Source organism: Thamnophis elegans, chromosome 1 (genome assembly GCF_009769535.1).
Source record: "Thamnophis elegans isolate rThaEle1 chromosome 1, rThaEle1.pri, whole genome shotgun sequence".
In the NCBI taxonomy this organism is placed as follows: domain Eukaryota; kingdom Metazoa; phylum Chordata; class Lepidosauria; order Squamata; family Colubridae; genus Thamnophis; species Thamnophis elegans.
In genome coordinates, this window is record NC_045541.1 from 141,927,872 (window position 1) to 141,993,439 (window position 65,568).

The 65,568-nt window shown below is 39.9% G+C and overlaps 1 protein-coding gene across 5 annotated transcripts; it reads right to left on the bottom strand.

Moving 5' to 3' along the window:
• Positions 1-8,333: 8,333 nt before the first annotated feature.
• On the bottom strand, positions 8,334-48,860 carry DDX24 (DEAD-box helicase 24). 5 transcript variants are annotated; one of them, XM_032233541.1, is made up of 10 exons: positions 48,663-48,860; positions 25,336-25,442; positions 24,161-24,870; positions 22,353-22,724; positions 19,937-20,090; positions 17,345-17,860; positions 14,693-14,768; positions 13,336-13,524; positions 10,746-10,875; positions 8,334-8,701 (listed from the first exon to the last, which is right to left on the bottom strand). In XM_032233541.1, the coding sequence occupies exons 3-10, from the start codon at positions 24,861-24,863 to the stop codon at positions 8,469-8,471; spliced, it is 2,373 nt and encodes a 790-aa protein (XP_032089432.1). In that variant the 5' UTR covers positions 24,864-24,870; positions 25,336-25,442; positions 48,663-48,860; the 3' UTR covers positions 8,334-8,468. The 5 variants fall into 5 exon arrangements, with proteins under 5 accessions (XP_032089432.1, XP_032089424.1, XP_032089441.1 ...); XM_032233533.1 differs by lacking the exon at positions 48,663-48,860 and adding an exon at positions 31,685-31,878 and having other exon boundaries at positions 25,336-25,468; XM_032233550.1 differs by lacking the exons at positions 25,336-25,442; positions 48,663-48,860 and adding an exon at positions 31,741-31,878.
• Positions 48,861-65,568: the final 16,708 nt, after the last annotated feature.

Here is a 65,568-nt window from a genome sequence, read left to right on the forward strand (position 1 = left end):
CTCCTCCGTCCAGTAACAAATGTCGAGACAAGCTTAACTGGAATTTCACAGCACTTTATTAGCAGGAAACATAAACCTCGGTGGCTGAACCAAGCATAACAAGCAGATAAGAACCTTGGCAGCACCCAGACTTCGACATAGACAGATAAAAGCTTCTCCAGCGTTACGAATGAAGTTGAATCCTGCAAAACCAGACTCCTCCCAGTCTCTCCTTAAATACAATCTTGAGAGGAGCCTAATTACAATCACCTGGGTCCAATTATCTTTTGTAACTGCGTAGCTGCTCTCTACGTCGATCTGCATCCAGGCCCACCTCCCTTGTCTCCTCATCACTACTCCAAGGTATGATGTCAGGAGCACACTCCCTTCAGCTCTCACCATTGTTCCATGCCTCAGGCGCCTCCTGGTGGCCAACCAGCCTCTCTGCGCCCTGCTCGAAGTCGGAACCCTGTCGAGCTTCCTGGGAGGAGCCTGCTGCTGGTGGCAGCAAAAAAATCAGCTGCCTCCGAATTCCTGGCTACGTACCTGTTTAGAGGATCTTCCATCTGACGTCTTATCAGGTTTTCTTATCCTTCAGGCAAGAAGGAAAGAAGAAACTGTTTTGCTGGCAAATGCTCTTCGATTTTTGCAGCTTTTGTGCTTGCAGGGAAAGGGGGGCTAGCCCAAGGCAGAACGGCTGTCCGTGCTGGGAACTTCAAACTGCCTTGTGCAGGACAAAGTAGGTCTCCCCCACTCAGTTCAAAGTTTTGTTTGATTTAATCTTATCACGAGCTGAATCCATTTCCGTGCACAATAATTGTTTATCAACATTTTAGCTTCTTTTCTTTTTCTCCTCCGAAAAATTATTTACTTAGAGGCTTTTAAAATGGCGCCGAGCAGGCTGGTTTCTCCGGTAATAATGAACACTTTTTGTTAATCCTCACAAGAATTCACAAGAATTCAAAACAAAAGAGATTGCTTATCATATGTTTTGGTTTCACAATAGGCCAGCAGAAGCTTTTTAATTAGCTTTATTTCTACAAGAATGTTACTCCTTCATTAACTTTGCTTATCTGGAAGTTAAATGGTGATGAATCTGCTGAACGGTCTTGTTACAATGTTTACTCACTGAAAGTTTTGCCAAACCTTAACTTCAAAATAAAAGGGGAACACAGCCTCTTTAGTTAAAGCTGCATATTCAGGCAATAGAGTTTTATTAACTGCAGGCAGATAAATTTTGAAACGGCTTCAAAACCAAATATTAACTTGAAGTTGTAAATTTTTTTTCTTATTACTATTCAAAATACCAGCTTCAATTTTGTAAAAGGCTTTCTTATCCAGCTGCGTTACAAGATGGCGATTTTATAGCTTCTGCGTTTGATATATGACACACTCAATCAGTTCTATTCTCCTGAAGACTTCTCCTTATTAACTGTTAAAAGTCTATAAATAGTATCCCATTTAAAACCGAGGGGAGCAGAGACTTTGTTTGTTTGTGCGTTTTTTATAATGGCTCCCAAATCGAAGCAGTCTAAGCGTTTCCTTAATAATACATCTCAAGAAATTGTTACAAAATTGCTGCCCTTGCCTCCCACGCCCTCTACTGGAGATCTCTTAACGCAAGAATTTCTTTTTGAAACCCTTAAAGAGTTCAGACAGGAAATTAAACAACTTTTATCGGACTTATATGATAAACTGGACGCCAAGATTGCTCAAACAAGGGAAGATACGATCAGAGTTATGACTGTTATGACAGGCTATGTTTCTGAAATGGAGGACAAATTGGAACTTTTGGAAAAAACTAATTCTAATTTGACATCTAAAATTCAAACGTTACAACAGGAAGTTGAAAATGCTCAAAAACAACTCGTTATGATAAATTACAATAAGACTGCGTTTGCAATAAGAGTCAGAGGATTGCGTGAAAAGGAACAGGAGAATTTGAAACAGACCTTTTTTGAAGCTTTCAGACGTTCGGTGGGAAGTCCGGGATTTAACTTTGATTGGCAGATTCAAAAAATTTATCGCCAGAACTCGTGTGTAGCAAAACAACGACAGCTTCCAAGGGACATAATTATATATTTCACCACAAGAGAATCCAGAAATGCGATAATACAGAAGTTCTACAATAACAGGCTGTGAATCGATGGACAGGACTTGATTGTTTTTAAAGAAATACCATCTCAAATATTAAGAGTAAGGAGAGACTACACTTTCTTAACTGAAAAACTCAGAGATTCTCAGATACAATATAAATGGGAAGTGCCATCTGGTATCACAGTCACATTTGAGAACCAAAAATATCATCTCAATTCTGTTTGCGAAGCCCGAGATTTTTACTACAAAACTCTGAAGGCGGGACTTCCTGATTCACCCGGACTTGGAGAAAGACAAGGAGAAGGAGAAGATAAGCAGCGGGACACGTGGCTACAAGGCGGAGGGTGTTGCTTTCCCTTTCCAGAAGGGCAGAAGAGTAAAGAATAAAGATCCAGCTATGCCTTTAAAATACTTCTTAAATTTTTAATTTGAATAAAATTTCAGGACTCCTGTCTGGTATAAAATGACAAAGCTGTATACCGATGAAGAGATATTGAGACTGAAAGAAGCGGTGCTGAATTTGGACATATATTGTATGGGACTTATATAAGACTTGTTTGAATCTTAATTTAAACTGCGCATGATCTATTCTTTGGGGCGAGGAGAGCGGAGATCATAGTTTTCTTGGATTGTGGTTTGGGATGAATGGAGTCGGGTGCGTGGGGTAGATGGAAGGGTAGTGAAAGTTCAATTAGATTATCTTGATCCAGAATGTAAGCTGATTTTTGTATAAATTGTTATTTGAATACAAGGTTAAGAAAGATTATCTGGAGAGTCTACACGAGGGTGGAGTAAATATGAGAGGAGCAATGGATGAGGATAAAATATATATGCGGACACGGGTAAAGGCAGGATGGGAGGTATAGAATTTATATGCGGAAGCAGGTAAAGACATTGTTTAAGATTTTAAAAATAATGAGAAGCTGAGTTTAATGTTAGAGAGTATATTGACTTCTCTTTCTTGGGGGGGGGTCCCCCCCTTTTTTTCTTTTTATTATTCTTTTCTTTTTTGTTCTTTATTTTTTATTATTTTTTATTATTTTGTAACTTCTAATCTATTTGGTTTCAATATACTCCAGACTTTGCTTGATAAAGAACGATGCCGGGAATGGGACCTGGGAAGTCGGAAGGGGGTCAGGGAGGGGGGTTCAGGGGGTGGGTGGGTGGGGAGGGTGGAAGTATAGACTCAATTTTCAGAACAATGAATGCACTTGGATACTGTTGCTTTTTTTTTCTTTTTTTCTTTTCTTCTTTCTTTTCCTTTTATTTTTCTTTTGTTTTAGTACAAAACAAATAGACCAATGAATACTAGAAATACACCGAAGCGGGGTGTAGAGGGAAAGAAGAGGGGGAATTAAGAGGGAGTGAGAAGGGAATGTAAGGAGGGTGAGATGGTGGGAAGGGGAGAAAGGAATGGCTGAGGGGGAGGGGAAGTAGAAGAGGGGATTGTTGGAAGGGAGAAATGAAAGTTGGAGGGGTAGAAGGAAGGGTGTATGTAGGATAGAAGTGTTATGAGTTGTTTACTGCTTCTTTTTTTTTAACTGCACAGTATTTAAGTGATTGTATAAAGGAAAATGAAAATGTAATAAAAGAATCTTTGATTGGAAGTCGGAACCCTGTCCAGGGTCCTCCACCTCTTCCAGAGCCGACTCATAAGGCCCCTCGCTGATGGAGTCTGTTTGCAGCTCCAACGGCTCCTGCTGGGCCACAACATTAATGTAAGTTTGATGAAACTACTGTTACATGTAAAGAAATAGGCTTCAGAAGAAATATTGGGTTGTAACATTCTAATTCCATTCACTGCCAGAAATTGAATGGCTATTAAGAGTAGCTGTTATTGCTGTGTCTGTGTCTTTTGCTGTTTTACTGCTCTTATATAAACCCTTGGGTACTACAGATAGTTCTATATTGGTAACAATATTAATTAGAAAGTATAAGCGGCCTAGAAAATAGTACCTCCGTAAGTAATTTGCAATCTCAGGGGCTCACTGGCTGCTTTACATAAAAGCAATGTGAACTTTGTATAGATTGTTCACCCAACACTCTTAACCAAGTTACTTAAGATCTATAAGCTGTATTTATACAACATGCTAAGATTGATTGATTTTAAACTTGGTTATTTTTTTCCTTTGGTCAATCTATTTTATTTATGATGCAAACTTCAGTGCAAACCACCAAACTGGAGTAAATCAGATATGTTGTCCGTATAGAAAGACTATAATAGACAAGGATAAATTCTAAAATAAAGAACAGAGTTGAAGAATTAATTTTATATTGATATTAAATGACAAGAAATTGAACAGGTCCCTTCTTTTCTGGGCTGGAAATAATAACAATGTTATGTCACAATTAATTTCAGCTATCAAAAGAGCAGGGACCCATTCAGGAAAGAGGCAGCAACAGTGAGGATGGGCCTAGATCCATGGGCATAGAGGTGCACGACTTGGAATCTTGTCAGTATTATGAGATTCAGGGATTTGAATTGGGTGGGCTTCAAAAATATAAGCAACAGGTTTTCTGTCCAGTTGCTGGGTAAGCATAGCCATGGTGGGCGTGGCCTAGTCAGCCTCCTACACCACAGCAGGGGGGGGGCGTTTTCACCTCCAGGCTCCAGAGGCTTTCCTTGAGCTACTGGGAGGGCAAAAACTGCCTCTGGGGGCCGGAAACGGCCTTCTGGAACTTCCAGGAGGCCCGTTTTTCCCTCTCCCCAAGTCTTCGCACAGGACCTGCACTTACCTCGCATCCAAAACAGGCTGTGTGGAGACTCCTGGGAGGGGCTGAGAGGGGAGGGATGGGTGGGGCCAGCCAGGGGTGGGATTTGGAGCTTCCCCGAACTAGCCATAACATTACGGGTTCTCCCGAATCCGGGCGAACCTGTAGCAGCGCACCCCTGATTTGAATCATGTTTAAGACTAGAACATGTGGTGTCAAATTCCCCAAAATTATACAGGATAGAATCAAAGGGTTAGGACTATATGCATATGTGGTTTTATATTTCTCTTGCATTATCAATTTATCTTTAATCTGCTTTATAAAAGGGGTTTGCAGCATTTCTGGTTCGAAGGCAAAAAAAAAACAAAAAACCCAAGGCCAAGGTCTCGTTCCAAAGCATAAATGTGACCTCAAACATAAATTGATGCACAGCTCTATTTGATATAATCAGGGTCATCTTGGATATGAAATGTTACAAATTTAACTGATATCCTAATGAAGAATTATGCTGCTCAAATTAAAAATATAAATACCTTTTCTGCTTTTACTTCAGCAGAACTCATATTATTTATTTAATTAAATATGTATACTGCCCATCTCAACACCCAAAATGACTCTTGAAGGCTTACAATGGCATAAAAGCATAAATATAAAAGCTATAAACTAACAGCATGAACTGGGTGGGTGGGCTTTGTTTCCCACTGTCAGACACAAAGAATCAGGACTACCAAGTTCCAGTTAAAATTTATTGCTCAGGCCTATATACAGGAATCTGGTCAACTAACAGCACTAAACTGGCATTAGATAAGAGTCAGTGGTGTTAGGAATATAATCCAACGGTTGGGTTGGCAATATACAAATCATGTAGCAATGCTGTATCTGTTTATTTAAATCATGCTGTAAAATGTGATTGGCTGCTGTTTTCCTCAATTGGCCATAAGAGGGAGCCAGAATGACTGTTAGCTCTCTGTTTTGTTAGATGCTGGGCTGATCTGATCTGAGTGTTTTGGAAGCTGGCTGTTAGAAAGTGCCGTGAGATATTGTAAGTTTTTCAACTGCTAGCAAACTTTGAGTACCGGACTGTATGATTATGGACTATGTTATTTGGATTATCCCTTAACTGAAAGACATTGATGACTGACTGTCTTATCTGTGTATGACTTGGACTGTTTGATGGACTCTGATACCTCTATTTCCACGAAAGTAAAAGCCTACTTAAACTGCAGTGCCTCTGTATGTTGGTTTGTATGTTCCCCAACAATACTCTCACAACGCTTCTCTGAACATACTCCCCAACGGGGAGCTTACCCAACACATGGAATTTAAGGCGAGCTGGACTTGGAGTGTTTGCAGACCCCTAATGATTCTAGGCTGAGTCCATTCCACCTCTAAGCTTTGCCTCTTCTTCTAAACTCAACGAACCAGTTAAAGCCAGCATAATGCTCCCAACTGGCAGAGCTAGGTTTTAAGGCTCTTCCGGAAGGCCAATGATGGATCTCACCTCCAGTGGCAAGATGTTCCAGAGGGAAGGAGCCCAGGCAAGAGTTGTTAGTCTAGAGCCGTGATGGCAAACCTATGGCACGTGTGCCACAACTGACACGCAGAGCCCTCTCTGCGGGCATGCAAGCTGTCGCCCCAGCTCAGCTCTACTGCGCATGCGCACGCTCCTCCTGATGGCCAGCTGGTTTTCAGGTCTCTGCTGTATATGCATGTGGGGCGCATGCATGAGACATGCATGCATACATGGAAGATCATGGGATCACACATGCATTCATGGGGAGCAGGGCACATGGGATCTCACACACACAGGGCAGGGCACACCGGGGGGGGTCACACATACATTGCATTATGGGTACACGTGTGTGCATGCTTTCATGTGTGTGCGCCTTCGGCACCCAGCAACAAAAACGTTAGACATCACTGGTCTAGAACCTCCACACACAGCATCTGTCTGGGGAAGTGCAAACCTATCCAGGACCAAAGATGATAAATCCTCAGATCCTAAGGCTCCACATATTCACAGCTACTCTATTTTACCAGAGTTTACCTAAAGCCTGTTGTCCCATATCCAGAGACCCAGTCTCCAGGCAACACAAAAGAGCAGACACAACACTTGGGTTATCTGGGATGGAAATGTAAAGTTGACTATACTTCATCTTTTGGTGTTGGATAATCCCACCCAGTGGCTCCATGTTAAAAAGGAATGTAGACTATTGAACCTTGTGGTATACCACAAAGCCACAGCCATGATATATAATGTAATATACATTAAATGAATTGTAATACTTTACAAAGGGATTTAACCTACTGATGTTTCCTGTGCCCAGTCATGTCTTACTCTAGGAGGCGATGCTCATCTCCGTTTCTTAGCCGAGGAAGCCAGTGTTGTCCGAAGACATTTTCATAAGACATGGGCCAGAATGACTGTATGTTAAGGTAAACGGAAAGTTGTTACCTTCCCACTGAAGTGGTACCTATTTATCTACTCATATTTGGATGCTTTCATACTGCTAGGCGGGCAGGAGTTGGGGCAAGTAACAGGAGCTCACCCCATTGAGCAGTGCTTGGGTCTCGAACCTGGGCTTCAGCTTTCTCCATTACCACAAAGCCTAATGTATTTTGTGGTAATCTGTGCCTCAACATATCCAAAGAACTTGTTCATTTTGCATTTCTAGGACTAGTGCAGAAGATACTACTGCTGCTGCTGTTACAGTAGTAATATCTAGTTATTTTCTAGATGTACCCTTATTCTGAAATACTTTATTTCACTACTTTTGTTTATGAGGCTGCCTTTAATAAGCAAAATATCCAATTGATATAGTTGAGTACAGCATCACAGGTATCTCTATACTTCTTTGGAGAATCCAGGTTTAATATTCCTTTCACAAACAGTGCACAGAAAGAGATGGAAGATTATCCCAGCTTTCCACAACATGGTAACCTATAAATACGTTTGGAATGTAACCTTAAGAATTCTTCTTAAGCAGGGCCAACATTTTTGATTGAAACTCTGGGAGAGTCTTTCCTAATGTAATTGAAGGAAACCAAACTGGAAAAAGCTAGATTATATTTTGTGCTTATCATCATCACTGCTTCTACATCAAAATGTATCACATGCAAATACTATTAATTAATGATGTTTTCTTTTGTGTATGCTAAATACATAACTGTCTGAGCATTAGTTGCATTGGTAAAAATCAGGTAGGTGGAAATCTTTATGCCAAGGATCAAAACATGGCAATTGCGAGTCTTCTAGTTCAGCACTGGTAAGACCTATTATTTTTTCAATTAAGTGTTTTAAAATGCCTAAAGTTTCAATCAAGTATGCTAATATCTCATGAGACTTCAGTCTTCTTGCCCGAGATCTTGAAAGATAAGACCAAAATCTTTCAAGCTTTCACAATCTTGGAAGATCTGAGCATTTTTATGTGAATGTTTATACATATCCTTGGGCTACTGCACTAGATCTTTTGATGGTGCCCAGCACATGAAAAAGTACCAATTTCTATTTTATATATCCCCAGATGATATGAAAACAACAGTAGCAGATTATCATAATCATTTATTCAAGAGAGATATGTGCATGAAATGAACGCTGAGTAAATCATGTCCACAAAAGGGGGAAAGAAAATGTTTCTATCTTTCATCTTCATATGTTCTGTCAATTGTTTAACATGTGTCTATTTTTGTTTCTTCTTTACCTTCTTCACTTGTGCTTTTGATATAGCACTCAAGGCAGACTGAGAATGCTGGCCTGTGTAGTCAGACAGAACTAATTTCCCCGACTGGGTTGGGTATTTGGTTTTCATAAGCCCTCTAAATACTGGCTGATTGAGCAAGTGCTTAAGCTGTTTCTTCATCCCCTTCAGCATCCTGTGCTTCTCGCTCTCTTCTCGCTCAGTAAACTGGCCCCCTATAATTAAAAAGAAAAAACAGAATAACACATAAGGCCAAGTTCATTACCGAAGTCATAATTTGAATGATTAAAAATATCCCAGCCCTCAAGTAGAAACACACAATGTTCTTTCTAGTTACATATATATAACCCATATAAATTGGCAAGGCTGTAACTCAGGACTCAGGTGTATAATGATCTAATTTGACATCCCAGTTTCAATGTTCTCCATTCCTATTTAAAACAATCAGTAGGCTGCATCTGATGTTACTTCTAAGTATTTTCCTCACTTAACTATAAGATGCCCAAATACAATGGCAGGGCACATATTTTTCATGTAGAGGCCCTCTGGTTCAATCAAGGTTCTCTTTCACAAAGATCTCTGACAATGCAGCTGGATAACAACAGTGCCTCAGATCTGGTGTGCTAGTGCCAACCACAGAAGACAATGTTGGGTGTGATGGCAGATGAACTTGTACAAGTCAATAAACTGTATTAACATTCATGTGTGCTTTGCATCTATTCATTTGGGAAGGATCCAGAGCGAAGTCTGCCTATCTATCTTAAAAGGCAGAGCATCATGTTTGAGAGATCGGGGTGGGGCGGGGGGTGGGGGGAGAGGAGACACCTCTCAACTTCCAAGAGAGTTGCAGGAAACTTCCAACTTTCCAGAAGATTGGTGGTAATATCAGTATCAGTGGAATGACAGGCCTCTCTAACAGGAAAAGTGTCTCCATTTCCAGCCACAAAATCTCATAAAGTGGTTTAAAGAGCCACAGTCGTGCAGTGGTTAGACTGCAGTACTGCAGGCTACTTCTGCTGACTGCTGGCTGCCAGGTGTTTGGCAATTCAATTCTCATCGGTTCAAGGTTGACTCAGTCTTCCATCCTTCTGAGTCAGTAAAATGAAGACCCAGATTGTTGGGGGCAATATGCTGACTCTGTAAAATGCTAGAGAGGGCAGTAAAGCACTGGGAAGCGGTATATAAATTTAAGTGCTATTGCTAAATATCATGGTACTGCAATTTGCTAGCAAGATAGATTTTGGTAACATAATTTCCATCCATTTCTTTTTTTCTCTATGCGTATTAACAGCACAAATAGTTGTTTGCCTCCCAGAAACCTCCTGCTCCTGTTAGCACCTTTATTTTTGGAGAAAATAGAATAAAATATTGCACTACTGAATATGAGTAGCTTGCCATTGAGTATTGGTGATGAGGGGTCCTTGATGCTCTCTGAGCTTGGTTGTTTTCTTGCAGGTGTTTTATTACACAAACTAGATTGGGTAATGAAACATCTGCAAGAAAATAACCAAGCTCAGAGAACACCAAAGAGCCCTCATTTCAACCCAGAGCTACAAATATTCTCTTTTAGCTTTGGTAATATGGGTTAAGTGCGCTGAAGGGATTTTAAATGTCTTGTGTAGTTCAAAATCATCTGTCTCCTCATTACGAGAAAAAGGTGAGCAATTTCTGTCCTTGAGTCATAATAATAATTTTGCCAGTACTGCGGGAGCTGATGTCTCAAATGCAGTGATGCCACTTCTTGTCGTTTTAAGGTAGGAAATATATGAACATTGTAGTTTATGTTCTAAAATAGCATGGCACTGAATTCTTAAGTAGCTTTCCCCATCCTAAATCTCTTTCTAAAAGAACATGGAAAGGGAAAGAAAATGTGGATCCTGCCTACCTGCATGATATACTAAAAACAAAATTGCAATTATGGTTGCACAACTGCAACATCTTAACTCCAGGATACAATCGCCCAAAAGGTGCTCATCTCATCTAAATACCTCTTACCAAGTTAGAATGAAGCCTGCAGCTGAAAATTTCGTCCTTGCCCACAAATAGCTACATTTATTTTAGATCAAAAGAGACATGACCATATGGGCACCTTCTAGAATGGGAGCAAATGATAGCATAGATTTTGCATAATTTCAGAGATGCCATCATGATGCAACCAGGACTTTCAGCCATGTGGCCATTCCTTGTGACTGCATCCTGGCTAAGAGAGAAAGCATCTTTTTGGATACCTTCACAGCCTGCACACTCATTCCTACTTGCCTGTTAGCTCATCATCGTCCAGATCAAGTTCAAGTGCTTCTGCAGCTTGCTGGAGCCATGAGTTTTCGTGCTTGGCTCGGCTGTTGAAATACTCAATCTTCTCAATCTGCCTTGCCAAATTCACACGCTCCTGAAACAAAGAAAAGAGGATAACTAAGCTATCAGGTTATATGCATTTGTGAATCATACAGGGACAGAAAACGGGCACAAGAGAAAAGTATCCTAAAGCCCGGTAAAGGTGATTGAAATGGCAGAATGGAAAAGCTAGACAGAAGAACCTGGATAATGTGTAGCTTTTCTGCACTGTTATATAAAAAGAGTAACATAGTAGTTTGCTTAGCTTTGTGGGTCCCAATTGTGTACTGTAATGACCTATATTATGGGTGAAAGAACTAGCAAGGTGGAATATGGGACAGTCTGATATATCTTAATTTTACAACTACAGATCTATGATAAGGCATGTATTATATAGTCTTATATAAGGCTTTATAGTATGCTTTATAATAGATCTTTAGTTGTAAAATTAAGGTATATCAGACTGCCCCATATTCCACCTTGCTAATTCATATACAACAGAACCATATAAAATATCATTGAAGGATGAATGTCTAAATTATATATTTTTGTTTCAAAAAATAATTAAATGGTGATAGTTGTAAAAGTGTATAAAAGCAGGGAAATTTAGACCCAATAAAGCTGACTGCCAATTGATGCAGGACAGACTAAAAAGATTCTTTGTATCTTGCCTGAGTAATGAAAGACAATGAAGATGTCTAGCTTAGAAAGCTTTTACCTGATAATTACATCAATTCACGATGAGGATAACTCTTCAGTGACTATTTGCAGCAATACCTAACTGGAATCAACAGAAACAAGGTACTCTGACTAATTGTTCTAATTGTCAGGAAATTTCTCCTTAGTTCTAGATTGCTTCTCAAAATAAGATGAAATTTCCTGACAATTAAAACAATTAATCAGTGGAACCACTAACCGCCAAAAGTTGTGAATGCTCCAACACTGGAAGTTTTTAAGAGATTGGACAACCATTTGTCTGAATGGCTGTCCAATACAATGGTTGTCCAAAAATAGTTCCTTATCAAACTGAAACGAGGCATTGAGCAGGGGGTCACAAGATTCAACCCCAAGGTCTCTACTCTTCAACTTTTTTACTGATTAGTTAAAAAAAGAAATGGAGAAACGGTTTATCAAATTTGCAGAGGACACAAAATTGGTGGGATAACTAATACTCCAAAAGAGGAAGATTTAAACAATCGTGGCAGGGGTCTGAAAATGATATATTGAGATGTAACTGGGACAATATGCATTTTTTCCACTTAAGAATGTTAATCAAATGTGCAGTATAAAATGTGAAATATTTGGGATGGTAATCGTATTTCTGAAAAAGATCTTGGTCCAGAAGCTGAATATAAATTGAATACGAGTCTGTAGAGATAGTCCTCGATTTATACCCATTCATTTAGTGACTGTTCAAAGTTCATAACCGCACTGAAAAAAGTTACTTATGACTGTTTTTCACATTTACAACTGTTGCAGCATCCCCATGGTCATGTGATCAAAATTCAGGCGCTTGGCAACTGGCGCATATTCATGACCGTTGTACTGTCTCAGGGTCATGTGATCACCATGGTAACCTTCCCTGGAGGCTTCTGACAAGCAAGGTCAATGAGAGAAGCCAGATTCGCTTAACATTTGCAAGATTCATTTAAGAACTGCAGTGATTTGCTTAACCACCGTGGCAAAAAAAGGTCGTAAAATGGGGTACAATTCATTTAATAAATGCCTTGCTTAGAATAAGAAGTTTTGGGCTCAGTTGTGGTGGTGAAGTTGAGGACCAACTGTAATGTAGTGAGATGGTGGGTGAGCCAAGAAGACAAAGGAACCTTTGGTGCAGTATTTTAACAGATTTGTTCAACAAAGAATGAATCCAATTGTCTGAGTTCCAGATTCTCTTGTTACCTTAGGTCAGTAATGGCGTCCTAAGATAAAAGGAGATTAATTGTTCTAATTCTCAGTAAATTTATCCTCAGTTCTAGATTGCGAGCATTTTGCACTCATCTGGGCCGCAACCAGAAAGAGGAGCTGCCCAGGGGGCATGCGTGTGCCAGAAAATGAACTTTTGACAAGTCTTCCGGTTTCTGGTGCGCATGCGCATGCACGGATCAGCTGGTCAGTGTGCATGTTCATGCAGGAAAATGGAAGACCAGCTCTTCCAGTTTCTGGCACTGCTGCACACACAAAGGTTAGCTGATCATTGTGTGTACATGCACGTCAGAAACCTGAAAGAGGAAAGGGTGCCGCGGTGCATGCCAGGCAACATGGCTCCACATGCCGCTTTGAGCATGCGTGCCGTAGGTTCGCCATTACGGCCTTAGGAGCAAATTCAGGACCACAGGCCATAATCACCTTACAAAAATAAACACCAAAACTACGTAACTGTTCCTATACACAGGCTCTCCAATTAAGTTCCCAAATTGAATGGAAATGACCTTTTGTTTTAAGATCTCCACGAGCCAAGAAAAGTTATGTGGTTAAATGCATAGATAAATCTGAAATAAAAGTTAAATTTTACCTTGATTGCTGTCATGTAGTTTGCCTCAACTGGAAAGAAAGGAAGCTCTTCGTCCTTCTTCAGCGTTTTATAAATCTTTTTAAAATTAATCAAGTCATGGGGCCCAATCAGTAGCAAGCTCAGGCCCTCATTGGCAGCTCTGGCGGTCCTGCCACTTCTGTGAACATAAAGCTCGGATGTACGGGGAACCTGGAACAGCACAAGAGATGCAACAGTTCCACAGAGACAGGACAAAGCTTATATATAAAGACAATTCTGTAGAAGCCTTTCCAGCAGAGCTGGATGGGTTACACTATTGTAATGTGACAGCCTGAGTAAGTTCACAGAGATGCAGAGAGTACCCAAGGTCAAAAACTTCTGACTCTGTAGAACTACTCTACAATTCTATGTAACCACTGAAAAGTCATAGACCTTAACACTCTGGTATCTGTTACTAGAATGACATAGATCATTTTCTTTTTACGAAGACGTGATTCTGGAAAATTGCTGGACCACTCCTGGAATGCCACATTGAGATGGACTAGTAAAGATCAGTCTTCCTCAGAATGTTCCATCTTGGAGAGAGAATATTTTATGTATAACTAGCTGATAACCCAGGATTACCTGGGTATTTATTTATAGGGGGGAAATGTCTGGACCAAACGTAATTTTTAATGTTGGGGGGAAATGTCCGGACCAAACGTAATTTTTAATGTTGGATTTTTCCCCTTACTAGAGGGAGTCCCCTTGTGGAACACTGTGAAGCCGTTACCATCGCAATTCCACTGCGCTGTACAGTAGAATAATTTTATGGCAGTACAGTAAAAGCCATTTTAAGGCACAGTAGGCTGTATCTTAACAGAACACACACCTCAAGGGGCTTTAGGGGTGTCTTACTCCCATAGTATTTGTTTCCAGAGAGTAAGTAATCTGTGTACCAAGTTTGGTTGAAATTGCTCGAGGCGTTCCAGAGTTATGCTGGAAAACACACACACACACACACACACACACACACACACAAAGCTCTTCTTTCCTTATGAAGAAACTTAGGGTTAGGAAGGTAGGGGCAAGGGAATACAAAAGGGTTAAGTCTACCACTTGAAGATGCTTGAACCTTTAAAAGATGTATGCGAAGAGAAAATGTTATGGACAGCAACATCAAACTTCACTACCTTTCTTTCTACATGGCAATGCCTCAACTCTCAGAGATGTATATTTCTCCTCTGTCAAGTAATAGTCTAGCTTATGCATCAAATTCCCTTCCTTTTGCCATGTTAAAACTCGCAAAGAGACCATAAAATCCATCTGTTCTTTTAAAAATTGCATAAAACATAACTTGCAAGCAATAGCTGGAGAGATAGACATTTTGTTTTGGTACCTGGTAATGTATGACATGCTGTACATAAGGAATATCAAGACCACGAGCAGCTACATCTGTTGTCAACAGGGGACAGCTGAAATTACAGAAGGACAGCAGCAGTTTATTAAACAGAACAGGGAGGGAGGGCTCTTTACAATGTTCTCATCCGCATTCTACCAGATGGTCAGGTGGGTTAACCCAGCAAAATAGAATCTGTGAATATGTTACAATGAAGATAAAGAGATTAAGTTAGAGCATAGTGGACCAAGACAAACAGAAGATAACCTTATAATATATGAATTGTTTTTTTTAAAAAACTCTGGCTGGATTCTTCTAAAATTTCACATTGAAACTTATTTCCTTAGTCTTCATGCTTCAATGCACATGCTTATTTCTAACCTTTTTAAAATCACAATTATACTCAAAGAGATAATGCATAAAAAAGGTCTCTTATACCTTGCCCTCCCTCAACCATGCATGGCCTGGCAGTTGGATCCTTGCTAGCGGTTCAAAATTACAACTCCCATTCTTCCTAGCCACTATGCCTATTGAAAAGAATTAGAATTCAATGCATCTAGATGTGACCATATTAGGAAAAGCTGACCTATTTTTTTTTTTAACCCTGACCCATTTCACAATAAAGGGAGGTCTAAACATGCACATTATCCATTAACCTCCAGACAGTGACAACTTTCAATAAGGGCATATAATCGTACAGAGATGTGATGAAAACAGAGAAATGATCAAATTGGAAAACTCGGTGGGAACACGCTTTCAAGGATGGGACAAATACTGGGAATGGGAACTCTGAAAATAGTAAATAAATAACAAATAAAAAACAAACAAACCATAGGGTGGGCTGGAAATCTGGATCCTGTTTTTTTTTTTTTTTTTCCAGAGTTTCTATTATATTAGTATCACATTCAGAAACACTTGGGGGTTTGTTACATGAACAGAGAGGCTTGTGTTTAACAAACAAGCCAAATTCTGCTGTCAAATTACTTAACCAAAATACTTGTGAATAAATTAAAATGTATTGACTCAACACTATATCTCTTAATATTGAAACTATTCTAGGCTCTGAAGTTGAATTTCAAAATACATGAGAAATCCTGGGCTAGGTGAGGCAAGACCATAAAAAGGAAGATCCCCTCTCAGTTTACACAATGGCTTAAAACAGTTTGCTGTCTTAATAAACGAAGAAAAAAAAAGCAAATAAATCAGTCAATTGTGATTAATGAATATAATTAGCTATAAGCTATAGAATACAGCTTTAGAAAGCTAAAGCCTTTGGTGAGTAAAGTTCAATTCCTGGTGACTCCACAGGAGCATCCGTGTCGTTTCTGCAGCAACAGAACAAAATAGGTTTTGTCACGGCCTCCTTTTGGGATTGTTTTTCATTTCCTATTCTAGCCCACAGCTAGAGCATTTCCGGGTGATCTCCCAGCCAAAATCTGATCAGCTAAGGTTGGCTACTGATTCTATCAAAATGGATGAAGTGTTTTTTGATATGGTGGATGACTTTGAACTGAGAGATATTTGGCGAGAAAGAAACACAGAGGAATATGATTTCACTTTCTTTTCTGATAGACATCAATCCCTTTCTAGGATTGATTTCATACTAATCACTAATGATTTACTTTCTAGGGTGAAGAAGACAAAGATTGCGGCTAGGGTCCTTTCGGATCATAACCCAGTTTGGATGGAATTGGGAAGGGTGGTACAGGCAAGAAGGTCCTGGAGATTGAATGAAAACTTATTTAGAGATGAAGGCAGCATTTCTTAAAACAAAAATAAGAATTATTTTAAAAAGTAATATAAGGTTATTCTCTCCCAAAGGAGATTCTAGCAGCTTTTGACAGTATAGATCAGAGATGGCTAACCTCTTCCAGACTGAGTGCCCAAAGCACGTGCCCCAAAATGCAATGTGTGTGCAGCCCACTCCCCACACGCCTGCATGGCCCTCTTCCACGTGCCTCACGCATGCGCAGTAGAGATCCGACAATGAGCTGGCCAGCAGGAGGCACGCACACATGCATGGTGGAGCTGAACTAGGGCGACCGCTCGCGCGCTCACAGAGAGCGCGCTGTGTGCCACCTGTGGGCATGTGTGCCATAGGTTCGCCATCACGGGTATAGATGAATTGTCAAACTCTCTTTTTATTCTATTTACTTCATTTGTTTGTGGAAAATTCCTGAGCTTTTTTATTCTCTCTCTGCTTGCTTTTATTGGGCCTAACACAGAAGTGATCCATTTTGGACAATTCCTTTTTACTAGAGAAACAAGCATATAAACTCAATTTAGCCTGTGTATGTATGTGTGTTCATGCATACATACTCACACATGTATTTTCATTGTATAAAATACATAATTATATTATTTATTCTTTACAGAATTGTTACTTTAGTTTACATTTAGAGAGCCACTTTGATGTAGTGGTTAAGGTGCTGATCTAGGAACAAAGAGATTGTAAGTTCTAGATTTGGTTTATGCATGAATGCCAGCTGTGTGAGTTTGGGCCAGTTATTCTCCCTCAGCCCAACTTACCATAGAGGGTTGTGGTGGGGAAAACAGGAGAAGGAAGGCATATTGGTATAGCTCATGAACGAGCTATAATATAAAAAGAAAGCTGGGATAAAAATCTAAAACAAGAGAGAATTAGATGCTGACCTGTTCCGTTCGGCAAATCTCTCCAGATTTTTTAACCTTTGCTTCTGGTGCATGTTTGCATGAAGAGGCAGTGGATTGCAGTCCATGATGGTCAAGAGTGCAGTGAGTCGTTTGATACAATCTATGCTGTTTGCAAAAACCATGGTTCTGCCTGGATATTGTAACAGGAAATAATAAAGATAGTAATCTTTCTCTTCTGTATCACAATGGATTCTGGTCTCTGTAAGAGTCTCCACAGTTGCTTCTTTTCTGGTCAAATCTATCACTTTGGGCTTTCCCCTGATGCCCACTTTTTGCATCAACATTTCCAGCTTGGTCTTCCTGTCGATTTTGACAGCATTTTTCTTCTGCAGAACTCTAGTGGGAGCTTGATGGATCAAAGTCAGGGTGGCAGAGAAGACAAATATCTGACGTTTTGGGTTATGCTGTGTGTCGCTCAACATTTCCAGCAACTGAGACAGCTCTAAAAAATGCCCCTTCTCCACCATCCGGTCTGCTTCATCAATCACCAGGCATCTGTCGGATGGATGAAAAACAATTTGAAAGTTTTTATACAAGGTATCTGGAAATGAAACAGCGTTCAGAAAAGCCTAATTTTCTTCCCCATAGCAGCTACAGCAGGTCCTTAGCTTGATCCATCAGGGCATTTCCAATGTTATTGCACTGATTATGTCCTCACTTATTTAAAATACTCTGAAAATAACATCTTCTCATCAGATGTTATGATTATCTATCTATCTATCTATCTATCTATCTATCTATCTATCTATCTATCTATCTATCATCTATCTATCTTCTTTTCACCTATCAGCAGCTGTCAGATTATAAATGGGTTATCAATTTTTGTTGATGTTGTACAGGAAATGCCCTAGAAAAGCAGAGATATATAATACAACAGTGTACAGGTAGTCTCTGACTTATGACCACAACTAGGTCCAGAACTTTTGTTGCCGAGTTCTTTAAGTGAGTCACATCTAATTTTATGACCTTGTTTACAACCTTGTTTATGCCCTGGTATGGCCGTTAAGCAAATCACAGTCATCAAGTGAACCACGTGGCTGTTCAGCAAATCTGTTAATGGACTAGATTTATGCAATATACTGTACTGTGTCATAAACCGTACTGGTGTCGAACCCAAAAATTAACATGTGTGTAGCCATCTTAGATAGCGCTATATTATACTTGTTTATTCTTTTTCTCTTTTCTTTGTCTGCATATGTAAAGGGGTTTTTTCGGGCTCATCACATTCTTTAGGTTGAGAGACAAGAGTTGATAGTGAGGATTATTTTGGTTAGGTGATATGCTTTTCCATGGGAACAGAAGCTGCTCCTGCTGAGAATGGAATGTGGAGTTTGAAGACACAGGGCAACGTGGATTGAGTGTTTATTGGAGAATGTGACTTTTGTGGGATGTTTCTAACTTACAATATTATGTGCTGTAATTCCGGTTTATGTCAGATCCAGAATTACAACAGACTTGCCAATTTGATGCTTGCCTAAATAAAAGGAAATTTTGTTTTGGAAGATGGATTTGCCTGTTCCTTTTTAAATGGAGCTTATCACTTGGAAACCTGACATTCGGCTGAGTTCATATATTATGCTAAACAACCATCAGACCCATTGCATAACTTATTGCAACTCCAATTACAGTTAATAGCAGGACAGAAAAATATTTAAGATCCTAGGACAGGAATGAGGAAACTGGTTTCTGAACCAGCTAGCACAATCAATAATTTAAAAAAAACACCATGTACCTTGATACAATTAAGATTAGCTTATCAGCTATTACTTTCTGAGTAGATCCATACTTTAATTGCCACCAATTGATTACTGTAAGGCATCTGGTATGGGCTTCTTTTAAAAAGTGATTGGAAGTTGCAATGGATGCACAGTGCAGCAGCCAAACTGTTAACAAGCATATTTATTTATTAAATGTACATGTTGCCCATCTCTAAAAACCTATTCTGGCCAGTTTATTCTGGGCAGTGTTTATGTTTATCATTTAAATATAATCATTATATTTAAATCATAAATATGAAAGGCATTAAACATTAAATATGATCATAATAGCATACAATAGCCAAGTGCTTATTGAAATAATTTAAGCTGTGATTGGCCCAAAGAGTTTAGGGTTTGATTATCAGAGGGATTGCTTTTTTGGAACAATTTTCTGATTACTACAATCAATAAGAATAGCTCTGTGAAGATGTCCTTGATGTCAGAAAGCTTGAAGGATTTTAAAAAAATAATAATTCACCAGGGCAATAGAAATAATTTAACCGTAACTCTCCCAATATTCACAAAGGCAAAAGCAAATTTTCATAATCAAAAAAACAATTTAGCATTTTTAAAAACACAAAACTACTTCTGCAGCTGTTAATGATACAAATGCTATGAAATCACAGAGACCAATCTCCTAGTTTGTTTGCAATATTATTTCATACCTACTTTAAAAATAACCTCAATTATTAATGTGACAAGTCTGAATCTCAGAGAAGAGTCTCAATGATTCTGCACAAACCATATTTTTCTTAAGACCCAGAAATATGTAAATATATCAAGAGTTTCAGCCTTGAAGAGACCCCTGTAATACCTGAGCTGCCGTAGACTGGAGAGATGGGGCTGCTTCTCCTGGATTAGCTCCCACAGGCGCCCTGGGGTTGCGATGACAATCTCTGGCTTCCTCTTCAACATCCTCTGCTGCTTTTGAGGAGCCATTCCTCCCACAAGGATGGCTGTTTTAATATCTGAAGCAAAGAAACGAACATTTAAATGTATGAATCACTGCTCTTGCTGTTACATTCAACTCCAGAGTATTTCTAGCAGAGGAATAATGGCATTTACTTTGTGAGAAGGCACTGGGTGACGGGCAAGTAATTTTCTTGCAGCCAGCTCAGTGTCTGAAGGATATGGGGCACATCACTGGGAATTTATTTATTTATTTATTTATTTATTTATTTGACTTATATATCGCTTCATAGGGCTTTCAGCCCTCTCTAAGCGGTTTACAATTTTTTTAGCAAATTGAGTCAGCAACTTGCCCCCACAATCCGGATCCTCATTTCACCCACCTCGGAAGGATGGAAGGCTGAGTCGACCTTGAGCCGGTGAGATTTGAACCGCTGAACTGCAGATCACAGTTAGCTAAAGTGGCCTGCAGTACTGTACCCTAACCACTGCGCCACCTCGGCTCTGTCACCTTATCTTTTGCAAAAGCTTTAGGCACCCGTTTTGCTCCCCCACAATGAAAAAATCAAGCTCTCATCACATATAGAACTCAAATTAGGGGATTTTTTTCTGAGCCAATCTATATTACTTTACTTTTCAACTGAATTTCCTTTGCCATAGTTTGATTATTGATATCTTCTAAACAGATCTTTCTAGAAAACAGTTTGGTTTTACCTGTGTAAACTTGGTAAGCTCACTTTTTTCCTCTAAATCATGACTCTTTAAGAAGAAGTTAAAAACTAGAAATCTCCACATAGGGCTGTAGAAAGTCAGCTTTTAACTTCCTCCATTGACGAAGCTGATTAATTTACCCCTACTCTTTGCTTCCTTATTTTTAACCATTTAGCAATTCATAAAAAATCATCTAATTCCATAGTCATTAAAGTTGTTCAAAAAGAGCCTTTGATGAAGAATGTTGTCAATAGTTTTTTAAAAAGCTATGTATACAACACTGAGAGTCACTTTTGTGAGATTGGTAGCCCTAAGCGTGTGATTAAAATAAATAAATAAACATTGTTCCACTCGTGTCCATGTTGATATCCTCAGTAAAAATGAGGAAGACCAGATCTACTTTTGCAAAATCTATGCTGATCGTTAATCTATGTAGAAACTCCATTTATCATCGTGTTAACTTATTCAAACATTCAATAAAAAGCTACCACATGATATGTATGTTTAAAAGATTATTTGTCAGAAAGTGTGACTGTTCTTAAATCATTTAGATCATCATTGATCAGAGCTAAAAACTATGGCACTTTCAAATTTATTGCTACATGTTTCTGAATATGTTATTAAAAACATATAATAATATTTCATGGAGCAAGACAAGAGGTTTTAGACACTGCATTAACAGACAGAACTATTTATAGGGATTGCCATTAGTATTCCCTTGCAAATACTTCTAATTATACTGCTCATAAATAAATCAAGGAGATAATAGCTCAATTGTAGGCCAGGGTGTTTTACATGCTGAATTGTAGGCAATTATGGACTAATTGGAAAAATACTCTGACCCAGCATGACAGTTACCTAGTATGTTCCTCCCTGATTTAACAAGGATCAAGCTACTATACTCTACTTTGTCATAGGATCAAGAACAAAGATCTATTAACAAATTTTAACAGGTAATGAGAAATAGAAATAAACTGAAAAGCCATATAAACCTAACTTCTATCAATGCAAAAAATATACCTATGTCAGGTAACTGCTCATTCAACTTAAAATTTCTCATAAAGAGAAGACTCCACATCTGGGAGCAAACACAGCTGCAAGTGTCAGAAAGTTCCTCCCGATGTTTAAATTGACTTTCTTGTAATTTAAATCCATTATTTTCTGTCTTTAAGAACAGCAACAAAAAAACCCCCTAATTTGTTTCATTACTTGTGAATGGGCTTTTTAGAGAGTACAGACTGCATCCATAGCTCAATAAATTCATGAATAAATTAATAACAATCTTCTGTGTTCTGAAGAGGCTTTGTTTTTTGCTAGTCAGGGTCAGCGAAGGAAGCCAGCAAGACAGCAATATCTCAGCTAATATTGAAAGCTTTAGTTTGCTATATTTCTAGAGATTAAACAGACAAACTGATCAAATTCCAAGCATATGTTCAAAGCAAAAAAAAATTATATATTTTTTAAACAGCCAGGATCCTCTCAGAAAGCTGGAACTGCATTCCGTATCATATTCTATACTTTTCCTGGAAAGAAGGGAAAAAGAGTTCTGCAGAAAAATTAAATATTAGGATAAGAAACCTGAAGCAATATTCTAGTAGGTAGAGACATACCTGTGAACTTGGCCACTGCATCAATATGATGCTTTACTTGGACAGCCAGTTCCCTTGTAGGAGTCAAGACCAATCCCAGAAGAGGATTGTTTTTATCTTTAACAGAATTCTGTTTTGGGGAATCCATATCAAATCCTGGATCTTGTAATAACTCCATGGAGTTTACTGCCACAGACTCATTGTCATCTGCAGAAGCATTAGTTTCATCTGTATCTGAATTTAGTCTCGTTTCTTCACTTGTATGCTGCTTTGTCATTTCATCTTCACTGTCCGCTGCTTCTTCAAACGTGCCGCTTGTCATGTTTTCTGAGCTGTACCACTGTAGAATGGAATGGATCACCGGAATGGCAAAAGCAAGAGTTTTTCCACTCCCTAAAATGCACACAAACACCAAAATTAGGACATATGGGAATCCAGCATTATGCCTTAACATACAGATTGTCCCTTGGAACCACAATTGCTATTACACAATTCACCCAAAGGATCTTTCTGATCTTTTTTACTTATTGAAGACATTATAAAAGGAAAAGTCTACTTTTGAGTAGTCAATGACCAGGCTGTGAGATGCTATGTTTAGAACAGGATGTATTTAATTCATTAAATACATTAATAAAGTACATGTCATTTGTTGAATAATGGCCATTCAACTTCTTCTATCAAGGTTAAAAAGACTTGAATGAATAATCTTTTTTTTTATAAAAAAAGTAAGCTCCATGTTGTAGATCCCTAGGCTGTGAAAGGGAGCATGAATAAAAGGAGACTATTAATTTCACTTAAGTCCTTAGACAACTTATCAGTCACATCAGGAAATAGAATAGCATCAGTTTGATTAGTTTGTATTGATTGGTAATTATTATTTGAGAATTTTAGAAACTTTCTTTTGATCAATAATGAAGCACATCAAAGAAACTACCTTGCATTCTAAGGTTGTGTCAGCCTTTCCAGGTAAGCCAGAAAAAAATTATTAATGTCAGGGTTACAAGTAACACCCCTAATGAAAGAAGACTCAGAGGCCTGAGTTTCCTCAAAGTTCCATTTTATTAGAGATGTCATATTGGCACATCTGGGAAAATCCAAATCTGAAAGTTTCCAGGTTCCCCACCCAAATGAAAGTTCAAGTCTGCCTAGCACCCACATGATGCTCCATCACATGATCCAATCAGGCATCATCCAAACTGGAGATGCCTCCCAGTCACCCCATTTCAGCTGCATGGCCAGTCGACCTTGACTTTCTGAGAAAGAATTTTATTATGGCTACATAGCACCCACTCTCTGTATAATCCCCCCTCCCATTTTCCCACACTAGAAAATGTGACAGGCCTGAAGTCCAAAAGTAGAACATGGCTTCCAGGTTTGACAATTACTGTTTTTTTGTTACGGGACCAGTATGTGCCAAAGCAGCACAAACTATTGCGCTGTGTAAACCTGCTAACAACAGATAGAATTATGCACAAAACCAAAAACAAAATCAGTTTTTGTTCCCAAGCAACCCAAATTTTGTTATGAGGGCTACATTCTGCTACTTGAACAAGGTTACACACTACACCTATTTTGTCAGTGATGGAAAAGGATAAAGTAGATCACTGCAGTCCTTACCATTGATTTCGCCCTCTCCAGTTTCTTAAGGCTCTGTTTGAATATTTTCAAAGTTAACTCTACATTCCCAAACAAAAAAGGAATGAGTCTTCACACTTTTGCTGGGCATTTGTCAATTCACCAAATACAAAATCTAGAACAGCAGAATTGAGTACACACAAAAACAGTATTTTTACTATTTGTATTTCCATGTTTTATAGTATGGGGCATACCTGTTTCAGCAGCACCAAGGATATCCATGCTATCTCGAATTGCAGATGGTAGAGTTAGTGCTTGGATGGGAGTTGGTGTACTGAACCCCAATTCACTCAATGCCAAAAGGACAGGTTTAGGAACAAAGAGGCTCTTCCATGCAGAAACATCCGCTTTGTGATCTGATTTTGTGGATAAGACTTTGGCTGCCCAGTTATTAGCTTTTTTGGAAGCTCCAGTTGGTTGAAGAACATTTTGAGGAGAACGTGATTTCTTCTTTTTCCCTTTCTTCTTTTTTTTGGGGAGGTTTCTTTCCAGGCCTGTGACCTCCGTTGGCTCATAATCATCTTGCTCATACTCAACAAGGGCTTTTTCACAACTGGCATCCTGTTGGATTACTTTTTCCTCTACTTCAAGTTCCTCTTTCTTCCTTTCTCCATGTTCTATTTTTTTTCCTTTTTTCCTCTTTTTGTGGGGAGTGGCTGGACATAGTTTTTCAAGATCTTCATCATTACGTTTTCTTTTTGCAGCTTTTTCTTCTCCCACTTTCAAGGAAGACACCAGTTTGTAATTGGCAAGTTCTTCAAAACATATTATGCCTCCAAGCTGTTCATCTGCGAAGAGATTTGGGTCGATCTCAATGGGTTTCCATTGCCCTGTGACTTTGATGCCTCTTTGTTTCGGTTTAGATGATGCTTTAAACTTGTTTCTTTTAGGCTTCATAATGGACCTTTAAACAAAGGAAAAGAGAAACACTGAAAGTAAGACTAGGAGTTTATAACCAAGCCAGACAGCTGAAGATGATTGAATTACTGTCCCATCAATATGGAATTTTCATTCAAGAGTCTTTAGCCTATCTATCAGACTGCCACATCTCAATCTGTCAGAAATTACTCAACGTGGTAAAGCTAGAAAAGAATATTTACTACATGTTCAGATGAAACCAGTGAGCTAAACTGCTCCCCATCAATGTGGATACTCTCCTTATATTCACAGTAATTAATTATTAATTATAACAGATATTTAGTTTTGGGGTTTTTTTGCTTTTCAGTTTTGGAGCTGTGTGACTGTTGGTTGCAGCCAGCATTTCTGCCTTAAGAAATGCAATCTCCCTGTATAATCACGACATTTTCCCATTTAAGAGTGTTCCTTACTAAAGGGTTAGTTTAAAAAGTAAGGAATTAAAATTACTCACTAGTAACATCTAGTCGATTTCTCCTATATGGAAGTGGAATTTAAGACATAGAACCTTTTTTTTCTCCAGAGAAGTTTTATGTGTCCTCTGAAACTCTTGCACTCATGCTGGGATCAGAGAAGGAACAACAATGCTGGAAAAATATTCACAGATGGCAGCTTTCATTAAGATCTATCTTAGCTATGCAGTATGATTTGTCTTAATTAAGCAATTCATGTCTTTAATTATAAATGCAGGGCTAAATATGATGAGGTTGAAGTACAAATATTCATTCTGCTAGTTCTTTTTGGAAAAATAGTAAAATGTGTGTTCCCATCTTAGGTTTTCATAATAGGAGACAGTTTAAAACTTACAAGCTTAAAAAAAGCCATTCATTTTTCTGGTTAACTATTCAGCATAATTCCCATTTCTTTAGCAACTTTCAGACTCTTTTCCTGCCTAAATACAAGATTGCCATATGAATACAGATTTGAATAAGACGTATTGAATAAACCATGGATGCAACCTTGTTCATTATCGTTTCACTCTAAATTACATATTTCACATGTAATCCCTCGCATCATTCTTCACCATTGGGTATGCGTTCCCAATGAGACCAGTTTTTCCATTTCTGTGTGAACCCAAGTACAGACAGGAGTTTGTCAGCTCTATTTTAAAATACCTTGATTTTAACTGAGGATTTTCTACATGCTGCTCATGTCCAGTTCTTGACCTATGGTACTCCCTTATAATAAACCTTATCCTCTTAGTTAAATATAATTTCTAGATACACAAATGCTGGGAACAGGTAAATACATAATGGTTTTAAGCTATTTTTGAGCTTGTTATTGACATCTCAATAGCTATTATTAAAAGCAGAATATTAGATATTAGATGCAATTAGATCTAATACTATATTAGATACAACCATGTACAGATATTCCTTGACTTACAACCGCAATTGAGCTCAAAATTTCTGTTGCTAAGCAAGACAGTTGTTAACTGAATTTTGTGCCATTGTGCAACTGTTCTTGCACAGTTGTTAAGTGAATCACTGCAACTGCTTTATACGCCCCTCAGAGAGGGTCCGCAATTTGGGAGTCCTCCTGGATCCACAGGTGACGCTAGAACATCATTGTCGTCTGTGACCAGGGGGGCCTTTGCCCAGGTTTGCCTAGTGCACCAATTGCGACCCTATCTGGACCGGGAGGCCCTTCGGATAGTCACTCACGCCCTTGTGACCTCAAGACTGAACTACTGTAATGCGCTCTACATGGGGCTACCCTTGAAGAGTATTCGGAGACTCCAGCTTGTCCAGAATGCAGCCGCGCGAGCGATCGTGGGTGCACCTCGGTACACTTACACCTATCCTCCGCGAGCTGCACTGGCTGCCTATTGGTCTCCGGACACGCTTCAAGGTGCTAGCCGTTACTTTTAAAGCCCTTCATGGTATCGGACCTGGGTTCTTGAGAGACCGCCTCCTGCCGATTACCTCCCAAAGACCTATCAGATCCCACAGATTAGGCCTCCTCTGAATTCCATCTGCCGGCCAGTGTCGACTCCTCGGGGGAGGGCCTTCTCTGTGGCTGCTCCGGCCCTCTGGAATGATCTCCCTGTTGAGATCCGGACCCTTACCACCCTTCTGGCTTTCCGCAAAGCTACTAAGACCTGGCTGTTCCGGCAGGCCTGGGGCAGTTAAATCTTTCAGCCCCAGCCGAGGTTATGACTGTTGTGTGCTTTTAAACTGTTTGTCTTTTTATTTTTATTTTGTACCCCCCTTCCCCTTTCTGATTGTTAGCCGCCCTGAGTCTCTCGGGAATGGGGCGGCATACAAACTGAATAAAATCTAAAAAATCTAAATCTAAGTTAATACAATGGTTGTTAAGTAAATCTGGCTTTCCCATTGACTTTGCTTGTCAGAAGGTTGCAAAGGATGATCACATGACCCCGGGACACTGCAACTGTCATAAATGAGTCAATTGCTAAGCGTCTGAATTTTGATCATGTGACCATGGGGATGCTGTAACAGTTGTATATGTGAAAAACAGTCATAAGGCATTGTTTTTCAGTGCCATTTTAAATTCAAATGGTCACTAAACAAACTATTGTAAGTCAAGGACAGCCTATAGTTCCCTCACAAGAAAAGAACTATCATCAGTTTAACTATTTTCATCTAAAAAAATATAGCATAGCTCAAATACATTCATAATATGTGCCTACATATAGCATAGCATTCAACACTATGGTACTACAGATAGAAGTCCCAGTATTTAAAGTAGTTGACAAAAGAAGGATTGCAAACTGCAGTCTTTTTTTCCTACTTTAACTTTAGTGCCAACGCTTAAAGAGAATAATGTTATGTAACCAATCTAGAAACTGGGAGATTGATTTCTAGTGCTGCCTCAGGCATGAAGCCAGCCAGTCGAGTGACCTTGGCCTAGTCAGTCCCTCTTAGGTCTTAAAAAAGAGGCAATGGCAATTTTCCCCCAAAAAAATCTTGCCAAGAAGAAAGCAAGAAGTAGGCCAGGCAATTCCCAGCAGTCAACACTGATTTGAAGGCAACAACAACAAATTCTAGAGCCAATTTGGTGCAATGATTAAGATTTCAGGCTAGAAACCCAGATACCATGAGTTCTAATCCCACTTTAGCCACAAAAGCCAGCTGGGTGATCAGTCACTCTTTCTTAGTCCAACCCACCTCGCAGGGCTGTTGTTGTGGGGCAAAAGGGAGGAGGAAGATAAATTAGACATGTTCACTGCCTTAAGTAAAATTTGTAAAAATAAAGGTGGGAAAGGAATAAATAAATAGCAAGAGATCATGAGTTCTAATCCTGCCTTAAGCACAATGTCAGCTGGGTGACCATCACTCACTCTCAGTCCTACGAAGCAGGCCACGGCAGACCACTTCTAAAACCTTTCTAAGAAAACTTCAGGTAGTTGCAAGGAGTCAACACTGACTTGACCTACACAGAGAAACCCTAATGCAGGCTAGACAATCTATAAGATGAAGGACTATGTGCAATCATAAAGGCACTTTAAGGTTGAATAATTAATGTGGCATAAACATATTTGAAATATATGGATAAATAAATAAAACCCCAGAACATTGTTCGCCTGCCCAATTGTGGGTTTCAAATTTTAATGGTGGAATGCCTCCAAATCACATCGTTTGTCAATTTGAAATGGTAATTACAGAAACCATAGTATTAATTCTAAAACAGACTTAACAAAGGGTGTTTTTTCCCCCATAAAGACAACCCTTCTCCCAGGACAGGAGAAATAAAAAAAAATCTACATTTTATTTTGTATCACTGCTCTGTGACAATAAAACTTTGCAAAACTTGTCAGTAAAACTTTGCAAATCACTCCTCTAAATCAAATGATTTCAGAATGCTAATATTAAATGTCAAACTTGTAAAATGAAGAGAGCTACAAAGCTACCTAGAGAAACATTGGTCTTTCCTTTTCCAAGAAAATATATGCACAAGTCATCCTCAACTTTTGATCACAACCGAGCCCAAAATTTCTGCTGCTAAGCAAGGCAGTTCTTAAGTGCATTTGCCTCATTTTATGACATTTTTTGCCACAGTTGTTAAATGAATCACTGCAGTTAAGTGAATCGCATGATCCCAGGATCCCCATCTGTCATAAATCCACCTGGCTGAATTTTGATCACATGATCATGGGGATGCTGCAACAACTGCAGGTGTGAAAACTGGTCATGTTACTTTTTTCAGTGCTGTTATAATTGTAACAGTTACTAAACGAATAGTTGTTAAGTCAAGGAGTACCTGTACATATTATGAACAGAAATTATAGTTTATCTTTAACAATACTGAAAGTCCAGTTTTTAAAAATGTAATAACTACTGGAGCTGTATTGTTAATAATTCTCTTAGGAAGAAGAAAAAAAATCTGTCCTATGAATACTCCTACTTCAACAGGCCTCAATATGGCCCTCATATGCCTATGTTTTCGTCTTTGTTTTTGAACATTTGGTTCTGCATATTTTGTTCTGTACAGCAATCTCCTCAATTTTGGTCTCAGTTGTAAATTTTTAATTGCAGGCATTATTCGCATACAACTTATATAATTACTGGCAACTGTACCCTGGTCTAAGGATTTAAAAGTTGGTGGGAAGCAATGAACTGAGATTTAAAAAAAAACAGTAGAAAAGGAATACTTTTAAAGTATGCATATCAATTACACAGATAGAAGTTGGAAGAAATATGTTTGGAATATATTCCCTTATAAAAGGGATTTTATAGACCAGTATAAATATACTAAATACCAATCAAATATTAGTGAAAATTAAAAAGGAATTCATAGCAAGTAGGACAATATTAATTTTATAGCTAGATAAAATAACTATTTACGTTAGCAAAACTGTAAAACTGACAGGATTTCTCTAGTATGCCAAGCAATGATTTGGCTATGGTTTACTGAATAATGCATAATTGGCTAATTTCACCAACCTAAGCCATAAACCAAAATGAATGGAGTTGTATAACTTACCAAACCTCATCATACTTGAATGTGTATTCAGTCGTTAACTTCTTAGTTTTTAATATATTATTCATTTTCATTTTTATTCTGCCTCTTCTCCCCAGAACACCCAGTATCATGCATTGCTACTTCCAACTTTATTTTCACAACATCATTCTAAGATGGTGTATGTATGTATGGTTCTCCTAACATTTATTAAACATCATGGCTGAGTGAAGAGTTGAATTTACGTCTCCTACACTGATAATGTCCTCATCAGGAAGTGGCTTTTAACATTTGAGATTGCTGTGTGATTGTTTGCAGTTACAACATGTTATGAATAAAAGAAACTCTAACACCTGAAAGTAAAGGTGATAGGTCTAACTTTTGGCACTGCAAACAATGAAACATATCTTGAAAATTTTTTTAAAGGCTGTGCTTTTTGGGATATCCTCCCCTGACTGAGGTGGGCAGATATTTTACAACTTCAAAGTTCTATTGTAAAAATTTAATGTACTTTAATCCAGGATTCATTTGTCACAATAATAATAAAACCTCTGGAATCTTCAGAAGCAGGAGGTGGAGGCACATCCTTCCTCTCCTGTTGCTTCCTTGAAACTGATAAAAATGATAGTCTTTAATCAACCTCCCCCACCCTTTAGACTTATCCAATATTTTTTTAAAACTGTTCATATTAGTGGGTGCTACTGATTGCATGGTACTGCACGTACTGTGTAAAGAAACCTTTTCTTTTTGTCTGTTCTAATCTTCTTCCAATCAGTTTTAGAGGATTTTTCTCCTCCCAGAGAAGGAGACAAATTTCTCCCCGTCCATTTTCTTCATGTCATGCAGAGTTTTATACATTTCAAATTAAACTGTCTCAATCATCTCCGGTAATATTGAACTGCAAACTAGGACATACAAAACTTTTGCTAGACCAATTCTTGAATACAGCTCATCTGTCTGGAACCCGCACTGCATCGAACACTCCTCTGCTCCCAACAGAATAGCTTATGCCACCAGACTTGAAATTTTGAGCTTAGACAATTTAGAACTACATCATCCTAAGCGTAGTACATAAAATTATCTGCTACAATGTCCTGTAAATGAATACTTCAGCTTCAACTACAACAACACACAGCACACAATAGATACAAACTTATGGTAAACCGCTCCAAACTTGATTACAGAAAATACGACTTCAGTAACAGAGTTGTCAATGTCTGGAATGAACTACCTGACTCAGTGGTTTCTTCCCCAAATCCCCAAAACTTCAACCTTAGACTGTCTACTGTCAACCTCACCCCATTCCTAAGAGGTCTTTAAGGGGGTGCATAAGCGCGTGCCTACTGTCCCTGTCCTAATATTCCCTTGTATTCGTATTCATTTCATGTATTCATAATCATGTTTATACTTACATCTGTTATCTAATTCATGCTTGACGAAATAAAATAAAATAAATCAAATAAATAAAATTAGAATCCCCCACCCCACAAACCCCGCTATCACTTTGGTCACCCGTAAATCTCCCCGGGTGATTTTGAGCCAGTTACAATACCTTAGCCTAACTTCCGAAAATGCCTACTGACAAGATAGCATACGAGATTGGCGTTCATAAGGCAAAGTGTGAATTCCATCCCGAGGCTTATAAAAGATCGGTATTTAAGTAGAAATCAATATGTTTAGGGATGAAGCCTTACAACGCGGCTTCATAACACGTGGAATACAGCTTCAGCAACATGATCAGGAAAAGGAAAAAAAACTAGGACGATTCTTCTATTACTCTATCCGCCGGCACCACCCGCCACATTTGTAGCTTTTCCCCCCCGTATCCTTTTAACTATCTCCGATCGGATAATAACCCTCTCTCCCCCATGTTCCTTTACCCGTTCAGGTGCTTCAGATCGTTTACGGGGCAAAAAGCCGTTCAAAAGGCATTTACACTTTATCGCAGATTCCACCGAACTCTACTGCTTTCCCGGAAAACTGTACCACGTGGAGGCTTCTCGGGAGCGTCCATGACAGACTGACGTCATCATCCGGCGCCCACAGGTTCTAAAGCCTGATTAAAAGCGGTGTCATTTCCTTTGCAATTAAGCAGAGGTCTTCAAACTTGGCAACTTTAAGACTTGTGGACTTCAACTCCCAGAACTCTCCAGCCAGTTCCCAGAATTCTGGGAGTTGAAGTCCACAAGTCTTAACGTTGCCAAGTTTGGGGACCTCTGCAATAAAGGCTGCAGCATCTTGTATAATTTTCATAATTTTTATTGTTGTTGTTATTGTCGTCTCATTATTAGTGTTACTATTATTATTCCTACCTATCACCACCAGTCCCTGCATTGATAATATGAGTGATCAACAAGAGATTCGTTGATTTTAAAGCGTGAAATGAGAAGGAAGGAACAATCTGAGTTGGATGAGGTTTTTTTTTTACAGCGCTTATAACATCATATCATTTTCTCTTCTGTGATTGAAGGCTCTTGAGAGTTGATCTTGGCAAAGAAAAGATGATGGTGGTTTTTGAGTTATGTATGAAGACAGGCAGATGGCTGAAACAGCTTCTCTTTCAATGTGACACACAGGCAGAGACTGCAAACAAGAGATTTTTGGCAAAGGGAAGGTGGGGCCAAAATTACTGCTATAATAAAGTTGATTATTTATTTTGTCATACTAAATGGCTGCCCATCTTCCAGACAAGTGACTCTGGATGGCATACAAGAACGCTAAAAACAATGCAGTATGTACAAACTGTACAAAAATGTATTATTTTTATTAAACATGAAGAATTAGAAAAGGCATAAAACAAAATATATATATTGAGTGAAGAGCATGGGTTAATGACATTGGAGCCATCTCATTATTTCACCAATTCCCTAGGATCTTTAGGCCTAATGACACTACCAGGAGCTTCTAGAAAATTAAAAGGAATGAGGCCATCCTCGCTTAGAGAGAAGAACGTTCCATAAAGCCGGGGCAACAGCAGAAAAGGCCTATCACCTCGGATCTGCAATCTGTCAGCTCCCTGACAGGTCTCATAATATGCCCTCTCTGCTAGATCTGGCAGATGTAAGCAGGAGGGGAGACAGTCCCTTAAATAACCAGGTCCTTTGCCATGTGGGGCTTTAAAGGTCCAAATCGGCACCTTGAATTGGATCCAAAAACAGATTGCTAACCAATGCAGCCTTGGAGCAGAGGTGTAATATGTTCTTTTGGAAACACACAACTGCCTGTGCTGCTGCATTCTGTACCAGCTCTATAAGCTTCTACATTCTTTTCAAGAGCAGCTCTATGTAGAACATATCACATTAGAATGCATTATAGTAGTCCAACTGGAGGTGACTCTTGAGTAGAGGCCACCGAATGGGCACAAATTAACCCACAATACATTAAGTAAAAGCCCTTCTAGACAGAACTGTTTGCTCTTTGAGCAGGAGTTGTGAATCTAAGGGAAGCAGATTGTATAAAGAGTGTGGGGCATCACGAGAGATGGTATAATACTAGAACCAATGAGCCCCAAAGCCACTCAGGGTTCAGCTGAAGCATGTTCTTCTGCTTTCAGAGTCTTATAGCATCTATTAGATGTCCACAGTACCACTTAATTGCAAGGGGCAAAGATATATAAATAGGTGTCAGCAGCATACTGTTGATACTTCAGCCCCTGACAACTGATGAGCTCACCCATTGGCCTCATGTAGATTTGAATAGGAGTTTGAGAGCAGCAACTCTTGCAGATCCTGCAAAGTCGGGGATGAAGTTGGGAGCTCTCCCATAGTTACCACCAACTGGAATTGACCCCAAAGAAGGGCAAAGCAGCACAATGCTGTGTTGTCCACCACCAATCCTGAGTCAATCTAGAAGAATACTATGGTCGATATGAAAACAACTGAAAAGTCAAGTACAGTGAGACTGAATATACAATCTCCATCCCACCCACACTAGAGATCTTCCAGCATGAGCAATGCACTTTTCTATACCTAGGTCTGAATCAGTGGTGGGTTTCCATTTTATTTTACTACCGGTTCACTCATGCGTACTTGAGTGATGCTTCTGCGCATGCACAGAAGCATCTGGGCAGATGGCCAGAGCCTCCCATCACTGCCACTACCAGTTCGCCCAATCCGGGGCGAACTGGCAGAAACCCACCTCTGCTCTGAATCCTGATTGAAAGGATTCACATAATTCACTTCATCCAGGGTTCTCTGAAATAATTGTGAAACCACCATCTCAAGTACATTCTCCCATAAGGGAAGTTTAGATACTGGATGAAAATTGCCGGTATAGTGAGGTCCATTAACGTCTTCTTGAGGAGGGGATGAACCAAGGGCTTCTTGTTTCTAGTGAAACAACCCTTAACTCAAAGAAGATATTACCACCTCTAGAATCCCTTACACCTAAAAAAAAGCCAGGAGGAATGTAGAACTGAAGAGCAGAATGCTGACTATAAGGTGTGAAGTTTCCAAAAGATCACCTAATTAATTTATGACCCTCGACACAAAGTTCAAAAGAAATCCAATCATTTATTAGGATCAACATTTTGGCATGTTCTTCTGTGGAGCCGAAACTGATTACCGATTAATGGTCTTTGCACTTTACCCCTAACTCTCCCCTCCCTCAATCTGTGTCATAAATCATATCCACCAACGAGGTTGTAGACATATGAGATCTGACTCTGGCCGAAGGTATGCATGGAATCCTCCCTCCAATGTCAACTTGATAATAGTCATGGTAACGCTTTACAAATTGACATCAGGATCTAATCAATAGCAGGCTCATTTGGTTCAGACTATTCTCAGATAATCAGGCAAGAAACCCTAAACCTTTTCTTTGGACCTACAAGATGGTCACTGTCCTAACTGAGTGAATTTGAACAACTTTGACAGATACTGAACAAATTCTTCTGCATATCCATCCAAGGGGTTTTCTAAGCCCCCTGAACCTCATTTATCACATGAAACCGCAAAATGGCTATCCATAGGTGCCATAAGGGTGGAGAATTCTTTGCTGCCTTTACTACTACCAAATAGGCCTTAATAGTAGTTCTAAGTTATGTCAGGCTGAATGCTTGTGTAGAACACAAGCAATATCCTGAGTGCTTCTCTTATTTCATCAGTTTTAACTGCTTCATAAACATAGGGAGAGGTGGGATCCACATCCATTACAGTCCAGCCCAATGCAATCCAATCCAAAGCCTCCACTACCTTATTTCAAATGGTGACCAAGTGGTCATCAAATGGTGATGAACATGCAGCATACCAGAAGGAACAATCTCCTACTCCCTCTGAAATCCATTAAGGTGCGTCAGTTGCCAGGACAGGCGAATATAACGGGTTCGGTCTCTGTGTAATGGATGGCGGTGTTACAGAATCTCATAGTAATCAAGGTATGATCTGACCATGACAACAAAAACTCCTCCAGTTTCAGATTATATGGCCACTGTTCCAACAGGAATACGAGATCCAGTGGGTGTGATCACTGTCCTGTGTCAGGCTCTAGATGATTTTGGATAGCAATCATGGTGGCCATGAGCTCCTCAGCATATCTCAGACTCTAGACACAGAGAAGGCAAATTGAAGTCCATAAGTCTGGGGAATTTCACTGCCAACCCAGAGTTGGAGTCATCTGAGGCAGGAGGTTGGTATGTAGCAGGGAGGCTGGTACAACAGCAACAATTCCAACCTAGAACCCAAGTTAATGAGTAGGGGCTCACCCCCAGTGAATTGTAAGTTCAGCAAGAGCTGTAGTAGATGGTGATAATGAGGACTCATTCAGATCCAGATTTTGTTGCTGGTTTTCTTCTTGTATTTTTTTTTGAAATAATTATGTTTTATTCTTTTTATTCTTGTTTGCTAAATGGTGTTAAACTCATTTTAGAAATTGTACACAATTTTCATATGGTTTTTCTTAGAAAGTTGGATAACAATGCTGATAATTTTTGGCAACTGCAGTAGATAAAGCTCTGCTGGCCACAGGAAGACTTAGGTGCACCTCCTTGGATTTTTAATACATAAAACCTTTTGCTGGCCAATCCAGAAATATCAGAATTAAACCTAGGAATTGGCTTGATAGGGAACGGCATATAAGCCATGTGTTCTATCAATGGACCATGCCCATTCCTAAAATATATTATCACATGCCACAGATTAAGTTGTTACATAGTTGCCGTGTGTGCAATGTATAAAGATAGCATACAGTATGTGAAAATGGGAAAATTTGAGATTTGTGATGGCAAAATGGAAATGATGAACCATCCATGATTCCGGTTTCTTATTTCTTTGGTTTGAACATGGTGCTGTTCTAGATTATTCACTGGCTGATAATGACTCAGATAAAAATAATTTTAAAAAATAAAATCAATATTCTAAAGATGAATTTTTTAAAAATAGCAGCCATAAATGTCTATTCAACAGAACAATTTTCTTCTGGCTAAAACAAGCTATCAATTACTGTCAACTGCATGAAAGAATGAATGTGTCTTTACAGCCCACTTAAATCCATAAGATGAATTGCTTGTGACAAAGCATTTCATCACTGTAGTGTAATGGCTCAAATGCCATTTTTTTCTACATTGGCACATATTTTATTTCTCAGATGGGGGGGCGGTATAGATTCTGCAGCTAACTGTGCTAGAATAATGACGAAACAAGTAATGATGTCATGATAGAAACCAGATGTAGGTGCAAGTGAGTTATATGTTTTATTTGCCTCTGCCCCCTCATATCTGATTATAGTGTGTATTATTCATTTAATGCAGTTTTATTCCTTTAATATGGTTCACCATACAGTAGAACCTCTGGACACGACCATAATTCGTTCCATAACTTTGGTCGTAAACCGATTTGGTCGTGACCCGAACCTAATTTTGGAAATTTGATGCTTACAAAAAAAATGGCGCAAAAGGGGAAATTGGCAGTGGGGGAAAGTGTGGATTTTTTGGTCGGAATCCGATTTGGTTGTGGTCAGAAGTGTTCGTGATCAGAAGTTCTACTGTATAAATGATTCAGGAGATTTGTTGGGTGGAGTGCGCATGTCCCTGGAAGATGGCTGCTGAGTCTTTCGCTCCAGCTCGACTCCTCCGAAAAATGGCTTAAATGAAAGATATATCTGCCCAGGAGCTCGGCTGAAGGTAAACAAACTCCCCAGAACATCTGTGCCAGCAGCGTAGGGGGAGACTTGTCTCCTCGGAGCTGCTAGGAGCTGTTAGGCAAAGAAAACGCCAACGCTGACACTGTTGCTGTCGGGGAAGCCTTGATTTATTGAAGCCTTGATTTATTGAAGCTCCTGTTGGAGAAGCTTATTCCCGTTGCTGCTTGGAGCCAGACGTTGGAAACTGGTTAGCTAGGGCTACGTGGAGCTGTGTGTGTGTATGCCAGAGATTAAGAGCTGGGCAGTCTGCTCTCTCACCAAGAAACGCTGAAGCTGATATCTGAGCTGCTGCCCCCCCCCCTCCTGTTGCTGCTGCTGTTGCTTGCCTGTGCTTCCACTTGTTCCCTTGCTTAGCATGGGCTCTCCACTATCCTGGCCTGTGACCATCTGATTTTGGCCTTTCAACATCCGACCTCCTCTGACCACATTGCTACCCGTCACTGCCCCTGGAATACCAACTCGGACAGCGCCCACTTAATTACAACTCTCAGGACGCCATGGACTGTGCTTTTGTGGTGCATATGTTTTATGAAAGGAGAGATAGAGGATGGCAGAAATATGGAGGGGGAGTCGGCGTCCTAACAACCAACATACCCCCCCCCTTCTTCTTCAACCTGTTCCAGCCACCACCAGACTTTGGACCCTTTCAGGCCTATAGGCGAGGGGGAAGACAAGACATTCCCCTGCATACTATCTATATATCTTCTATGGACAGTTGTTGGCTTCTGTTTTGGATTTTATCCAGCCATTCCAACTCTGAACATTGAGAGCCGACTTTTACCACCTGAACTCGCACTTTAACTTAATTAATTGCGCAATTTTTAATTTCTCCCTTTTCTTTCATCTTTCTCTTCTTTCTTTGTATGGGATATGTATGAGATATGTGTGAGATGAATGAATGGCCCACTTTTATAACCATATTGTTGTAAAATTTTGTGTTTTTTAACTTTCACGTGGGGACTGCTTGGAAGAGTGTATGAGTACGCATGATTCGGAGGACCTGCCGGGAGATGCGGGGGCCACGGGGGTGGTTGAGGGGACTAGAGACACGGGAGAGGGTCGGGGTATTACGGTCGTAACAGGGAGAGGCAGATACGGCGGGGACTTTAGGGCAGGCCATTACCGGGGAAGGAGGGTTCGCTACATTACAGAGATCCCTCCTTCCGGCCCTAGGAGTCCCACTCCGAGACCAGATGGCGTAAGCAGTCAGGACCCTGGTCTCAGGCTGTTGTCGCTAAATGCCAGGTCTGTTGTACATAAAGCTCCTCTCGTCCGGGACTTAATTTTAGATGAGAGGGCAGACCTGGCATGTATTACTGAAACCTGGCTGGGCCCAGAGGGAGGAGTCCCCCTTGTAGAACTGTGCCCAGAAGGATTTCAGGTGCTACATCAGCCGAGAGCCCAGGGAAGGGGTGGGGGTGTGGCCGCTGTTATCCGAGAGTCGTTAGTTCCTCGTAGGGTCCCTGCTCCGGAGATTGTCGGGTGTGAGTCTTTGCTGTTAAAGTTGGACCTCAAGGGTCAAGTGGGTCTGCTGTTAACGTACCTGCCTCCCAACAGCGTTGCAGCAGCCCTCCCCTCGCTCCTCGAGTCGGTAGCCGAGCTGGCAGTTGAGTTCCCTAGGCTGATGGTCCTGGGGGACTTTAATTTGCCGTCGCTCGGTGAAAACTCGGAGGGGGCGCAGGAGTTCATGGCTTCCATGACAGCCATGGGCTTGACCCAAGTAATTCGAGGCCCAACCCATTCGGCGGGACACATGCTTGACCTTGTATTTCTCTCGGAGCAGTGGATTTGTGATCTTGGTCTGAGGGGGAACGACATCATACCCCTGTCGTGGTCAGACCACTGCCTACTGAGGCTCGACTTTCGGAGACCAAACCCCCACTGTAGGGAGGAGGAACCGACCAGGTGGTTCCGCCCCAGGCGTCTTATGGAACCGTCAAGGTTCCAGACAGAGCTTGGGGCTATTCCTGACACTTTCGCCCACAGTCCGGTGGAGACTCTGGTTGCTGCGTGGCACTCGGCAGCATCGGAGACCCTCGACCGGATTGCGCCACTGCGGCCCCTCCGAGGCGGCAGATCCCGGAGACCTCCTTGGTTCACCGAGGAACTCCGGGAGATGAAGCGCCGGAGGAGATGCCTAGAGCACCGTTGGAGGTCCGATAAGTCCGAAGCGAACCGAGCAATGGTAACCACCTGCACCAAGGAATACACCAGGGCACTTAGGGCTGCAAAAAGATCCCATATAGCCACCTTGGTTGCGTCCGCTGAGTCCCGCCCGGCCGCCCTGTTTAGGATAACCCGCTCCCTACTGAACAAAAGGGAAGCGGGGGAACCCTTGCAGGGCAGAGCCGAAGAGTATGCCCAATTCTTAGCGGACAAAATTGCTCGGTTTCGGTCGGACTTGGACTCCACCCCTGCAGCTCCAGCCGAGGCACAGGAGGATCAATTTGAACAACTCTGGGTTGAGTTTCAAGACGTTACCCCCGGGGATGTGGACAAGGCCATGAGGGCTGTAAGTACCTCCACCTGTGTACTGGATCCGTGTCCCTCATGGTTAGTTACTAACTGCAGTGAGGTGACACGAGGCTGGATCCAGGCGGTTGTCACCGCCTCACTTCGGGAGGGGAACTTCCCCGCCGCACTGAAAGCGGCGGTGGTGAGACCCCTCCTGAAGAAGCCATCTTTGGATCCAGCTATCCTTAATAATTATCGTCCAGTCTCCAACCTCCCCTTTCTGGGGAAGGTTGTTGAGAAGGTGGTGGCCTTCCAGCTCCAGCGGTCCTTGGAGGAAGCAAACTATCTAGACCCCTTCCAGTCAGGCTTCAGACCCGGTTACAGCACAGAAACCGCTTTGGTCGCATTGACCGATGATCTCTGGAGGGCCAGAGATGGAGGACATTCCTCCATCCTGGTTCTCCTCGACCTCTCAGCGGCTTTCGATACCATCGACCATGGTATCCTTCTGCGACGACTGCGGGAGGTGGGAGTGGGAGGCGCCGTGTTGCGGTGGTTCTCCTCCTACCTCTCGGACAGGTCGCAGTCGGTGTTAGTGGGGGGGCAGAGATCGTCCCCTAGGCCCCTAACTTATGGGGTGCCTCAGGGCTCGGTCTTATCCCCCCTACTATTCAACATCTACATGAAACCGCTGGGTGAGATCATTCGCAGGCACGGGATTAGATACCATCAATATGCGGACGATACTCAACTGTATCTGTCCGCCCCGTGCCAACTCAATGAAGCGGCAGACGTGATGAACCGCGGCCTCGAAGCTGTTATGGACTGGATGAGGGTTAACAAGCTCGTGCTCAACCCAGAAAAGACCGAGTGGCTGTTGTGTTTCCCTCCCAGAGATTCGACCAATATTCCATCACTCAGGCTGGGGGGTCAAATTCTACACCCCTCAGAGAGGGTTCGCAACTTGGGAGTCCTCCTGGACTCACAGCTATCGTTTGACCACCATTTAATGGCTGTGACCAGGGGGGCATTCGCCCAGGTTCGCCTGGTGCGCCAGTTGCGACCCTACCTGAATCGGGAGGCTCTCACAACAGTCACCCGGGCCCTTGTGACCTCTAGGCTGGAATACTGCAATGTGCTCTACATGGGGCTGCCCTTGAAGAGCATCCGGCGACTTCAGCTAGTACAGAATGCGGCCGCGCGAGTGATTGTGGGTGCACCTCGGTTCACCCGCATAACACCTATCCTCCGCGAGCTGCGCTGGCTACCTGTCGATCTCCGGATGCGCTTCAAGGTGCTATTAGTCACCCATAAAGCCCTACATGGCAGTGGATCTGGATACTTGAGAGACCGCCTTCTGCCAATTACATCCCTGCGACCAATAAGATCACATAGATTAGGCCTCCTCCGTATACCATCGGCCAGCCAGTGTCGGCTGGCAACTACAAGGAGGAGGGCCTTCTCAGTAGTAGCCCCGACCCTTTGGAACGAGCTCCCCGTAGAGATTCGCACCCTCGCCACCGTCCAGGCCTTCCGCACAGCCTTGAAGAACTGGCTCGCCCGTCAGGCCTGGGGACAAGGATAATTCCCCTCCCGAATGATGAATGTATGTTGTTTATTATTTTATTATATGTCTTATCTTAATGTCTGTATCTCCCCTTCCCCTATTTTATGTGAGCCGCCCTGAGTCCCCTCAGGGAAAAGGGCGGCCTACAAATATTAATAAATCTCTAAATCTCTATACACGTATGCATTGCTGTGGTTGGGTTTTATTATGTTTTCTTTTCGTTCATTCTCTAATACATATTCTCTTACAAAATTTGGATTGTGCTATCTGTGGCTTGCTGTAGTTAGATACAACCTAGATGAAGGGGAGGACCGAAAGCTTCCCCGCATGATTTTTTGTTTGTTTGATGTTTGAATTTGATCTCTCTATTCATTATCTTTCTTAGGACCAGACTAACAGAAACAAAGAGCAAAGCATTGGCACTTTTGTTTGTTCACATAGCCATCACATGATGCCTTTTCTCTTTGTGGAGTTGGGGTGGGTGTGGCCTGTACTTGATGCATCCGGCCTATGGGCTGCACTTTGACACCCCTGCCATAGAGCTTAATGGTATTTACCTGCCCAAGTGTGGAATCATCCAGATGTGCTGGACAAATTCCTAGCTGTGGAAGAAAAATATTAATCCCAAACCTCTGAAGTTACCAGGTTGTGGCAAGTGGCATTAAAACTTATCTGTAGTATCTAGAAATAAATTCAGGTTGTTCTTGGGTTTGGGTTTTGCACCATCAGCTTAATTTCTTCTGTGACAGAATAATTTCATTATTTAGTAATTTCTATTGTACATACAGTTCATAATTGCAAAATGGTGTTACCTACTTGGTGCACCTGCCTGCTGACTCCATTGAAATGCATTGACTATGTTTACCTACATGCTATCACATCATCCTTAGCAGTTGTGGGTTTCAAAAATTGTTTGAACCTACTCTGTGGGTGTGGCCTCCTTTGTGGGAGTGGCTCACCGCCCATGTGACCGGATGGGAGTGGCTTGCCGCCCATGTGACCGGATATGAAGATGCCGACAACACTTATCAGAACCACCTTAAATTACCTCACACACAGCACCGGCATGCATAAGAATATCATGTAAACTTGTTTTTTAAAAGGCATCTTTGGTTTGTGTTAAAACAACTTCAACACACGCAATGTTCTGATTGCACCACAAACACAGTAGTCATCCTTACCTTTCACAGAGGCACTGAGTTTTATAAATATGAGCATGATAGTGTAGAATAATCATATCCAAGGACCAGGGGTGGGTTTCAAAAAATTTTGGAACCTCTTCTGTAGGTGCGGCCTGCTTTCCGGGTCCACTGGTGAAACCTCTTCTAACCGGTTCGGTAGATTTGACAAACCGGTTCTACCGAATAGGTACGAACTGGTAGGAACCCACCTCTGATCCTTAGATAACTGAGATTGACTAGATTAATTTCTATATGAAGCTACTCTAGAAGTCCACCTGTAAATTGTAATATCTGTTGCAGGTGATGCATTGGCCAGTACACGCCAACTCAAAGGCCTAGTAGTTACCAATAAGATATTAGACTTCAATCCTAGTTATTTCTGAGACTACCTATTCTGAATAAAATCTGCCCAATGCAAAAAATAATACAAATAATAAAATACAAATACAAATACAAAAAAGCAGAAGAGGCATGTTGAAAATACCCATATTAAGGAAAATGGAGAAGTAAAATTTCAGAAATGAGTCCTTGCTCTGCCCCTTTCCATTTGCAGTAGCTCACCTCATATCAGGGTGGACTTGCCTTACTAATATACAGGGAGGTAGTGAAAATGCTACTTTTTAAGAATTTTTCGGGCATGTTTATGGTGCAGTGGTTATGTTAACTGGTGGTTATATGAAGTTAGATTATTATGCTTATTGTGAATTATTAATTGGGGAGCACATGCTTGATTTCAACTTCTCTTTACAATACATGATGATAATGATGGATTACATTTATAGATCACTGATTACCTAAGGACTCTCAGGGGTATATAAATACAAATAATTATTCATAAGAAAGAGTAAACAATACTAATGAAAGACAATGAAAAATGTTAAATTAACCAAACCAAATAACTATGGGGTCAATGTAGAAGTGCCTTCTGAAAAAGCTACATTTTGAGCAGCTTCTGGAAGATGATCAGGATCAAACCTAAGCAATGTCCATTATGAAGCTACTCCAATCAAACACTGAAAAGTGGAACCATTGATCCCCACTCCCTCCATCAATTGGGTCCCTCCTAATTATTTTTCTGGACAGATTGGACTGATTTTATCTATCATTGCTGCAGATAAGTAAGCAGCAAGCTATGTAAGACTAGCTTGAGATTGTATATTAGAATCAGCACTTTAAAGGGCACTCCAAACTTTATTGGTTACTAATATAAACCCTGCAACATTGATGGGTTCCTATTGGTGAATGTCAGTCAGCATATGAGCCATTGTACTCTGAACCTACTGTACCTGAGTGAACTTAAAGCAACCCCATATAGACTGTGTTATATTAGTTAAGCAGATATAAACCCTGCTGGATAGACCTGACCAAGAAATCAACTCCACAAGAAAGCTTAATCTGATTGATCTGTTTTTCCTCCTCCTTATAATTCAGTGAATTAGAGAGGCATCTCCTGAGCTGCTTCCAAATGTTAACTCTTTGTTGTGGTCTTAAAAATGCTTCAGCCTTTTCCCCCCCAGGATTACAATTGTTGCATATTTCCATCAAGGTCATCTACCGTCTACAGCAGGTGTTGATGAGAGCATGAATAATCACAGCAAGATTATCCTGCTCCATGTAGGGGTGCAACTGGTGCATTAGCCAAAGCTGTTTGCCATAGGCTCTACCTGCTGTTCTAGCAAGAGCTGTGAGTCTAGAAGAGTTGCCAAGTCACAAATCTGCTCCTTCAGTAGTGCTACTGTAGGATATATTTATTCCCTTCATCATTCTGGCATGTGTCTTCTCAAGAGGCCTGGGAGTTGGACGTTCTGTGCAGTATCTTGCCTGTTCCTATCATTGCTCTCTACTGGTCACAGAGTTCTGATTCTGTTGAAGCCACTCTCCCAGTTGAGAAGGTACAGCCGCAAGTGCTTCTAGCACCATTGGAACCACTTTTGCCATTATGTTTCACAATGTCTCTAGTTCCTTCTTCAAGCTCTGGTTCTTTTCCAACTTTTCATAATCCTCCTTCCTAATGTTACTGTCACTTGGCACTGCAACATTCATCATCACCGTCGTCTTCTGGTCCTTGTCTACTACCACAAGGTCTGGATGATTGCCTAGTATCTGCCTGTCTGTCTGTCAGTGCTACAGCATGCTATCCCTCCTGTTTCCCATGACCTATGTAATCTCCCATCTGGAGATGACCTGGGTCTAGTCAATATACAGTATCGTGCAGACGTTGCTGTACATAATGCCAGCTACTTGGTTGTGCCATTTTAATGTATGCTGTTCTTGTCTATATCATATAGCCTGCCACTAAGTGCCAGACTGTGAGGCCTCTACATACTCTCTACATACCCCAAGTCCTATCTAGCGTGGTAGACCTCTGCTTCTACAGAACAGGCACCTAGTGCTATAATTTTGCTGCTATGATGAGTGCCTCCATGATATCTTTTAGTCCTTCTTTTTCCAATATCTGCCACCTCAGCTACATATTTGTTGGTGGCACATCCTAGGCAGGCTCTGGTTTAGTCATGACTTTCCTCTGCTTAATCTTCCTCTCATATCTGCTCCTGCTCAGGCTTTGTCTCAGCAGTTTTTCTTTGAGTGCCATCTCACTGATATACTCTTGGATACTCTGGGTTTCACCCAGGCCAGTGCTTTTGACACTCATCACCCCTTGCCTGCCCTCTTTCTGGTTGGTGCATAGTCTCTTGGTATTGAATTTGGGGTGAAAATTTCCATAGATGGTGAGGATTTTAAAACAGATGGTAAAGAAGGATGAGCTACTGTATCCCCTAAATCTAATATATTCCTTCAAGTTGGTTTATTCCTTTTGGAACATGGGGATGATTATATTTAAATCCATACACACGTTTTTGACCAAATAATACAACAAAATAATTTGTGCTTTTGAAATAAAAGATATTTTGAGGATTTTTTCACATTAGTTTAACTATAATTTCTATTTAAATATGTTGCATAAGAGTGCTAATTTTTCTTAAGGTAGAATATTTATCTTGAAAAGCAACACAAGTAAAAGCAATATTAAGTTTTGATCCATAAGAACACCTCCTTTAAATAAATACCTAGAATACAGATGCCAAACTGTCAATTTCACAATCTTTGATTAAAAATATGAATGCTACTTAATATGGCTTTCAGTTTGTTGCTAAGAAACTGCTGCTTCATAGTTTCATTATTATCATTTGCAGAAATGTTTTTGCTTCCTTGTATCTTAGTGACTTCTCATTATGAAAGGGTAATATGGACAAACATGAAGTCAAATAACAAACCACTTTATTTAATTTTACCTCAATCTTGGTTCTGCTATTAGTTTTGTTTCTAGGACAACATGCAAGAGGAAAAGAGATACAGGAGCAGTGTTTTTATCCTGAAAATAACTGAGCTTCTAAGAAATACAGTAATGACAGACAATCTTTACTGGAAGATACCATCAGCATTGGAGGGCTGGACTTAACTGAGATTAGATAACATATTTAAGATTTAATATAGTATATAGTTATTATTGTTATATTTTAACTCCAAATAGCTTTAAGTACAGTATTATATTCTCCATGTTATTCTCATAGCAATCACACATGAAATAGATTAGTCAGAGAAATGACAGATTCATCTAGTAAGTTTAATTGAATAGAATTTTAACCAAGGTCATCATTTAAAAGGCAGGGTCCTAATCAAACTGTATATCATATTGTGACCGGCTGCAAGATGAGGGCATATATTGGTCCTGATTTTTTTCCACAAACTGATACTGTGCTTCAATGGTTAGATGGCCTAGACATTGTATCTGAATGTAGATCTTTTTAACATTCATATTTTACTGTGTTTCTAATCAAGGTGAAATATATATATTGCAAGTCCATGTATGATATGCCATAAGTTAAAATCAATCAATCAATGTAAAAGGAATGTAAGAGGAGCATTTTCCATGACTTAAAGGGAACATATTTTCTTTACCTCTTAACAATACTGAAATCTACATCTCCAGTGGAGCTGAATGATGGAAGAACTATAATATGAACCTCATGCTGGGAGAAGCCTCAGAAAATATAATGATGTCCACCAACGAGGCAGATTTGAAACAGCTACGAATTGAAATGTCTATATATTGCTTACACATTTAGAATGTGCTGTTACTGAAGAACAGGAGTGCTACTCTGTTCATTCCAAGAGGCTCCCCATAGGGCTGTGACTGACTACTGTGGGAATGTTATACCACATGAAACTTTTGTCTCTCAATTGATGATACTTTTATTATTAAACCCTACCTGAAATAAATAAAATTACCAACAAAGCATGGTCAAAATTACGATAATGTGATAGACTTCTATATACTAAGTTGTGGATGGACTCAGAAACCAAACAAGGTCAGAGCAGGCTAGGACTTGGAAGGGATCTAACTAGCAATCTTAAGAGCTACCTTTATAAGGTCTCTTGGGAAATAAGTGGCAACATATATAAATGAAAAAGCATTTCTATATGTTGCCAGGAAAACTAAATGGATGTCTCCATGAATCATTTAGGAACCGAGCTCTGCTGGGAAGAAACATAAGCTTTACTTTTTGGATGGCTGTTTTTTTGGCAGGTTGAGAAACAGCCTGTATCATGTGTTTGCGTCATGCCATGATGTAACTGGATTGATTTTGGCTTAACATGTGAATCCAGTCATAGAGCACTGCACACCAAGACAACTAGACACAAGTACAGTCCCCCCCATCCAGGGCTGGGTTTCGACCGGTTCGCACTGGTCCCTGCGATCCGGTTGGTCGCCGAACCCGGAAGTAAGTAACTTCCGGGAACGGCGAAGCCCCCCCCCCCGCACACCCGCGCCCGCTCCTTACCTGGTTTTTTCGAATTTCGCGCTTTCCACGCATGCGCAGAACGCCTGCGCGATCCTCCAGGAGCAGCTGGAGCATCGCGCAGATGCTAGTACACAAGCGCGCGCTGCGCGTGTGCACTGCGTGCGTGCGCAAGGATGCCGCCGGCCTCGTTCCAACCGGATCGGTTGGAACGAGGCCAGCGGCATCCTCGCACACGCACGCAGGGGCGAGAAACCCATCCCTGCCCCCATCACTGCTAAACAAATATTTCCCTCAACACTATTCACTAAGGCTGCCTTACTATTACTATTAGTCTTCTCATTATTCCTATCACCCATCTCCTCCCACTTATGACTGCATGACTGTAACTTTGTTGCTTGTATCCTTACAACTCATATTGATAGTTTCCTGATTGCTTATTTGTACCCTATGACTATCATTAAACATTGCACCTTATGATTCTTGACGAATGTATCTTTTCATGTCTTTTTATGTACACTGAGAGCCCATGCACCAAAGACAAATTCCCTGTGTGTCCAATCACACTTGGCCAATAAAGAATTCTATTCTATTATGTTTAATAAGCTAAACTATGTTTAAGTGAGACTGTGTTTTACTGTACATGAATCCAGCTATAAAGAACCTGGCCCAAAGGCATCAAGCAAGAGCCCCCCTTCCCCACCAATCCCAACAGTAGGACTCAGAAGAACGGCAGCAAATATTCAGAGTACATTCTGCCAGCGAAGCCACAGGGAAAAATTGACATTTTAAAAAACTCTTGACTAATAACCACACGGGTAGAGTTAATGCGTGGGCCGGAAAAAATGACCCCAGGGTTGGACTAAGGGAGGGTGGGGTGGGAGGGAGACCCCGGACAGTGGCTGCAGCAGCGCTCATCCTCGCCTAAAGGCGTTCACATTCGGAGAGTCCTTTTTGCCTCGCCGCGGCCCCGGTAGCTGCTTGTTACCCTGGCGACGGGCTCTGCGCAGCCACTACCAGCAGAGGCGAAGGCGGCTCCTACTCTTTCCGATCTCCGCACGGCGGCTTTGGGCCTCGCGAGTCGTGCGGCGGGTGGGGGGGAACAAGGAGTCTGCCCGGAGGGCCCGCTCGTTTTGGCCGCGGGGCGAGAACAAGCTTCCAGGGCCCATGAAGCCGTTCCACTACAGCGGGCCCTAAGTGGCCCCATTGCTAAGACTCTCTCTCTTTCCCTTCGCCTCAGCTGGGGCTCAGCCGGTCGGGGAACAGATTGGCTCGCAAGTCCCTCCCGCCCGTTGTCCCCTCGCCTTCTCGGGAAGGACAGCGGGCCGTCTTGCGGGCGAAGAGGAGTAGAAAACCTAGTACACAGAGAGAGAGACACACACATATGTAGAAGCTACTCCTAGCACAAACTATCGCCGATAAACCTCTAGAAAGCTTATCTTCGCGCCACACACCCGATACAACGTCTGTTCTCAATCAGAAATTCCTCCCTGGGAGATTCCTCCTCAGTTTTCTCCTCCGACGTCCTTTTCCCCCGCCAAAGTCCCCCCTCCTGGGAATCTACGCATAGCTCCTCTCCTCGTAACTAAATTGCTTTCTTCATTTTTCCCCCGTTTCAATCCACCACACCGTAAGATGACTGGCTAACTGTACGCCCTTCCCTTTTCAAAAGACCCCCCCCCCCTTTTTAAGATTTAAAGTTTTTTTTTAAGGATACGGAATTATTGCTCTTTGCCTCGCATGTCCTCTCCACCCCTATTTTGGATTTCCTGTAGGATCTTGCCGGCCGCCTCCACCGCCGCCGTCTTCGCCTTTCATTTGGACTTGAACGCCTAAAGCTGCCTCCGACTTCATAACTAGGAGAAAGAAAAGTTGCCACCTCGGACCAGAGCCTTCTCCTCCTCCCTCCCCCTCACTTCTACTTCTCATCCGCCCCCACCACCCCCAACCCACCGGCCGACGAGAGCAAAAGGGAGAAGAGGGCGTGTGTATGCGCGCGCGCGTGTGCGGAGGTGGGGAAATGTTGGTGTCTCCTTCTCCCTGGAAACGGCGGAAGAACTGAGGCGAAAGTGAAGCAGCGGGAGAGAAAGTTTCCTTGCCGAAACCTGGGCCGAGTAGCGAGGGATGCTTTCAGAGCCGAACGAGCATCGGCGGAGAGCTGTGGTGCTGCCGCATTGTGTTTGCTGAGGATCTTCCCGCCTGGTGGGGGCTCAGCTTCCTACGAGGAGGAGGGAGCAGCTGGAGCGAAGCAGCTTCTATCGCCCACCTTCGCTAGTACATCTTTTAGACGAGAGAGGTCCTCCGGGTTTTTTGATTTTTTAAAAAAAAATTGTGGTTTTTTTTTCCTCTTTTTCGTGCCTCAGTGCAATGTGAAGTGTGCCCACTAAGAACCCTGATTTGCTAAGGATTGGAGCGTCAATCTAGTACATGCATCCGATAATCATCTTCTCATACAAAATGGATTTTAGCCAAAACAATCTGTTTGGTTATATAGAAGATCTGCAGGAACTTACTATCATTGAAAGGCCGGTGCGCAGGAGCTTAAAGGTATTATATGTGATGTATGAATCTATCGGTTTTTTTAAAAAAAAAAATCAAGATAGATAAATCGCAGTTATTTCAGACCCTAACCTCTTAAACAATGTGATGGCATCTTTTTTTCTGCAGGCTTAGCATATTTTAAATTGGAAAGATGCTTTGCATAGATAAGGTAATGAATCTCAGCAGTGGTTGTAATGCTTTCAGAAATGGCATTTGAGATGTGGGGGAGAGAAATCCTAGATAGCAACTGCTTTGATTTCAGCAACTTTTATGCTTATATAATTTTTTTATCTTTTATTACAGTAACCGATTTAAAATGTTAATTGCCTCATTTCTGGAATGCTATCAGATTAAATTAAAATTAAAGGCCTTACAACCATATCTGAAACCTGTCATAGTCTTCCAGGAGACTGTTCCAGAGAAAGTGGCTTAAAAATTACTGGCTGTCATTCTGGTTCAAAAATTGAGGAGGACAAGTGGCAGCTCATATTTGTCTCTGGTTCTTTTCTTGCTATTTGTAGTTTATCAAATAGCAGAGCAAAGGCCCTTTTTTAAGGCCTTGGAGAGCAGTTGCCAATTAAAATAGATAACACTGGAGAAAATAGTCAGCAATCTGACTCATAGAAGTCAAGTACATGACTAATTTGAAGCTAGAACACTTTATCTTCCATTAGTATTTCTTTTAATTACATTTATTTTCATTTAATTTCTTGTGTTTCAGGCAGAATTCATACTTACTCTGGAATAAGTAAAAGTGGTCCTGGTGATGAATAGTACAATCCTATGCATGCCTACTCAGAAGTAAGCCCCTTTGAATTCATCGGGACTTACTTGCAGGTAAGTGTGTGTGGGATTGTAGTATAAATATACTTGTGGCATTGAATGTTCAAATTTGAAAGTGGAGGTAGTTGTTAACAAATTGAAGTATGGAGCTGAGATGTCAATAACGTTAATTTCTGTATCATGTCTGACAGACACCAGAAGAAATAGAGAGACTGACAGTTGATGAAGAACTCAATGATATTGAAAGGGCTGTGTATCTACTCAGGTATAGTTTAGATACTATCATTTTAGTACTTTTTATTTAAATGTTTCCTTCTCCACATTCTTAGTGATGTTTTCTTGAGTTCTGCATTGTAATGATAATGTAAAAGGAGGATTAAAATAATGTGTGACAGTAAGACTCCATTAAACCTCCATGGCAATATAGTCTTATACGAGAATGGTTGCTAGGCTATTTTGGGGCCTTATACTTTAACCTTGCTCTTGTTTGAAAGTTACAAAACTGAATGATGATATTAATAAGACTGATACTGATTCACTTTATACTTAGAACAGTTTTTACTACGATTATGCAGTAGCTCAAATGTTTGCCTCCTTCAAAAGCTATATAGTAATGGAAACTTTTAAAGGGTACATTTTTAGGATGAGAAATATTTAAATCTGTATTGGCTTTTAATCATAGTTTAATTTTTTTATCTCTATTTCCTTATAAAATGCATAGTTGCTTTTGCCTTTTAAAATGCATATTTAAGCACCATTTAATTGCCTTGAGCACTATTTGCCTAAAAGTCAGATTTTTGACTTTTTGGAGAAGGTGCAGTGCTGAATGATTTTGATATAGGCTGGCTCCTTTGCACAGTGTTAACTGAAAGAAGTGCCAGCTGTAAGGTTTCTTTAAATTTGATCAGTTATATTTAGTGCTTTTGAGAACCATGTTTATTTTGAAATGAACCTTTTACTTTGCTAATAGATCTTAAGCTACCACTTTTTTCAACCTTTTATATATTTTATAACTGTCCTATCTATTAAATACCTTCATATTTCATTGTTTTTTTAAAATATCTTATTGTAAGCAAAATGTTATTGTAAAATACTTGTTTGGATTCATCATGTCCTTTTTTAGGGTTAATATATACTATTTGTTCAAATGTTAAATAATTACAAGGAATTTATTGAGGTGAGTAGAATGGGTAGAATAGAACTTCAGCCCTTCATTATCATCTACTCTAAACATAGACAGACAATCTAGCAATCTATTCTAACAGCAAACAAATATTTTATTTTTAAAAAACTTATAAAGTTGTTTCTGACCCTACAAAATCCATTTTCAATATCTTCATTAAGTAGGCATAGATTGGAACAAAGTCTGCTTGCTCGGCAGAGTAACAGAGGCCATACTCATAGTCATTGGTGACTCATTTGATAACACCTACCTTTTTTTTAGTATGTGGTTGTTATAAAGATGCAAGGCAGGTTCGTGCTACTTTATTTCTCATAAGAATAAATTTGGTAGTTGGCAAGGGTGGATAATATATTTTCACTGGATGCATGTAAACCTTAGATGCTTTTATAAAATTCAAGAATTTCATGATATGAGGTAATAATAACTGATGTGGATAAGGATCAATGGGATTGATCTTTATGGTTTTGTGTTTTCAGGGTTTAGGGGTATTTTATTCATTGATTTTTAAAAAAAATATAATTATAGTAGTTACTCTTTAAACAAATTGCAGTCGAGTATGAATGAAAAGCAGGTTCATTCAGCCTTTGTTAAAAACAGATTATAAAATACAATGCTCTGTAAAATGTCATCTAAAAACCATTGTGTTACCAATATGCAGATACAAGCTTTTCTTTTTTACAGTTTATAAAATAAGGCTACTGTGCATTGCCTGTTTCTTGGAAGTGATCCTGGTCTCAGATTCTCTTTAGGTGTTTCTTATACATTCCTGGGCTTGGAGAGCACTTCTTCCAGACTAGGTTTTCATAATTACTAAATGCAAAGTAGAAATTATTTATTTAATTTATATACTACCTATCTCACTCTGAAGAGTGTCTTTGGGCAGCTTACAATTAAAATAATAAATATTAAAATATTAAAAACTTTAACTTCAAAGATAATAATTTGAATGAAGACAAATGAAATATAGCTGTGTTTTTATTTTTAAAGTGTATGAACATAATAGCATGACATCAGCTTAAGTTTCCTTATATGTTGTTCTTTCCATGTTAAACTCCAAATAACCTTCTGTTGGAGGTTACACTTTAGTCAATGGTGGGATTCAAATAATTTAACAACCGGTTCTCTGCTCTAATGACCAGCTGGGTAGGCGTGTCTCAGTGGTCATATGATCGTGTGGGCATAGCCAACTCAATATCACTCACATTAATGGGCTCTTCACCTTAGCTCTTACAATGTAATAACAGCTTACCAGAGAGGCAGTTTCTGTAAGCAGGGCAATAAAGATTAGGCTAGAAACAACATCAGAATGTTTCCTTCCTGCCTTCCTTACAGGATTAGCCCTGTAAAATGAAACAAAACAAAACACCAAAATAAGATTTCTTCCAACAACCGGTTCTCTGAACTGTTTAGAAAGTTAATAACCGTTTCTCCCAAATAGGTGCGAACTGGCTGAATCAGACCACTGACTTTAGTACAGAGTCATAAAGTGAAGAGCAAGTAATATCCATATTTTTGTTATTCTGTTATCACATTTGTGGCCATATATTACTAGTAACCAGGATGTTACTAATTTGACTGGAGCCTATTCTTTGCTGTAATATCATCTCTACTTGTTTTTAAATTTTGGGTTGGTTTGGTCTAAAAATACATTGTATGTAGTGTGTCCCCCCCATGTACATTTTATAGTGTGCCTTGTTCCTGCTGTAGAGTTTTTGAACAAATTAACCTCTGATCTTATGATAGTGTGCACAAATAAATCTTGCTTTATTATAGATATTATAGCAATTAGGCTACTTGACTATGTATATAAATGTAAGATGTGTAAATTCAAGGCTTGCTGTTATGTTTCCAGTATATGTGTGTTCCTGAAGGGAATGTCAAGTGATCAAATTTAAAGAACTTGTTTCTGTATATATTTGTTCCATACCAAAACTTTGCAATATCTTAGGTAGCCTCATCTGAAAATTTGATATCTAAATTTTGTTAATATTCAGTAATGAAATGTTTTGATGTGTTTTTAAAATTTGTTTTCTGGATTGCTTTATATATAAAATTTATATTGAAAGTAATCTTATTTACAATTTTTAAACTGCCCATCGTTGGGTGACATATATATTTAATAATTAATGTCATGTACATCTAATAAGTAAATAAACATTTAAAAGTTATTTGGTAACTCGGCATGAGAATGATCAATCTGTGATCTTTAATTTCCTTTTTATTATTCTAATCTTCCTGAATTCTCTGTATGCTCTCAGTTGAATGAGCGATTACTACCTCCTGTTGATAAAAGTATTTTCAATAGTAGAAGGCCTTAAATGGATTACTATAATTACTATCACAAGACAGTCGATCCACTTATTTTTATTCATATTCAGATTACTAAAAAATAACATATCGTTATTAGATTAAAATATCCTATTTTTTAAAAAACAAATATCTCTTTAACGAGTGAGAATTATCCTTGATAGAGTACAGAAATTATAGAAACTGCATAAAATGTATCCTGTTATTAGTTGTAGATAAGTTTTCCAGTCATTAAAGGTACAAAGAATTCAATTAAAATGTCACAAATGTTAATCATACTAATCATCCCCAGTTTTCAGAGCAATAGATATGTACGGTAATTAACAACAACAAAAAAAAGGCAAAGATACTTTGGAGTTCCCCCTCCCGTCATGCCATTGTTTTCACCCAAGCTGGGTTTTTTATTTGCTTGCTCTTTTGAATTTGTTTGTTTTTACTTTTCAGTCAGGCCAGCATTTCTGGAGTTTCTATCCAAATACTAATTATAGCAAACCTTAGTTACTTTTTGTGATCAGCCAAGATTGCCCAAATATTGCCACCTGCTGAAATATAAATATAGTATTGTAAATCTACTTCTGACCGAGGTTAAGAACAAATCAAATGAGTTTCTTGGAGAGTGTTCCATAAATTCTGGAATCCTGTAAAACATACCGTTGCTCTTGTTAAATGACACTTTACTTAGTGAAGGATTGGACATAAATGCCATTATGCAATGATAGGACCTTGAGTTTGTGACTATGAATTGTTATAGATTTCTTTATGAGTGACTTCAAGTAGTGTAAGGAGAATATGAAGATCTGAAGCCTAAATAAAGTTGATTTAGCTTTCAGAATAATTATTTCAATTTAGATCAGATTTCCTTGCAGAGAAGACTTCAGTCTACAAAAGCTTCTGCTCAGTGTATTAGTTGTTAATGCACAAAGACTTTGGAAGTGCTACAACACAGCATTACAACCAGGAGTGCGTGTACAGATTGATAGAGTTTTCATGCTGCTGCTTCTAGATGGCTAGAATAAAAGATAATTGTAAATCAAAATGTAGTTTCCTTTTACTTCATTGTCATGTTATGTTATCAAAGTCTACCTTTCTAAGCCATCCAACAAAAGAAGTTTTGCTTTTAATAATTAAAAACATTCTTTTAAGCTGCAATATGTAATTTAGGGAGGCCAAAACTTACATTTCTCTGCTAATTGTACTGAAAAGAAGGGATACCAGGTGAACCTGAAATTGTATGTGTTTTTTTTTCTAATCATGCTAGGGCCATGTGGCGAACCTATGGCACGTGTGCCACAGGTGACATGTGGAGCCATTTGTTAGGGAACATGAGGTGTTGTCCTGTTAGCTCCAGAGCGCATGCGCGTGCTGGCCAGCTAACTTTGGCCTTCTTTTTCGGCTGTTTTTCTCCCTCTGGAGGCTTTGAGTTGGGCCATTTTTTTGTGCTCTGGAGGGCCTCCGGGGTCTGGGGGGGGTGGAGGAGGCTGTTTTTGCCCTCACCAGGCTCCTAGAAAGCCTCTAGAGCCTGGGGAGGATGAAAAATGGGTCCATCACGCACCAAAAGCAGGGGGGGAGAGGAAGGAGGTTGTGAATGCATGCGCACAGGGGGGTTGCACAATAGCATTATGGGTGTGGGCACACCCGTGCACAACCACACTGTACTCCCCCCGCTTTTGGCACATGATGGGAAAAAGGTTGGCCATCACTGTGTTAGGGTTAATTGAATTAGTTGAGATCCAATACTTAAGATCCAAATCTTAAGATTTAAGATTTGAGATAGGCAGCAATACTGTAATCAATTTGAATTTGAGATTTGAAAGGAGTAATATTTGATTTGAACTGATTCGAGACACAGACAACTGAGTTGAGATTTTAAAAAAATATTTGATTGTAGAGTATAATGGGAATTATATGCTGCTCCATTTTTTGGCAGAATGAGATGAAAGACCTCTTAGTGAATATTACCCTGCAAATCATAATCCAGATAACCTCACATGTTCCATTGCAATAGATTTTTGGAGAATTCCCCCCATCTCTGCAAATCATTTAAGGCAAAGACAGCATAAAAGGAGAAAAGGAAGCATAAGTACCATGTCTCTAAACTATGTAACATAGAACCTTAAATTATGGTGAACCAATGCTCAAAGTGATCTATTCCAACTAAAAAATGAAAAAGATTTTTTTTTCAAATATGAAACTTGTATTTGAATATCAGAAACTCTACCATCCTCAACCACTTGTATTTTTGAGCTAACATGTTGTAGGCATAGCTTTCCTGCATAGTTATTCTCTTTTTTAAATTGTTTGTTATAAATTGTTTGTGTAGCTTATCTGTTGCCTTTTCAAATACTTTTTAAATAAATATTTTGTAATATATGCAATGGTAACAGTATCAAATCCACATGAAAAATGAGTAGATAAAGAAAATCCATCAGGGCACAATATAGAAGACTTTTTGATTTTTTTATTGGGAGAAGCAAGACAAAGGATGAAAGCGTGTTGAATAATTGCAGATAGATTTGGTGAAGACACTAAGTACTACAAATAGGACTAAATTATTGAAAGGAAATATAACACATTGGTTTGGGGACAGGGTTAGAATTAGGGTAGGATTCATAAGCTGCTTATGGTGAACAGTTGGATATGTAACTTAACTCTGATCTATCCAGACTAAGATTACAGGTAGTCGTCGATTTACAATGAGTCACTTAGTGATCATTCTAAATTACAATTAACACCCCCCCCCCCAAAAAAAAGGTATGGTCTGGATTTGATGTTCTGATGGCCACCTCCCCTGCAGTCATTGCAAGTTTGCTTAACAATTGGGCTGCATTTATGGCTGCTTGCAATATCCTGCAGTCATATGATGGAAATTTGGCAGTGGTGTTTGCTTAATGATACCACAAATGGCAAATCTAGACAGCATACTAAAAATCAGAGACATCACCCTGCCAACAAAAGTGTGTATAATCAAGGCTATGGTTTTTCCAGTTGCCATGTATGGCTGTGAAATTTGGACCATAAGGAAGGCTGAGCGCCAAAGAATTGAGGCCTTTGGTACTGGAGAAGACTCCTGCGAGTCCCTTGGACTACAAGGCGATCAAACCGATCATTCCTAGAGGAGATCAACCCTGACTGCTCTTTAGAAGGCCAGATCCTGAAAATGAAACTCAAATACTTTGGCCACCTAATGAGAAGGAAGGACTCACTGGAGAAGAGCCTAATGCTGGGAAAGATTGAGGGCCAAAGAAGAAGGGGACGATAGAGAATGAGGTGGCTGGATGGAGTCACAGAAGCAGTAGGCATGAGCTTAAATGGACTCCAGAGTAGGGTAGAGGACAGGAAGGCCTGGAGGAACATTGTCCATGGGGTCGCGATGGGTCGGACATGACTTCACAACTAACAACAACAACTACAAAAAAGCCACAAAACTGGTCATGGTCATGTGATACAATCGGCATGACTTACAAGCATAATTCCAGGGTCAATTATTGTCTTGTTGAAGACTACCTTTGGTAAAGTTAAAACAAGTGAATATGTAGGAAGGCAATGTTTTAAAAACCGCTGTAATTTCAAGGGTTCTTTTAAGAATATTGTAAGGAACAGTGACGTGCGGTGAAGTTTATACCTGGTGAGGCTCAGCTGGGCATCCTTTTGCGAAGCAGCTCAGCAGGGCAGCGGTCGGCCTCGGCGGGGGGGGGGAATTTGCATCGGGGGAGCAACCAAGCACCCAGGTCTGCAGCAAAGGTGCTTGGCGGCTCCCGCGATGCAAAGTGCCCCGCCGCCCCCCGCTGCCCCGGCGCCACTGCCCCGCTGGGCGAAGGAGGGGTGGTGGCGGCGGCAGCGGCTGCTTTAAGCGCTCCCTTGTCTCGCAACTGGGGCCGCTCCAGGCCGCCGGCCGCTGACACGCGCTCCTGTGAGAGCTTCTGCGTAGTGCCGGGAGGCCGCGGAGAAGCTTCGCTCCGTTTCTCACTCAGCCTTCCCCCAGAGGCGATCCGGGACTTCCAGCGGCGGAGCTTGGAGAAGCAGGCCGGGGTGGTGGGGCACTTTGCATCGTGGGAGCCGCCAAGCGCCCAGGTCTGCAGCAAAGAGCCAGCCTCCTCCTTCTCTCCCACTCCTCTCTCCTCTGAAGCACTCCCTCCGAAATAACCCGCCCAACGTAAGCGTGCTCAAGAAGACATGATTGGCTGCTTCCAGATCAGGACGCGGGAGAATTAGTGCCTCTTTTCCATCTGAACTTCTTTGCCTTTTAACTCTTTCTTAACTTTTAGAAGGCGAAAAATTCCTTATGGAAAAGAGGCCCCGAGTTCTCTCGCCTCCTGCTTTGGTTAACACTAAGCAGACACCAAGCCACAGTGACCTGGAATCTGGTAGCAACTATCTTGGCTTTAATTATTTTAAAAAATATATTTAAATTTCTTTTTCCTGAGGAGACTGGTGAGGCTCCGCCTCCCTTGCCTCTAGTGACTGCACGTCCCTGGTAAGGAAGTATGAGTAAGGCCTGATGTATTTTGTGAATATTGTTTGATTGGGCTAGCAAAGCACCAAGTATTAAATAATCTAATAGTGAAAATAAACAGTGAGCCATTTCATCTGCAATAGCTGTAAGTTATGTGTGCACTGAGAAGATGATGTAAGTTGACTCTATAATTCTGGATCACATGAACAGCAGAAAGTATGGAAGGGGCCTTAAGCTGGAACAATCATGATGCTGAACTGCCTCTTTTCATAGGGATGCACTAGAGAAATAATAATAATATTTTTTTCTCTCTGCAGTCTCCCAGTCTGATTTGGCCCAAAGCAAGCTTTGTCCCAGAAACTAATAAGAGATTGTGCATACAACCACGTATGGATATGAGAATCTTGTCCTAAAGAATGCACTACTTTTGAGTTCCTAATAGCTGATTGTTTATGTCTGTTTTTAGCTAGTATTACTTGTTTTATTTTGATGTTTTTATTTACTGTTTTACACTGTCTAGAGACATGTTTTTGAGTTGGGCAGCCTTATACTGTAAGCCCTATAAATAATTGAATAAATAGATGTGTTCCTGTACATGTCTATGCCTGTAGCTTCGCTTATCTCATGTTTCATTTGTGCATTTCAGTGCAGTTGTCTGTCCCATAGGGATTTTTTTAGTAGAGATGTTCTTTAGAATTCTCATCCAGATCTGGCCAATTTTCAAACTCAAGTCTTTTGCCCCTAGCTCCCTTATACCAAATTTGATTCAGTTTATTTCTTCTTTTAAGAAGGTGATCATCTGATGAGCAAATAGAGACTTTAATCTGTTTAAAAAAGAATATAGACTTTGTTTATATTCTTCTTTGGGTATTACACTTTTTTATTATAGACATTGGAGAAAGAAACTATTGTTCATTTATTCTAGGGAAGAATTGTTTAATGTGTTACACAAAATAACTAAAGGGAATCTAAAGTAAATATTTATCTATTTATAATTCTTTTTCAGTATCTTGCCATAAATTGTAGATTTAGTAATCAGAGGAATCTAAGCGGTATGACCATTTATTGTAATATATCATGTCTCTTATAGACATTTCCCATTTACTTTGAAGGGGAAAGGGTTAAGAGGGGAAAGGAAGCGTTGTGACAACAGTTTATAAAATTTCAGTAGGTAGAGAAAACAATACACAACATTTCAGCTGACAAACACTGAGTAAGGTTAATGAAAAATACTTTATCATAAGCAGTGCATACAATATAACATAAAAATTGAGGACATTCATATTTCAGATTTTTAAATATAAATAGGAGCTGGATTATCTATGATGCTTATCCTTGACACCAGCTATATATCTACTTTGTAAAAATACTTCAGGAGGAAATGTGGGATAAGATTATGTCAGGTATGATGCATAAATTTCTGTGGTATATGGCTAAGAAAATCCTGTTAAAATATATCATTGGGATTCAATATAATTGTTCACTTTTTAAAGTTAAATAAATGTCATTGGTGGAACAAACCCCCTTTGTTGCAACCCCTCATACTTCCAGAATCTGCTCCAAAAAAATCAGAATTTCCAAAGTTGATTTTGTAGTGCAGGGTATAAGGAAGCAATAGAGGAGAAAGAAATCTCTTCCTGCAACATTGTGCATTGCTTTTAATTTGAGACTATATATCATTTCTTATTTTCTTGCGATTTTTTCCTTCTTACCTAATTTTAATTTATTAATTGCCACTCAGTTCTTTGCTGCCACAAAATCATATGCTTAGTAATGTAACAGTAATAGGATATTCTTTTTTTAAAGTAATTATTGAGGATTACAATTTCAATAGTAAAAACTAATACATACTAAAAGAAAAATAGAAAAAATGAATAAAAGTGAAAAAGTAGAAAAGACAAAAATAGAAAGAAAAAGAAAAATAATATAGTAAAGAATGTTTGTGTATATGAGAGAGAGAGAGAGAGAGAGAGAGAGAGAGAGAGAGAAGGGGGGGAGGCCCATCACAAATATAAAAAAAATGTATAGCAACTTTTCACCTCCTCTTAAATTACAAATGATACTTTCCCCCATATCTTATCTCTTATCTATGAACAAATAAAGTATTGTCATTGTAGTCCTGATGACAGCAAAACTCCATTAAGGGCTGCTAGGAATAACCCTAACCCTGTTGTAACCTTGATCAAATAATCCAACTTTATCTTTCTTCCTTTTACTTCTAACAATCTTAATCTTTAGTCCGTTCAAATATCTGATTTTTTATTTCTTCTTTTTTCCTTATAAATGAGCTTCAATGATTCTCTTTTGCAAATACAATATTAAAAAATTATACCCTACTTTCTTAGTTTATTATTTGTATGTCCCTTTAGTTATTTTTAATCAGTTTCCTTGTGGGGAGCAACTCAGGGGTGGGCTTCAAAAATTTCAGCAATGGGTTCTCTGTATGGTTGTGGGTAGGCGTGGCCATGGTGGGCATGGCCTAGTTGGCCTCTTGCACCATGGCAGCGGGGGTGTTTTCGCTATCGCCAGTTCCAGAGGCTTTCTTCGAACCTCTGGGAGAGCAAAAACTGCCGCCTCCGGGCTCCAGATGCCCTGCGGATGCCAGAAATGGGCCCGTTTCTGGCCTTCCGGAATTTCCAGGAGGCTTGTTTTCCCCCCTCCCTGAGCCTCCATGCGGGCCCTGCACTTACTTAGCATCCAAAATGGGCCGCATGGAGACTCCTGGGATGGGTGGGCGCGGCCAGGGGTGAGATTTGAAGATTCTCCAAACTGGCCATAATGTTCTCCCGAACCCGTAGCAGCCCACCCCTGGGGCAACTGTGTGGAACACTATAGTAATGGATGATCTATGGTCCTCTACTTTATCAGGAGAGGTTCAAAGAGCTAGTCTAGTTGTTGACACTTCATTCTTCGCCATGGTCATCGGTTCTGTTTTTTGTAGAGCTAATCTTCAGTTTGCGGTTTCTTCTTCCGGACATCACATTCAATAATGAGAGACTCTGAGCAAATGAGGAGATAAAGGAGGTCACAATTAGGGAAGCCCAATTGTTGTAAATGGTTGCAAATATGATAAGCTATTAGGATTTGTAGATCAAGTACATTGGCTGCAATAAGCAAAGAAAAATAAAGCAGAAATGTTCCAGAAATGAGAATAATTGTCATATGGAAAAAATAATATGTGGACAGAGATAATATATGGACATTTTCTCTTAAAAAGTCAGTCATTTCAACTCCTAAACTAAATATCTTGAACATGAAATAGTTTATTAAAACTATTTGGCATTATCTGGAAGCCTAGTAAGCAAAACTTATAAAAGCTAAACATTCTGTAGCAGCTTGTCAATGTTGGTATGTAAGTTTCTTTCACTCATATTCCAAAGTTGTAATAAATCCAGAAGAATCTTATATTTTTAATTAATTGTATTTGATCTTTAGGGGAAAAATGCACTGTAGCAGTATAAGGAGAGCGATTTTGTTCTCTTTAATTTTTAGTGTTCACACTGAAGATTAATTATTGCTTCAGAATAAATATACTAAAATCAGGAAAGAAGGAGGAGAACTAAAGTGCTCATTTCTGGGATGTATATACATTGCAAGTATTACTTAAATTGTCATGCTTGCATGAAGACAATATAATTGGCTTTAGAGAAAAAAGGGAAGGGAAACGCTGCTGATGGTGATGAGCTTTTGAATCGAGGAGCTTTGCACTACTATCCAGCAATCGATGAATACATAATTTTTTTGATAGTTGCAAACAATTTTAATAAATTATTTTGATTAAGAGTTTGGGTGCATAATTAAGAAGTTCTGTGAAATACATTATGTTTATGCTGAATTGTATGTTAAAAATGTGTGGATATGCCCAACAGAAATCAGCAGCACACTGTTTCAAGATGGAATATTGTACTTATGGCTCCTATGAATAAAGCTGTCTTCAAGGATACTCTAGTCTACTGTATTATTCTTTTCTTGAGTTTTCTATTCTTGTTTTTTATTTGCTTTGTTTCATTCACCCAACAAAAAGTCTATCTTTTGGGGGTGCTATTTTGTGATTTCCATTCCTTGCAAATCATGGAATTCTTTCATATCTGTTGGTGTTACCTGAAAATTATACTGATCCAGCAATTAGGAATAATTCATTATTAGAGGTTATATATTATTTATATCAAAAGAAGGAAATATTGAGTAGGGAAAAATAAGAGAATATGAATAAAATTTTCTTACATATATTATACATTTAAATTAACATTTTCATTGTGATTATCCCATTTTAAATATTGTAACCAATTTATAAATACCTTACATATTTTTGGTGATACCTGAACTCCTTTGTGAAATCTTAATTTTTAATGAACATTTTATTATTGTAAATTATAATTTTGTTTTTTACATTTATTTACGGATTTATATGACTGTTCTAGTCAAATACCTACTTTTAATGCTTTTCACATTGTTTCTTACTCTAAGGAGGTCACAATATTATCTGATTATTAAATCACTAGCTTATTCTTTATACAATGGACAGAGATTTAATACAAACACTATGAATGATCAGTCAAGTTTAAGATTTTTTTGTATGTTCATAACTGTGGATAGCTGTATATAATTATAGAACCCAAGAATACTTAATTTTCATTTCATTTAATGTTTCATGTTTTTTATTTGATTCTTTTGGATCAACATACAATTGTAATATTTAACTTTTTTTCCATTAATGCTTTTTTCTTAAGGCTCTGATAAACTCAGTCTTCATCTTAGTTTTATTCAGTTTATTAAGAGAGGTAAAAGCCACAAATGTTGCTTTGAATGTACCGTTGAACCAATATTAGGTGCTTCTTTATTTAGCTGCATCAACCAGCAAGAGAAGCTAATTGGCTAATTGTTATATCTGAATTCAACTGATATCTTTATAGTACAGTGGGGGATTTAGTGGGTGCCTACATCTGTCATATGTTTGTAGTTCTGAATAAATGGAAACATTTTACTTTTTTGATAGATAAAACTCACTGTTCATTTTGTGCTTTAGAAGATAGTTTTATATTATTTCTCTCCTTTTCCTTTGAAAGAAATGAATACTGCAGAATCTATAGCTACACAATTTTCCAAAACAATGAAGTCATAAACTCAATTTTTATCCATTTAAATGTAATTTGGATTTTCTGTGCTTGGCAGTAGAGATATATCTGTGTCCCTGAATTTAACTGGTGTATAACTGTATAGTTAGATTTGTAAATTGGAAACATAAATTTAATGATTTCTCACATCAGATCCTCTTCTGTTGCCTATATTTTGATCTCAGTCAAAATTTGTTTGTTTTGTTTGTTTTGTTTTGCCTTTATTTGTATGCCACCCTTTTCCCTGGGGGGACTCAGGGCGGCTCACAATTCAAAAGAGGGAGGGGGAGAAGACAAACAATAGACAATACAGCATGTTAAAAAGAAAACACAACAATCGCACAATTTGAGTGGGGCTACAATCTTAACCCCAGGCCAGCCGGGACAGCCAGATCTTTAAAGCGGCGCGGAAGGACTGGAGGGTGGTGAGGGTCCGAATCTCCACGGGGAGTTCATTCCAAAGGGACGGAGCAGCCACCGAGAAGGCTCTCCTCCGGGTAGTTGCCAGTTTGCACTGGCTAGAAGATGGAATTCGGAGGAGGCCTAATCGATGCGATCGAATCGGTCTAGTGGAGGTAATTGGCAGTAGGCGGTCTCTCAAGTACCCAGGCCCACTACCATGAAGGGCTTTATAGGTGATAAGTAGCACCTTGAAGCGCACCCGGAGATCAACAGGTAGCCAGTGCAGCTCGCGGAGGATAGGTGTTACGTGGGTGAACCGAGGTGCACCCACAATCGCTCGCGCGGCAGCATTCTGGACTAGCTGGAGTCGCCGAATGCTCTTCAAGGGCAGCCCCATGTAGAGCACATTGCAATATTCCAGCCTAGAGGTCAAAATAGAGTATGTTCAACATTATTGCAAGTTTAACTGTTTTTTTATTTATATACATATTAATTACATGAATCAAGCCATGTCTCAACTCCTGAAACAAAAGTAGAATTAGCTTTCTTTCATATAATAATCTCCCAATTTGTGTGCACTCCCAAGGCTTCCCCACTTCCCTGCAGCAGCCCCACACTCTTTACCAAGGATTCTCTTCTCTTCCAAAATAATAACTCACGTGTCTGAGATTACAAAACAACTAGGACTGCTTGGCTTCCTCTCTCTAAGCAGTTGCTTTACAATCACATTGCTTGGCTATGGAAATTCCAATGCTAGTTACAGATGTAACTCAAGAACTACCTTAATCCAATGAGCAGTTAAGGACAAGTTAAGGACAGGTTATACCTATCAATTTGATCTCCCTTTTAAAAACCTCAGATAGCTTGTAGCTATAACATCAATTGGTATACAATTCTATTAAAATATAAATTCAGTTGGTTATAATAATGTATTTTTTTCATAAATCTATATCAGCGGCATGATTTAAATAAAACTATTTCAAGGATTTAAAAAAACTCTTTCTTCTGCCACTTTGTTCATGTGAAAAGCAATGTATTTGTGTTCTCTGTTGAAGTACTTTTAAAAAGTTAAATATTAATTAGTTTTTATAAGAAAGCTAAGTTGTTTCCAATGCCATCCATCATGGTATCCATCTATACCAGTGTTTCTCAATCGTGGCGACTTTAATTCCTATGGACTTCAACTCCCAGAATTCCCCAGCCAGATAGCTGTTGTGGTGATCCTCCTGTTTTTTCCATGGTCATTTCATTCAGTGTGGACAAGAGGGAGAGGTTGAGCCTGAAGTCCCCGGTTTTCAGAGTGGGCCATAGGCTTCAACACTGTCAATACATAAAGTATATGACTGTACTGGGTGAGGTCAGCCATTAACATGGTCAAGTATCATAACTGTGCAGATGACACTGAATTGTATATCTTGATCCCAGGTTAATCAAATGATGTTGTCAAGGTCTTGTCCCAATATTTAGAGACTCTTGGGATTTGAATCCTATTGGTTCTGGCAGAAGAGACATGCTGTGGGTCTATCTGCAAAAGAGTTCCATCTAAAGGGACCTAGGAGATAAGCCCTTTCTGCCGACACCTACCTCCTGGAACATCATGCCTCCCAAGGTCCTAATCCTTATGGCCTTCTAGAAAGTGCTCAGAAATATTTTTACTGTAAGCCTTGGAAATCCCCTAATAATTATAGATCCTGTATATTGGCTGCATTCTATATAATAACTTTCATCTCATGGTCTTATTTTATTCATGTTTATTATTTTTAGTAGTTTTTGTACAATGTTTTCATTTTTGGTTTTATTGTATGCCACCCTGAGTATGAATTCAGTGGCCATATAAATT

Excerpts from the sequence above, each read along its gene's own strand:
- DDX24 (XM_032233541.1), bottom strand. The coding sequence starts at position 24,863 with ATGAAGCCTAAAAGAAACAAGTTTAAAGCATCATCTAAACCGAAACAA. Across the intron at positions 17,861-19,936 it reads TCCAGTCTACGGCAGCTCAG|ATGCCTGGTGATTGATGAAG; the intron begins GTATTACAGGGG and ends TCCATCCGACAG. Across the intron at positions 14,769-17,344 it reads AGATTTGCCGAACGGAACAG|CTGTCCCCTGTTGACAACAG; the intron begins GTCAGCATCTAA and ends CTGTAATTTCAG.